General features: G+C 41.0%; 4 protein-coding genes across 8 annotated transcripts in view; 3 read left to right on the top strand and 1 right to left on the bottom strand.

Moving 5' to 3' along the window:
* Positions 1 to 11,217: 11,217 nt before the first annotated feature.
* On the bottom strand, positions 11,218 to 19,771 carry LOC105058601 (uncharacterized). 2 transcript variants are annotated; one of them, XM_010941575.4, is made up of 8 exons: positions 19,319 to 19,770; positions 13,776 to 13,923; positions 13,539 to 13,689; positions 12,687 to 12,812; positions 12,530 to 12,610; positions 12,225 to 12,417; positions 11,875 to 12,142; positions 11,218 to 11,765 (listed from the first exon to the last, which is right to left on the bottom strand). In XM_010941575.4, the coding sequence occupies exons 1-8, from the start codon at positions 19,541 to 19,543 to the stop codon at positions 11,524 to 11,526; spliced, it is 1,434 nt and encodes a 477-aa protein (XP_010939877.3). In that variant the 5' UTR covers positions 19,544 to 19,770; the 3' UTR covers positions 11,218 to 11,523. The 2 variants fall into 2 exon arrangements, with proteins under 2 accessions (XP_010939877.3, XP_010939878.1); XM_010941576.4 differs by having other exon boundaries at positions 11,435 to 11,797; positions 19,319 to 19,771.
* Positions 19,772 to 30,315: 10,544 nt separating this feature from the next.
* LOC105058600 (uncharacterized) lies at positions 30,316 to 46,081 on the top strand. Of its 4 annotated transcripts, XR_012137141.1 has the most exons (12): positions 30,316 to 30,689; positions 31,045 to 31,202; positions 31,290 to 31,472; positions 31,619 to 31,718; positions 31,806 to 31,836; positions 33,213 to 33,255; positions 37,557 to 37,709; positions 39,334 to 41,578; positions 42,210 to 43,623; positions 45,146 to 45,211; positions 45,398 to 45,481; positions 45,679 to 45,720. XR_012137141.1 is itself a non-coding variant. In XM_010941571.4 (11 exons), exons 2-11 carry the CDS (start codon positions 31,144 to 31,146, stop codon positions 45,741 to 45,743), a joined length of 4,377 nt encoding a protein of 1,458 aa, XP_010939873.1. In that variant the 5' UTR covers positions 30,321 to 30,689; positions 31,045 to 31,143; the 3' UTR covers positions 45,744 to 46,081. The 4 variants fall into 4 exon arrangements, 3 of the variants coding, with proteins under 3 accessions (XP_010939873.1, XP_010939875.1, XP_010939874.1); XM_010941571.4 differs by lacking the exon at positions 45,146 to 45,211 and having other exon boundaries at positions 30,321 to 30,689; positions 45,679 to 46,081; XM_010941573.4 differs by lacking the exon at positions 45,146 to 45,211 and having other exon boundaries at positions 30,322 to 30,689; positions 42,213 to 43,623; positions 45,679 to 46,081.
* A 2,969-nt stretch (positions 46,082 to 49,050) lies between these two features.
* On the top strand, positions 49,051 to 51,425 carry LOC105058599 (peroxiredoxin Q, chloroplastic). Its single transcript, XM_010941570.4, has 4 exons — positions 49,051 to 49,331; positions 49,623 to 49,760; positions 50,448 to 50,537; positions 50,982 to 51,425. Exons 1-4 carry the CDS (start codon positions 49,134 to 49,136, stop codon positions 51,198 to 51,200), a joined length of 645 nt encoding a protein of 214 aa, XP_010939872.1. The 5' UTR covers positions 49,051 to 49,133; the 3' UTR covers positions 51,201 to 51,425.
* Positions 51,426 to 56,795: 5,370 nt separating this feature from the next.
* The window catches only part of LOC105058829 (uncharacterized), a 1,891-nt gene continuing 893 nt past the window's right edge, over positions 56,796 to 57,793 (top strand). Inside the window, exon 1 of the mRNA XM_010941887.3 lies at positions 56,796 to 57,793. This exon is cut by the window's right edge and continues 334 nt beyond it. Within this exon, the coding sequence (XP_010940189.2) occupies positions 56,947 to 57,793 (847 nt within the window). The 5' untranslated portion in view covers positions 56,796 to 56,946.

Raw genomic sequence — 57,793 nt, 5'->3', positions numbered from 1 at the left:
ACGGGTTTGAGCATTCAATTCTTGCAAAGCTAACAGAATTCTCTCATCCCCTGAATCGCCCTTATTACAGGGTTGCAGGCAGAAGCAATAAAGCCAGCTGCTAAAATGCTTCCAGAACAGTTATGAATCAAAAACTCGACCTCCATTTTAGCTCTGTATGAAGGTAACACCTATTTCTGAAGACCAGATGAAGCTGAGACCCAGAGGTAGGCTCGTGTCCGACATGTGGTACCAAGTGCCTGGCTAGATTGTTAGTGTGGCTTTACCAGCCATCTCCATTTGGTTGGTGTTGGGTATGAGATACCCACAGCTGAAGCCTCAGCAGAATCAGCTCCAGAAAAACTCCGCCCGGGCTCCTACGGGAGCCGAGCTTTGCCCTCGACTCCAACGACTACAGACAGATTTCGTCCGGACTCCTACGGGAGCCGGACTCCGCCGACAACTTCGACCTCAAGTTGACTCCGCCCAGACTCCTACTGGAGCCGGGCTCCGTCCTCAACATCAACTGCTGGTAAGCCCCGTCCGGACTCCTACGGGAGCCGGACCTCGCCTTTGACTTTAATTGCAGGAAGACTCCGTCCGGACTCCTACGGGAGCCGGGCTTCGTCCTCGACTCCAACGGCTGCAGACAGACTTCGTCCGGACTCCTACGGGAGTCGGACTTCGCCAACAACTTCGACCTCAAGTTGACTCCGCCCGGGCTCCTACTGGAGCCAGGTTCCGTCCCAACATCAACTGCTGGTAAGCCCCGTCCGGACTCCTACGGGAGCCGGACTTCGCCTTTGACTTTAATTGCAGGAAGGCTCCACCCGGACTTCTACGGGAGCCGGGCTTCGTCCTCGACTCCAACGACTGCAAACAGACTTCGTCCGGACTCCAACGGGAGCCGGACTCCGACGACAACTTCAACCGCAAGGGGGACTCCGTCCGGACTCCCACAAGAGCCGGGCTCCGTCGCTGACTCCGATTGCCGGTAAGATCCGTCCGGACTCCCACGGGAGCCAGACTTTCCACCTGACTTTAGTTGCAGAGGACTCCGCCCGGACTCCCACGGGAGCTGAACTCCGTCATCAGCTCCGACCACTGCCGAGCTTCAGCCGATGGATCTGCACTCCCTGACAGGCTGTTTTAACGGCCACGATCCTGCTCCACTTTCTGCGGTGGATTCCGCGCAGCTCCATTACTCTCTGACAGGCTGTATCAACGGTCATGATTCTGCTCCACTCCCTGCGGCGGACCCTACGCGACCCATTACTCTCTGACAGACTGTATCAACGGCCATGATTCTGCTCCACTCCCTGCGGCGGGTGCTGCGTGACTCCACTACTCCCTGGCAATTAGCGGCAACGGACGCCGCTCCACTACCTGCAACAGGCTCCACGTGGCAGGCCATAGCAATAGCCACGGGTCTACTCCACTACTCTTCGCAGCAAATTCCGCCTGACTCTGGATAGCCGTCTGCCAGACGGTTACAGGCGTCGCTGTCAATCTGCTGCCCCCTCCGTCTATAAAAGAAAAACCCCAGATACGTTATTCTATAAGCTCTCGTCTTTTTATCTAAAAACTTTGCTAAATTCTCCGTTCGAGCACTCCATTCTTGTTGAGGCAGAGAACTGACTTGAGCGTCGGAGGGTCTTGCCGGAGCAACCCCACCTCCGGTTTAGACTTCCTTTGCAGGTTCCGACGGCGACCGTGACTTACCCGACTCCAGCTTCTCCGGCGCAAGCAGATTTTTGCACCAACAGGATTGGCGCTAGAGAAAGGGTTGTGTCTTCGCAGTACCCTTGTTCTTAAAAGAGCGCTCAACGGATCCACTTCCGGCCATCTTTTTCGGCACCCACTCCTCCTTCCCTCATCTGATGCCTTCTCGCGAGGCCTTTGCACAACTACCTCCGGCTATGGTCGCCGATGAGTGGCCGGATGACCGACCTCTGCCGGATTCCGTCAATGCCATCTCGGGGAAATTCCGACGGGAGGCAACCAAAATACCAGCTGCATCCCCAAGCGGCAAAAAGTTGAAGAACCCATAACCTTTACCGAAGAAGACACCCAGGGAGTCCAATTCCCTCATAACGACGCGGTCGTAGTTTCCTTGAATATAGCAAATTACGACGTCCGTCGCATTCTCGTCGACAACGGAAGTTCGGCCGACATCTTGTTCTACGACGCCTTTTCAAGAATGTCCGCTCTTGGCGGTCATCTGAGACCGATTTGCTCCCCCTTGATAGGGTTTACCGGTGACGCCGTTCTGACGGAGGGAATGATAGCTTTGACTGTGGCCGCGGGTCAGTATCCAAAGCAGTCCAGGGCTCTGGTGAATTTTTTGGTGGTAAAGGCGCCATCCGCCTACAATGCAATCCTTGACCGACCCGGCCTCAATGCTCTCAGAGCTGTCGTTTCAACCTACCATTTGAAATTGAAGTTCCCTACCAACCAGGGGATCGGAGAGGTTCGGGGAGACCAAGCCCTGGCCAGACATTGCTACAACATCGCCTTGCAAAGAAGCGACCGGGCTGACCCCTATCCCGTCGATGGATTGGATGCTCGCGACGACCTCACTGAAAAAAGGGGCGGCCCAATCGAAGATCTGGTACCAGTTCCCCTGAATGATGGGAACGCGGAGCATGTGGTGTTGATTGGCTCCAACCTGGGGGAGGAGGTGCGGACGCGTCTTATTGATTTCCTCCGAAGGAATGCGGACGTTTTCGCTTGGGTTCCGACGGACATGCCAGGGATTGACACGGAAGTCATGGAGCATCATCTGGCAGTCAATCCGAAGCATCGACCGACAAAAAAAAAATCCAGAGTCATGCCCCGAAGAGGCAGAAGGCGATAGCCGAGGAAGTGGATAAGCTTCTCAAGACCGGATTCATTAAGGAAGTCAATTATCCTGATTGGATTTCCAATGTTGTTTTGGTCAAGAAAGCAAACGGCAAGTGGAGGATGTGTATAGACTTCAAAAAGCTGAATAAGGCTTGTCCAAAGGACAGCTATCCCCTTCCCAGAATCGACCAACTGGTGGACGCTACCTCAGGCCATGAGCTCCTCACTTTTATGGACGCGTTCTCCGGCTATAATCAAATTAGAATGGCATTGGAAGATGAAGAAAAGACAGCTTTCATCACTAATCGCGGCCTTTACTGCTACAGGGTCATGCCATTCGGCCTCAAGAATGCGGGCGCAACCTACCAACGGTTGGTGAACAAAATCTTCAAAGAGCAGATCGGCCGAAACATGGAGGTCTACGTGGACGATATGCTTGTAAAAAGCAAATCTTCCAGAAATCATATCGCCGACCTCGAGGAAACCTTTGGCGCTCTTCGAAAGTATAGAATGAAGCTGAACCCAACTAAATGCGCTTTTGGGGTAACCTCAGGAAAGTTCCTGGGCTTCATGGTATCAGGGCGCGGGATTGAGGCCAATCCAGAGAAAATTCGCACCATCCAAGAGATGACCGCCCCAAAGTCGATCAAGGAGATTCAGTGCCTCACAGGGAGGATAGCGGCTCTTAATCGCTTCGTCGCGAGGTCGGCCGAACGATGTTTGCCCTTCTTTCAAACCCTCAAGCAGCCGAAGAACTTCTGTTGGACCTCTGAATGCCAACAGACGTTCGAAGAATTAAAAAACTACCTTAGCTCACCCACGCTGCTGGCAAAGCCTGAACCTGGGGAGGAACTATTTTTATACCTGGCGGTCTCTCCCATGGCCCTTGCGGCCGTCCTTGTCAAAGAAGAAACGAAAGTCCAGCGACCAGTCTACTACATTAGCCACGCGCTGAGGGACACCGAGACCAGGTACACCAAATTAGAAAAACTGACCTACGCCTTGTTGGTTGCAGCTCGGAGGCTCCGACCCTACTTTCAAGGGCACACCGTGACGCTACTCACCGATCAACCGATCAAGACGGTTTTGCACCGGGCTGACGCCTCCGGAAGAATGACAAAATGGACGATCGAGCTCACGAAATTCGATATCGACTACAGACCTAGACCAGCAGTAAAGGCCCAAATATTGGCAGATTTCATAGTAGAGTGCACCATCCCAGAGGAGGCCGAACCTGAGCAAAGCAAAGTTGACGACCTGAAGTCTCAACCGAACTCCCCCAACGAAGGAGCCAATCCCTCCGATTGCTTTTGGACCCTCTATGTGGATGGATCTTCCAACATGGCAGGCGCGGGTGCAGGCCTGATCTTAGTCAGCCCGGAGGGAGTCATCGCGGAGTACGCTCTGTGTTTCGAGTTTCCAGCAACAAACAATGGAGCAAATATGAAGCCCTGATCGCAGGATTAAGGATCGCCAAAGAGCTGGGAATAGGTCAACTCCGGGCACACAGCGACTCCCAACTAGTGGTGGGACAAGTCAGTGGGAGTTATGAAGCGCGGGAGGACAGTATGGCCAAATATCTTGAGAAAGTAAAGGAGCTTACCCCCGCCTTTAGCAGTTTCGACATCAGGCAGATTCCAAGGCTGGAGAATACCAGAGTCGATCTTCTCTCCAAGCTGGCGACATCGGCTCCGACCGAATTGCCCAAAGGCGTCCTCTTTGAAGTTCTAAAACATCCGAGTACAGAAGAATCACGGCCCGTAATGGAGATCGACCACGAGCCCAGCTGGGTCGACCCACTGATAACCTATCTTAGAGATGGAGTTCTCCCCCAGGACGCGAAGGAGGCTCGGAAGCTCCGAAATCAAGCCTCCCGGTACATCCTTCATGAGGGCAAATTGTACAAAAGATCATACTCCTTGCCCCTCTTAAGATGCCTCTGGCCCTCGGAAGCTGACTACGCCTTATGGGAAGTACACGAGGGAGTTTGCGGAAACCATTTGGGAGCTAGATCTTTATCCCACAAGCTACTCCGTCAAGGATATTACTGGCCAACGATGCATAATGATTCGATTGAATATGTTAAAAAGTGTGATCGATGCCAGAGATACGCCAACGTCCAGAGACAGCCCGCCATCGAGCTCACACCCTTGAGTGCCCCATGGCCTTTTGCACAATGGGGGATGGACATCCTTGGCCCCTTTCCCATGGCGTCTGGACAAAGAAAGTTTCTCCTTGTAGCGATCGACTACTTCACCAAATGGGTTGAAGCCGAACCACTAGCAAAAATCACAGAAGCGAAAGTACAAGATTTCGTCTGGAAGTCAATTGTATGCAGGTTCGGTCTGCCTAGAACCCTAATCACTGATAATGGACGGCAATTCACAGGAGCAAGATTCGTCGAATTCTGTGAAGATCTAAACATCTCCCACAACTTCACATCAGTAGCCCATCCTCAGGCGAACGGCGAAGCTGAGGTGACTAACAGAACCTTTTTGCAGGGGATTAAAACAAGGCTTGAAAAAGCAAAAGGAACTTGGGCGGACGAGCTTTATCATGTGCTATGGGCGTATCGAACTATCCAAAGGTTACCTACGGGGGAGACCCCCTTTGCTTTAGCCTTCGGAACGGAAGCTGTCATCCCGATCGAGCTTAAACTCCCGTCAGCACGAGTCGTGGCATTCGACGAACACCAAAATTCACAAAGTCTTAGAGCCAACCTCGACCTACTGGAAGAAAGACGGGAGATCGCTCAGGTTCGAATGGCAGCCTACAGACAGAAAGTTGCTCGATATTACAACGCCCGGGTCAAGAACAAAGCCTTTAAGGCAGGAGATCTAGTGCTTCGACGAGCTGCTGTCTCGCAACCTCAGGACCGGGGGAAACTCGCCCCAAACTGGGAGGGACCTTATGAGGTCAAAGAAGTAGTCCGGCCCGGAACTTATTATCTTAAGGAGCTCGGAGGAGCCGACCTCTCGCGATCGTGGAGCTCAGAAAACTTACGGATGTACTACCAGTAACTTCGTTTTAATCAAAAATCGCATACCCATATGTCTTTGGACAATCCAAACAAACTGTATCAAAAGCAAAAGGGCAACCTCATAAAGTCGAAGGCCCGGTTCCATTTAGACCGGATGGGGGAGAGGCCTTACAACGCCCATATGTGCCCCCACAGCCCTGTTAGGGACAGGAGGAGAACCTCGCCCTAACATGAGCAAAGTCGAAGGCCCGGTTTCATTTAGACCGGATGGGGGGAGAGGCCTTACAACGTCCATATGTGCCCCCACAGCCCTGTTAGGGACAGGAGGAGAACCTCGCCCTAACATGAGCAAAGTCGAAGGCCCGGTTCCATTTAGACCGGATGGGGGAGAGGCCTTACAACGCCCATATGTGCCCCCACAGCCCTGTTAGAGACAGGAGGAGAACCTCGCCCTAACTTGAGCAAAGTCGAAGGCCCGGTTCCATTTAGACCGGATGGGGGGAGAGGCCTTACAACGCCCATATGTGCCCCCACAGCCCTGTTAGGGACAGGAGGAGAACCTCGCCCTAACTTGAGCAAAGTCGAAGGTCCGGTTCCATTTAGACCGGATGGGGGGAGAGGCCTTACAACGCCCATATGTGCCCCCACAGCCCTGTTAGGGACAGGATGAGAACCTCGCCCTAACTTGAGCAAAGTCGAAGGCCCGGTTCCATTTAGACCGGATGGGGGGAGAGGCCTTCCAACGCCCATATGCGCCCCCACAGCCATGCCAGGAACAAGAGGAGGACCTCGTCCTGACATGAACAAAGTCAAAGGCCCGATTCTTTTAGACCGGATGGGGGGAGAGGCCCTGCAACGCTCATATGCGCCCCCCAAGAGGAAAACCTTGCCCTAGCTTAAGCAACTTCGACCGGTGGTAAGCCCAGCCCGGACTCCTACGGGAGCCGGGCTCCGTCACCGACTTCGACTACATGACAGCTCCGCCCGGACTCCTACGGGAGCCGGGCTCCATCACCGACATCGACTACAGGACAACTCCGCCCGGACTCCTATGGGAACCGGGCTCCATCGCCAACCTCGACTGCCGGTAAGCCTTGTCCGGACTCCTACGGGAGCCGGACTTCGCCTATGACCTCGATTGCAGGAAGACTTCGCCCTGACTCCTACGGGAGCCGGGCTCTGTCCACGACGCCAAGGAAGGCTCCGCCCGGACTCCTACGGGAGCCGGACTTCGCCCACAACTCCAACTTCGAGAGGGATTCTCCATTCGGACTCCCACGGGAGCCGAACTTCGCCTCGGCTTCAGCGGAGAAAAACTCCAAGCGAAAAAGGAAGGCAATGGATTGCAACAGTGACGATTGGAAAACAAACAGCGCCCGAGGTATAAAAACCCTGTCACAGCAAGGATTGGGACTCCCGATGGGAGTCCCAGCTTTCAAGGAAGCTTTCGACGCAAAATAAGACAACTCCCTTAGGGTGACAGAGGCTCGGATCCCCGAATTCAAGCCCTAGGAGGGACCCCGGACCCGAATGGCCCCAAGCGAACCTGCGGCCATTGACAGAATGACAACCGAATATCCTCGAACGGCGTAAAAGTCGAAAAGGAGCTCGGCAAATAACAACCCTACACGAATAAAAGAGGTCGTCGATGACCTTAGGACGACATGAAAAAGAAAAGAAGAAAAGGAGGAAGAAAGAGGAAAGAAAAATGAAGAAGTTCGACAGACAACTATTCGATGCAAGATGCAGACAAGGTAACAAAATCTCCTTTTCATTTAATAAGATATACGTTACAAGATCCGGTGGGTCAAGAAGAAAAAAAAAAAAAAAGAGAAGATATACATCATTGCAAGCCTCGCGAACACGGCTTGGAAAGGATATACCGGAGGCCGCTCCAAGCTGCAAACTCCTCTTCCCATCTCTGTCCTTCTCAGCCGCGTTCTCCAGTGCGTGTAACGAACCTATCGGCTCTCGTCCTGTCTCGCTTTGCTCCATCTCCGAAGTCCCAACCCTAGGGGGAAAAGGGTGGGATAGATTCCCGGGGGCGGTAAGGGCAACGGCAGCAGTGACGAAGACCTGTTTCAAGAAGAGCCGGAGTCACCTTGGAGGCAACGATGATGCCAAAGATATGCTCCATCTCCGAATGCTCCGCGACAGCCGCCACCCAAAATGCTCCGACAAGATCGGCATGCGCTACTTCCACCGTCCCCGCAACAAATTCCACTGCCCCACCGTCGACGCCGACCGCTTCTGGTCCCTCGGCCCCGACGGCATCAAGGATTCCGCCACAGTTTGTGACGACAGCTCTGTCCTCTTGACCGGTATCACCCCGCCTTGCTACTCCAAAATTCTCAGGCAGAATAACTTTACCGGCGGCCCCCGTTATTAAACCCCTATTGTTGAAGGAATTCTTCCTTGAGCCCCCTTTGAAACGACGGAGATCCTCACCGGTCGCTGTTCTCCTCCTCGCCTTCCTCCAAGCCCTAGACATCCCTTCAAGGATGGCCTCCGGGGTAGAGGACATGGCGTGGGAACCCCTTAGAGAAGAATTGGGGGGCTGAAGACGGCAAGGACCGGTGCGGGAGAAGTAGCTGAGTAGTTGGGCTCTCAGATGAAAGAAGGGTGCCGTCTTCTCGGCAGAATGAAACCCCGAAGGGAGAGTAGGGGGTTTAAATAGCCAGCGAATCTTAGCGCAGTTATGGCAGCCGGCGTACCTGGGCCAACTGATGCATGCCACGTGTTCCGCATGTCCCCCTCACCGCTATCAAGAATTGACCGTTCGCAGATTTCCGTAGCGCGACGCTTGAGATCGCATTTCGGTGGGAGTTCCGAAAAGACTCTTCAGGTCACCTTAACCAGAAAAAGAGTTCCGATATGCACACATTTAATGCCAAAATATCTGGGAGCGGCGGTGCGCAGGATTCGAGGGGACGATTTCGGCTGTGCCCATCTCTCTGTACTTCCTTCATTCGAAATTCGAACTCGGAAGTAGGGGGACTGGTGTTGGGTATGAGATACCCACAGCCGAAGCCCTCAGCAGAATCAGCTCCAGAAAAACTCCGCCCGGGCTCCTACGGGAGCCGAGCTTTGCCCTCGACTCCAACGATTACAGACAGACTTCGTCCGGACTCCTACGGGAGCCGGACTCCGCCGACAACTTCGACCTCAAGTTGACTCCGCCCGGACTCCTACTGGAGCCGGGCTCCGTCCTCAACATCAACTGCTGGTAAGCCCCGTCCGGACTCCTACGGGAGCCGGACCTCGCCTTTGACTTTAATTGCAGAAAGACTCCGCCCGGACTCCTACGGGAGCCGGGCTTCGTCCTCGACTCCAACGGCTGCAGACAGACTTCGTCCGGACTCCTACGGGAGCCGGACTCTGCCAACAACTTCGACCTCAAGTTGACTCCGTCCGGACTCCTACTGAAGCCGGGCTCCGTCCTCAACATCAACTGCTGGTAAGCCCCGTCCGGACTCCTACGGGAGCCGGACCTCGCCTTTGACTTTAATTGCAGGAAGGCTCCGCCCGGACTTCTACGGGAGCCGGACTTCGTCCTCGACTCCAACGACTGCAGACAGACTTCGTCCGGACTCCTACGGGAGCCGGACTCCGACGACAACTTCAACCGCAAGGGGGACTCCGCCCGGACTCCCACAAGAGCCGGACTCCGTCGCTGACTCCGATTGCCGGTAAGATCCGTCCGGACTCCCACGGGAGCCGGACTTTCCACCTGACTTTAGTTGCAGAGGACTCCGCCCGGACTCCCACGGGAGCCGAACTCCGTCATCAGCTCCGACCACTGCCGAGCTTCAGCCGATGGATCTGCACTCCTTGACAGGCTGTTTTAACGGCCACGATCCTGCTCCACTTCCTGCGGCGGATTCCGCGCAGCTCCATTACTCTCTGACAGGCTGTATCAACGGCCATGATTCTGCTCCACTCCCTGCGGCGGACCCTACACGACCCCATTACTCTCTGACAGGCTGTATCAACGGCCATGATTCTGCTCCACTCCTTGCGGCGGGTGCTGCGTGACTCCACTACTCCCTGGCAATTAGCGGCAACGGATGCCGCTCCACTACCTGCAACAGGCTCCACGTGGCAGGCCATAGCAATAGCCACGGGTCTACTCCACTACTCTTCGCAGCAAATTCTGCCTGACTCTGGACAGCCGTCTGCCAGACGGTTACAGGCGTCGCTGTCAATCTGCTGCCCCCTCCGTCTATAAAAGAAAAACCCCAGATACGTTATTCTATAAGCTCTCGTCTTTTTATCTAAAAACTCTGCTAAATTCTCCGTTCGAGCACTCCATTCTTGTTGAGGCAGAGAACTGACTTTAGCATCGGAGGGTCTTGCCGGAGCAACCCCACCTCCGGTTTAGACTTTCTTTGCAGGTCCCGACGGCGACCGTGACTTATCCGACTCCAGCTTCTCCGGTGCAAGCAAATTTTTACACCAACAGTTGAATTTCATGTGGAATTGCCAGATGCTAATGCTAACACCTATTTCTGAAGACCAGATGAAGCTGAGACCCAGAGGTAGGCTCGTGTCCGACATGTGGTACCAAGTGCCTGGCTAGATTGTTAGTGTGGCTTTACCAGCGCCTGGCTAGTGTTAGTGCGGCTTTGCCAGCCATCTCCATTTGGTTGGGTTTCATGTGGAATTGCCAGATGCTAATGCCGAAAGTGTTGATCCCGCTGCATACTGAATCCACCAAATGCCGCTGAAGGTGCATCCACTCTAATTGTTCCTGGCCCAAAGCAAGCCGAAGCCTGGTTATTCCATATTAAGCTTCGTAATGCGTGATTCAGATTCTGGCGTGAATATGCTAGAAAAACAAATATTGGAATAACTGCTAACTTTCTATATGGCCATCAACAAAGTAGTTTATGTTATTTTTTACAGGAGCTGTTGAGACTAGGATATGATATTAAAAAAAAAAAACGAAAGAGACCAAAAAACCTATAAAACATTTACCTCGATATAACTTGTGATCATATAATGATATGTGATTCTATCACTGGGCCTTTTTAAAACCAAAATATCCTTTGTATACTTTTCTTTTTCTTTTGGGGAGGATATAAGTGATATCTCTAATCGCATCATTATGTGATTAAGAAAGAATCACAATAAACCTATTCCTTAAGATTAGGAAATAAGGTAAACAGAAGTCTAATGGCTATCATTCCATTTCTATCTTCATCTCCAACAAACCACAGCAAGAAAATTACAGCCTTTCACTTTCATGAATATTTTTATAACTAAAAAGCATGGATACTCATATATCCTGTCCCACGAATCATATACATAGGACCCTAGATATGCTTGTGATTTGGTAGCATTTTCAATCTTCTAAAGTATGCACATGAATGCCCGCAAGAGAGATAAACTCTCTCGAGGACCAAGGAAAGAACTGATCAATAGCCTACTTAAAATACATTGAGTTAAACATCCGATGTTGTGTAACAAAAGGGGGTGAAAAATACAAACTTTTTTCCTAGCAGCAGCACCACAGTTCAGATTCAGATTATCTGCCATACATTTTACGCTATAAAAACTACAACAAATATACACCATGAACTGGCAGACAAAACACCCAAGTCATATACCAGGCAAACATGCAGCAAGATATAAAATGGAACCGATCTCTGGAATCATGATACATATAATACAGGTAAGTTAATCCCAGAGATGCACTCCAATCATCAATCATCAGAGGGTTAATTAGACCACACATGTATCAAACCTTGCTTGTTGCCGGTGTAGATCTCATTCCTATCCTCATCGTAGAACAAAGCTGTCACGTCTTCAAGTGCTTCCCGGACAGTGCTCCGTATAGAAGATCGGCCTGTGTCACCTCTCCTACGAGGACTGATCTGGAGTGCAGGATCACTTGCACATATCTTGGCAATGCACTTCCCTGTTAAGATGTTGCTCATGTTGATGGAGCCAACAGCAGAAACTGCAAAGGCGGCAATTCCTTGAGATGAGATCCTACCAAAATTTAATGAAGCTACATAAAATGTAACTGAAAAATACAATTTTTAAATTGTAAGATGCCAATAATGTACCTTCTCCATCATCTTCACACCCCTCCTCAGCTTTGCAGTAGGAGATTATCAGATCCTGGTCACTGGTGATGTAGATGTTATTGGTATTGCAATCAGGATGCCACAGCAAATGGTCTTCAAAGGAGGTGACCAGCTCTCCACGGAAATTCCATACAGCAACTGTCCTGTTTCGGAATGTCAAGAAAAGATGATTCTCATACAGAAAGATGAATGCTGAAGGAGTCATGAACTCAGTCCTGCTAACTTCAGTTAACACAGAATTCCTCACCTGTTCAGCAATTTGAAAATTAGTCTTAAAGAATGACATAGGTGTTAAAAATTAACTGTAAGAAAAGGCTAGATCTGATTACATCAAGAATCTGGAGGTTCTCATTTTCTTGCTTGACCAAAAGCTTCTCATTGAACTGCTCAATAAAGTCAACCTTCTTATTGCGATGCAATAAGTGATTGAAAGATTTTAAAACTGTTCCATCTTCGATTGAGAGTATCTTCAATGGAACATAACCAGGAGTTCTTTGGAATATTAACAGCATGATTCCTGGACTGCCATTGCAAAGTGTCATGTAGAGATTAAGTATGTGAAAGGACATACATATCAATCTAAGCCTACGAGAACCACAAAAGACCTCCTATTATTAAGAAAGAGAAAAAGAACCTGATTTTTATCTCCTGCACATTCTTATCCGATATTGAGTACAAAAAGTTGTAGTTCTTTAGGTCAAAAACCTTGTAGATGCTGCAAATACAAAATCACTGATTATCTAAATCATAAAAACAATGGGTAGAACAACCAGATAAAGAAAGTAGCTTACCCATCCTGAGCTGAATATGTTAGTACTTTGCCATTTACGTCATCAAATTCAACAAAACCAGGCCACTTAAGAGACTCTGTTTCAAAAAGAGGGAATCCAGCATTTAATTGATTCCTCCTGATGTACCTGCAAGTTTTTTTTTTTTTTTTAAGGGTCACAAACTGGCAGCTCTACAGCTTCTCAACTTCAAGATTCTAATATGGATTGCTTGGTAGCACTAAAATTTTGGGTCACAGTAAATAGTCGCTCACAATTGCGGACATAATTGTTACTACGTATTTATAGTTCCATCAATTTTCGAACCAAAATTTCCAGACAAATTTGAAGTCGAGAACCACAAGTATCACATATAGTTTTAACTATCTACTAATGTAAAGCTCATGGCTAAAAAATCCGTTACTACATATGAATCAAGATATAGACAACAAACAAACAGATGTTTGCAAACATAAAAGTCAAGTGCAAGGCAAGCAAAAAAAGGGAGGGGGGTGTGAGCAGAAGACATTACCAAATTATTTCTATGAAAGCAAAACCAGTTTACAAATCAAATATCTCGTTATATGACTTTTAACAAGGAAACTAGTTGTTACAACTTTTAAAATTGGTTAGTTCAACAACTTTAACCAGCAAGATTTGCAGTTTAGGCACCACTATGAGTTAAGTCCCGGGTCTAAAGTCTTGTCCATCATTCAGTATTGACCGAGTACATGGTTTTATGTGACCATCAAACATCAAGATAAAAATGGGGAACAAACCTTTTTCATGAACCTTGGGGCCAAGTATGAAGCAATGAAGAAAAAAATAAATTCATATCAAATCTTTTGTTCAGAGTGCATAAATTAAGCTTCTCACTCTATTGGAGTTGTCCTGCATTTCAAGGAACTGAAGTGGTCCGATGCATAAACTGACACTGTGATAAGTGAATCATTGTTCTTATTATAAAAGAGACTTCTAATCACTTCATCTGGGCTGATGTTCAAGAAGCAAATACGTTTGTTTGTTGCTGTCAATAAGAAAAAAAAAATGAAATGAAATGACAATCAGATTGATCTCAAGTTTCAACTATAACTGCAAATACAGAAGGCTTACTCCGACTAAAAGCAGCACAGAGGCCTGATTGTGCAAGAGCAAATATAACATCCTTTGCTGCAACAATCTCGATGATTTTGGATCTTTTCTTAAGAAATTGTAATTTTAGAAACCAATTGACATTATGATCATAAGTGTCAAACTCCTCCTGCATAACCAAAAGAAACGCTTTAATTTTATTTGATGACAAGACTTCAATTTTAAGCTGTTGACAATCAAATTATACAAGGTAAGGTCTGAACTGAAAATGGATAGCCTGGGTTTGCATAACAATACAAGATTTGGATGCTAATAGATGTAAAGAAAATGTCCACCAGATGAGTAACTTAATAAAATTATTTAGTCATAACAATGGATCCCAAAAGATAACCATTTGCCCGATAGTTTAGAAAGTAATTGAAGTCTGACAATGATTCCATGAAAAGCACCTACTGACCATTTGTCCACATGAAAAGTTCATCATGAAGTTGGTAACCTTTTGGTATATTTATTTGAACTTAAAAAGCTTTTTTCTTGTTTTGAATGGATTTTAGTGGTGAAAAGCAACATGACGAGCATATTTAAAAACCTGCTTACTAATCTATGCATAACACTCAACATGCTAATTGATGTAAAATCTTTTAGTTACATGATACCAAAGTTTTAAATCCCGTGGGACAAAACTGTCCTAATTTTCCCATAGAACAGGACGTGCCACCGTCCCACCCTGTCCCAACACTTGAGATAGAAAATATCCCAAGACATCCCGATCAGGACGCTAGAATACTAACGGGACAGCCCTGTCCCGATATATGGGATGGTACCCTGTTCCGGTGTCTCGCTGCGATCTGAATCCTTACATGACATACTACTTTTTAAGAAAAATAGACACAGGAAGTAGAATTGATTCTACATAACAGTATTGGTTAAACATATGACCTCAAGCACTATATCAAGGTGTCTAAAGGAAATTGATGCCACAACCCTGATATAGACTAATATGGTGATGCATCTGTATGGCATTATTTGTTCTTACATGTATTGGTTTATGCTGCTAAAAGTTAGTATTACCTGCTGCCCATGATTCCTATAGAACCGACCACATCACTCAAGACAATGTTACACTAAACATGTTTGTGATTAAAAGCATCCAGAATAACATTGGAAGATCATTGTCATACAGCTAATTTAACATAAAACTTAGCTAAAAAATTCAAATTGTACAATATTACTGAAAATTCTTAACTACGACTATTCAACTAGAACCTATCTTCTGAATGTCAAGATTGGTTTGCATCTACATTTTTTGTTTACAAATCTTGTTTCTACATCCAACAACAAAATATGATAGTTAGATGCCAAACAACGTCACTTGGCAAAAGTTGCTTGGACTCTCATAATTCATGTTCACAAATCCTCCAATTTTTCTCCATTAAAAGTGCTAAGTTATGTTTATTTTTTTTCACATGTTGAAATTTAGAGAATATAATATGCTCGTGTTATCAAGCTTGTAAAACTTAGAAAGACAATAAAATCCTTAGGTTCATACAAAAATCATAAATGTAGACACTACCTCATTTGAATATGTTCCATTCTTCTATACTCATGAAAAACAACTTCAGGAGAGCTCGAGTATTCACAAAAAAAAAAAAAAAAAAAAAAAAGAGAAGAGGAGCCAAGGCCTCTCTCATATTCCCTGTAAAAGTTAAATCTAATGATAAAAGAACCTTCCTATCATTCCAAGTGAGATCTAGTGACCACACCTCTCAAAATTTATACCAGAGATAGACTAGAGAAATAGCAGTCTTCTCCTCAATACAAACTTCAAAACACACTTCCCAGTCTGAAGTCTTGAAATTTGCAAGTCCCATTTTCCAAATGAAAGGTAAAGGGTTATGCATTTTTCATTTCATTTCTGACATTGAATACATTATCCTTCTAATATCATCTATTCAAACATACATTATCATGAATTTTGCAGATTTGATACAGCTATTTCATGTTATGAAAGAGCCAGAAGCAAAGTTTGATGGTATCATCTAATGCAGATTTGCTCATAGCAAAATACCATATGCAAGTTAATGTGGTCAGAGTCATTGCTAGTTTAGAAAAGATGTCTAATACAGAAGCCATTGGACCTTTACTTTGATAATCAAGTAGCTTCACATCTATCCACTATGTGTAACACAAAAGCCCCATGCGGCTAGTCTCTGCATGAAGCCAGCCTCAAAGAGACCCTTCTTATTTTGAAGCCTTTCTTATTTTTAAGATAATAATAACCATCAATGACCCATTACATAGCCCGTATCATCAAGATTGTTATCATTAGGGCTGAAAATGGATGTAGATATGAATACAGATATGAATATTAAATGAATACCAAATTAGTATCATAGTTGTTCTAAATGGATACAGATACAGGTCGCATACTAGTCATCTCCATATTTGTTTATCCAGATATAGATATAAGTTAGATATTATTTGGATATAAGTCGGATACTGTTCAGATACAAATAGAATTTTGAAGAGAAATCAATAATGAAAACCAATATACTGGAATAATCATAAGGGATAGGAGCAGAATCCACTATTTAGACAGGCATCATATGCAATGCATGGGTAACTAGGTAAAGACCTATGAAACAGTTATTAAACCTGCACAGAGACCTACCAAGTCAACAATCCTGATCACTAGTTTGACAGGGCTTGTATTAAAAATTTAAAATTATTCAACATAAAACATATAACATGGAAATATTAATAAATTTTATATATTAAATACCACCATTACTTTTTAATTGTAGCATAAATTTTAAAAAAAATCATGAATTATCTGAAAGCTTGTGAGACAAATTATGTTATATTTTGAAATATATAGAAGTTATTAATATTTTTTAAATATTTTAAACAACAAACTTTTGAAAATATCATAAAGAATAAAATGAAGGATACATATCTTTTACTTTTTATCAAAAGGAATAAGATTTATTTTTATTAAAAGAATTGATTGTTAAAATATAAAATATCACAACATACATTAGATAACTCTACTTAATAATGTGAATAGGTTTTGAATGAGTACAATTAACTATTATTATAAAATACTGATAAGTTCTATCCTCATGGTTGAGTAGTACTTTCTCAAGTAAAAAAGGTCATGGGTTCAATCCTAGATTTAATAGCTATGTAGATCATTTTTAACCAGATATCTAGATCCAGGTCCACAAAATTCTTAAAATCCAAATTCAGGTTCCAATCCAACAGAATTTACAAATATGTATCCAGACCTGGATCCAAACGTTACGGAAAGGGATATGGCTGGATGTTATCCAACTCATTTTCAGTCCTAGTTATCATCAAGGTCAGCCATTTACTAAGAGCATCCAAATAAATTGGCCTCTAGGTTGGTAATGCTCTAACATGAATACAAAATTTACAAATATGTATCAAGACCTGTATCCAAACTAGTTACGGAAAGGGATATGGCTGGATGTTATCCAACCCATTTTCAGTCCTAGTTATGATCAAGGTCAGCCACTTACTAAGAGCATCTAAATAAATTGGCCTCTAGGTAGGTAATGCTCTAACGTTAATATGAGTGGAGGGATTCATACACATGAAGAGAATTTGCTGGGATTCATACACATGAAGAGAATTTGCTGCAGCTGCCACACCTTCTCTCTGCCCCCATCTTCATTCTCTCTTTTATCAAATTTTTTCCTTCTAGCTTCTAGAACTAGATTAAGCTATCAGTATTTTATGTAATTTCAGTGATTTCTAGCATTTTGCAATGGTTAAGGAACTCTTTGTGTAAAAACAAAGGACAGATTATAGAACATAAGGATAAGAACAAGCATAGTTGCAAGTTTCAGATCAAATTTTGAAATTAAAAAAAAAATAATTTTCCTCGGAATTGATATGTATTGGTAAAAACTGACCTATAGGGCCACAATTCTGAAATTACATGGACAATTATGCTATTTTTTCATTTTTTCCACTCATCTAGTGTGAAGTATATTAACAGCATTACAAGTTTTGAGAAAGCTTGAGGTGTTTAAGTTTTTGGTTGAGAAAGGTACCTTTCAAACTTCAAGAGGTGTTTGTGATTTTAAATAATTTGTAAGCATAAGGAGGGGGGATTTATGGATCAGTTTAGGGTCAAGACCAGGTGTGTTTATGGTCAAACCATCCATAACTGTGACCAATTAACCTTAAGCCATTGATCTGCAATAGATTTTTTTTTAAAAAAAAAAAAAGGAAAGAAAGAAAGAAACTAATTCTCTTTAGTTGAACAGTCTATTTTTGGCTAGATCCGGATCTATGCAAGCTTTTATGAATCCCATCCCTACCGCAATTGTACAACAATATTCTCATCCATTTTCTGACTATTCCTTAAATTCAACTCCCATTAGTTTGTTGTGTAACAAGAAACAGGCCAAAATTCAGATTCAAAATCTTATAGTTCACAAATGCAGCAAAACTTCAGAATTACAAAAAACCTTGAAACCATACAGAATCAGCAATCTAAATGCATCGATTGTTTTTCGCTAGAAGCCTAGCCTGGCCAACTGGTAACTTCTACTATTTCAAGTTTAGGCCACATATTTCAACGAAAGCTTGTACCAGTTCAATTGGATACAGGATAAACCAAGAAAAGGGGAAAAAGATGCTATACATGAGTACCAATGTAGGAATGTTATTGCACAGAAGACTAATGTTGTTGTTAGTAGTTATTGTACCGAAGAGTGATGTTGTTTTAGTAATAAATTTCAGAATCGGGTACAGCCGAGTTAATCTCAGCAATTATTGAAAATAAAGAGTTGTTTTTAGTAGAATGGAAGAAAAAGAAACTAAGATTACACACAGCAACACCACAGCATCGTGAAGTCAACGAAGATTGGTGAAAGAGCACTGATCCTCCAACATTTAATTACAGTTATGGAAAAGTTAGATAGCTAAGATAGGGATGTTCCTGGAAGGCTGCGTCATGAAAATAATGAAAGTGATAGCCGTTAATGATTAGGGGCTCTTTTTCGTTCTTCTTGCAATGTATGTTGCAAGAACGAAAATGTTTCTTTGCCCCAAGCATTAGGAAAATGACTTCTTCACCAATATAGCATGTTTGGGAAGTCCAAAAGAATACGATATATTGTTTCTGCCCCTAAAATTCTTTGCTAGCTCCAATCACCCCTTCAATTTCCATCCCTCAACGTTTCCACACCAAAAGAAAGGAGCATTGGTATTCTTATACCAAACTCCCTCGTACCACAGATCCATCCAAACCCTAAACATAAAGCAATGCGTCCACTCATATCGGCATCATAATCCAGTACCAACCCGGACCCTCATCCCATTCACCGCAATCTTAGAATCAAGAACCCCCAAGAAAGCTTACTTCGACAACCCCAATCACGAGCTCCATCGCCAAAATCCCATCATGTTTACAGCGCACCGAGCGATCACGGAGGAAATTTCAAAACATAGGCAGGAATTTCAAAACCCTAAACAAAGGAAACCCTGATTCCCCCAAAAAATGCCAAAAGTGGAAGCGGCGAGAAATGTACCTGCAGCTGAATGTTGCGGAACTTCTCGGGGGCGTTGGAGGAGGCGCCGCGAGCCATCCGGGGGAGTCCGCCGATCTCACGGCGCTGGAGCTTCCGCACCGAATTGACGCAGTCCCGCTCCCGGAGCTTCCGTGCGGCGCCGCCGGACGACCCCGGGTCCCTCCCCCGCTTCTTCGCCGTCACCCGGAGGCGGAGCCGCAGCAGGGACTTCTTGTGGTTCTCCATTCCCCTTCTCCTCCTCCTCCTTCAAAGGAAACCACGAGACCAGCGAGGAGAAAGGGATCACACGAGGTAAGCGAGGGGATTTCTTGGAGCTAGAGTTAGGGTTAGGGTTAGGGTTTGTCCGAGCTCCATCGCGGACGGAGGAAGAGGAAAACGAGAAGGGAAATAAAACGCCCGTCGTCCCTCGTCTCTGGAGTCGATTTCTTACCTCGAGCCAGGGTGGAATTTTTCTCCTTTTTATCTGTCCTTTTAAAACCGAGGTTTTGTTGAACCGGCTTCAATGTGTCGGTAGACCGCTAGAGCGGTTCATATAACCGGGTTTGATATGACTCCAGAAGCATCCGGTATGATGAGACTTTGGGAGACAGGAAGTTGCTGCGAAGCGACGTAGGGAAGGGGCCATGACGAATGTTGCCTTGTTTGGGTCATTTATTGAAAGCTTTAAAAGAAATTTTATGGGCCTGAACAACGATATCCAGTGAGAGTTGGAAGCGTGCGTACTCCAAATACAGGTCTTGGACTGCAATAAAGTTCGGACCTAACCTTGTACAACTTGCATAATTTTTTGTGAATGAATCGGGTGGAAAAATTGGGAAGATTCACTGCAATAGGCGTGTTAGAAATTTTTTTGTATTTTATTTTATATATATATATAATGTAATGGGGTCGTTGTAAATAGATGGTAAACCCTTATAGGCACATGCAGTCCATGTCGACTTATTTATAGCATGAGCATATCATAATTTTTGTGACACAGATCCTAAATTTATTATATATGATTCAAAAATTCTAAAATTTAATAATACACAATCAATTTGATTTTTTTTTTTTTGCATTATGCATGGGGTACTCGTCATCCTTTTCACCTCTTTTTTCAGTACTAAAATGCTAGAAGAATGCAAAAAATATCATATCAAAGGATTATCTAATTAATGTGTAATCTTTTTTTTGTTAAAACTAGTAAGTTGCATAGAGAAACTAGCTATATTTTGGTTCCACATGAACTACATAGCTTTATTACATGAGGTTCCTTTGTGCTTCTATACTATTATCATTTTTTAGATAAAATTAAAAATACTAATATTTTAGTTCTCCTACAAATTCTTTGAATATTATTTGTTCTTCTTTTGCCCTATATTTATCTTACCTCTTCCCATTCTCGATGTTAAATGAATCACAATCATCCAACGAATACTTTTCCTTTGTGCTTCTATCCATATTGCATATGTTGAACCCACAATATTGTCAAAACTAGCAAATTACATAAAGAAACTAACAATATTTTGGTTCCACATCAATTACATAGTTTTGTTGCATGGCATTCCTTCGTGCTAGCTTTGTTGCATGGTATTCTTTCGTATTTCTATACTATTAATCACCTTTTTTGGATAAAAATTTAAAAAAAAATCCAGCATTTTAATTTCTTTGAATATCATTCATCCTTCTTTTGCCCTATATCTATCAAATCTCTTCCCATTATCAATGTTAGATGAATCACAACCATTCAATAAATACTTTTCCTTCATGCTTCTATATATATTACATGTGCCGAACGGTGGTGCACTAACATGGGGGCGTGCTTCTTCAAATACATATCCCATTTTTGTATGGAAGGATATGAAAACCTATGAGAAGCTAGGTTTTTTTCCTTTATTATGGGGGAAAAAACTTATTTTATGGATTTTATATGAATTTCATATATAAAACCAAGATAATTACCGGCTACAATGAGAAACCATGGATATTTATCGAGCTATCTCTAACTTCCTGCCTAGTCTCTAGTTATTACTAAATACTCATAAATAAAAAGATAGATTTCAATTTTTTTTTTTTTTTGAATGACATCAAGACCCGATCCACCCATGTATCTACATACATGTTCCACAGTCATGATGCTAACATACCTTAGAGAAGTCTCCTTCTACTTGATCAATTTATGTGGCTTGAAATCCATCTTCTTCAGTAGGTGCTCAGCAGTGACCATACTCAGTAATATTACATATAACTAGATTAGAATCCCGTGCCATGCACAGGACGTAATTATTTTATAAAATATTTTTATTTTATTAATTTATCAATATTTATTTTATATATATTTTAAAAATAATTAAAATAATAATAGAAAATATCTTGTGCATGGTGTAAGTTATAAGCTATTTATAAGTTTTTTTTCTAAATTTGACATTCTTGATGGGCCTCTTACCACTTAGCTTCTCCTAAAATTCTCATTATTTTTCCGTATTAGCATTCGTTCTTTATTACTTTACTCTTCACCTTCGAAGCTCTTCTTTTTTTTTCTTTTTGCTGCCATGACAAAACTCAAGAAGCTCTTCGAAAGTCGAGACCCCACCACCTACCTCTTTCTCTCTCATCTCTTCTTTTTTCTCTTTTTTTTTAATTAACAATCAAAGAGATTCTTTTTCCCTTCATGCAAATGTACAGAAGAGCAAACAGAGAGTGAGATAGAGCATGGCCATATAACCCCCCCCCCATTGGCTCTCCTATTACCTTCTTCTCCCATCTCTCTCTCTCACACACAATTCTATTCCTCCCCTCCGAGCCCACTCCACTTCTTTCCCCATTGTTCTTGTCGTTGCTTCTCCATCACAATAGAGGAGACTCGGGGGCGATGAAAAATAAAGAAACCATATGCGGCAGCACCATCATCTCCAACCTCCTCCCTCTCCGAAGCCAACATCGCCAACTCGTCGGTGCCATCTACCCCTGCCCCGATTTTGGTACCGATCCAACCAAAAGGATGATATCTTTATCTGATTTTTCCTTCTATTTCTTCTTATTTTCTTTCTTTTGATGTTTTTCAGAAAAATCGAAGATTGATGATGGGCTCTTGGAGTAGTTTAGAGCTGAAAAAGAGAGAAAGAAAGAACCTTTACCATGGCATTCGTTGACGGCCATGGGGTAAGTGGGTGGCCAAATCCATGATCTGACAAAGGGGATACAAATCTGGCTGGGATCCTTCAGCAGCACCAATGACCTCCTTGGTGAGGTAGCCTGTCATCTTGAAAAACCCGACGCTAGCGTGTATGTTCGTCGTGTATGAGATTACGAATGTTAGAGTCCTCGGAGCTCTATTGCGAGTTTTTGGAGTTCCTCTGGCCGCCCAACCCCCTCTCATCCTTGGACCCCCTCCTGTCGAACCATGGTGTCCTTATCGTCAACCTTGACCCCTCCACAGACCCCCTTCCATGGCTCCATCATGTGTGCATGGGGTGCATTTCAAGTGATGAATGACGATGTTACTGCACAGTTGCAGAGATGAAGGTGCTCGTCTCGACTTCTTCTACGCCCTCATGAAGATGAAGCTCCAATATGCATGTGACTCGAGCCAGCTTTATCTGATTTTCGAGTATTTTTATTCATTCGTTCAAGAGAGTCAGCACTGTTCGGTGAGTGGGGGTGCTATTACGAGTTGGAGCGCTATTCGTGGGGTATTTTTTTTCTCTCTCTCTCCTTTTGTCTATGCGGCTTTCTCTCTCTTGTTTCAATATCTTACGGGTCAAATGAATGCGTCTCTCATGAGGTACTTTCATTTTAATATATATCTATATAATAATGATAAAGTAATATATGGATTTAGAGGTGGTATTTGGTGTTGGGAGGTAAGGTTATGGGATAATCTTCAACGGTGACACGTGCCAATTTTATTTTTTTTCATTTTTTTACTTTACGTGATTCTCAAAGTTCCTGTGTGGGTTTTTTCTCCAGCGTGCGGACAGAGGGGGGCCTCGTGGCGAGGAGGCAGCGGGCGGCAGGAGTGAGAGAGAGGAGGTCGTCGATCCCTCCCCCTTCTCGCCTCCTCCCAACCCCTCGATCCTTCCCTCCGCTTCCCATCAACGAACAGGATCGAGCCCCCGTGAAGAAGACCCCTCTCCTTGCCACCTTCCTTGGCCTCCCCCATTGGGAGGAGATCCATCTTCACCGCGGCGAACTCATTTGGTTTTCAGCTTCTTAGGGTTGGATCTTGGGAAGGTTTCTCGCCGTTGTAGGAATTTTTGGGGTTTTCTTTGCTTTCGTGGCTCCGAAGCATGGGATTTGGGGTGGTTCCTCTTCGATTTTCGCCGTGAGGCATGCGGCATGGATAGGAGCATTGCAGGGCCCCAAAAGTCAGTGAGATATTCTCGATTTCTGATTACTTTCCATCTGGGTGATGTCTATTTGGAGCAATCGTAAGTTCTTGAAACCCATGTGAGTTTGTATTAGACCCTCTTGGTTATCATTTTCTTTTTTTATCTTTTTGCCAAGGTAAAAGCTTATTTTGTTCTTAAAACATACTTGCATTGTTGGGCCGATGCCATTACTCCATTGGAATCTGGACGACTAATAATGCTAGCGTCCTAATAGAATATGTAAGCACTCTCTGTCCATCGATGAAGAATTGGATAATACTGTTCAATAAATGCATTGCCAACCTGCAAAACCAAATAACAAAAATCATGCCATGGAAAACAAATAATATCACAAGAAAGAACTCAGTGAGGTGCAAAAGATCAACATATACCTGCTGTATACTTAGGGGAGCAGCAGGAGTTACAGATGGCAATGCCATGTCTGTAATTACATGAGCATCAGTATAGATCAAGGAAATAAATAGCAATCACACTGCATCTTTCTCCCCTAAATAATATGCCAAAATATTGAAATGAGAAAAGGACTATCAAATATTGGTACAGGACGTATGAACACAAATACAGATGTTCTCATGCACATGCATGGTTCCATGTAAGCATACATAAAAGGAGGGGATGAGAGGGCAGAAGGACAATCAAAGGAGACAAAAACTCCATGGACCACAACATCCTTACATTAAAAACAAATTTTCACTCCATGACAGCAATGCACTGAAAATTCAGAGACAAAAGAATAACATATAAAATTCTATGCAATTCACGTACATTAAAAATTTTTAGACTGGGGAATATTTTGGTAATGCAACTTTTCAAGGGCTCGATTTTCCACCCCTAGGCATTTTAGCTCTCTTCCTGTTAAATCTCAAAATTTTTCTCTTCCCTTCTCTCTCTCTTTCCTGTGACCCAAAAACCCTCATGAGTGTATAAATATCTTTTTATGAATGGGGTTATTTTAGTCATGCAACTTTTTAAGGGCATGATTTCCCACCATCCAAGTGTTCTAGCTCTCTTCTCAAGTGTTGATATAAATCAGTATCTATTCTCAATTTTCAAAATTTTTTCTCCTTTCTTCGCTTTTCAATACTTTTTAAATTATAAATTTATATTCATCTCAATGCCCATAGAGGATTATAACTATCTACCGGTGGAGAAACTTAAAAGTATTAGATCATGATATAACTTCTCCCATGTAAAATATTTTTTTCTTCAAAAATAATACTTAAAAAAATATTTTATTAAAAATAGTAATATATATAAAAATAAGAAAAAATGACTTTATTGTTTTATCGAGCTATTATTTTGAGAGGAAAACCACTGTGGAAATTTATATTGAGGGCCTTTTTATAGTTTAGAAGAAAATAGAAGGTATTTTTGTAATAAGATATTAATGTATTAAAATTAATAAAAATAATATATTAATAATATATATGATATTTTATTAAAAACCCATAAATATATTTATCAATAAAATAAAATATTTATATACTAATAAGATATATATTATTTTTAAATAATTATATAATAAATAAAAATATTATTTTAAAATAATATATTTACTAGATAAAAAACTATCCCGCGCTCCCTGCGGGTGATATGCTGGTATATATTAGACAACAGCAAAGAGGAGGGGAAAATGTAGGAAAAGGAAAAGGATCGCCGCAGATGCATGGAACCTTCGAGAAGGTATAATAAACGTCTTGTCCTGTGTCGACGGACCTGTCCAAGAATTGCTACATTGAATGAAGATATTTCTTTGGACCCTGGCTTGCAAGTGTGGAAGGCTATCTTTTTGCTCGTGCTTCCAACGTAGGGTTGGTGTGGTGGGCCAATGATTTCGGCCACGCGCTTGTCCTCAAGTTTTTGCTCGCATGTTGATTTTTCAAATGCCACAGGAGGGTTTTTGTCATGGCAGGTCACGGGCACATGCCCATAAAGACAAATATGACGATCATTAGGGATTGTTTGATTTACGAAAAAAAATAAAACAAAATAAAATAAATTTTTTGAGAAGTTGATTTTACGGCGGATAGTTTTAACATATTTAGTTGATAAAAAAAAAAAAATACATCTCATATTTATTTGTGCTTGATTAAATATTTATTTTTTAAAAAAATTATGTAAAATATTTATTATAATTTTATTAGAAGAAAAAATTTATCCTACTTCGATCAAGACCTTAAGAATGTTTTTGAAAAAAAAACATCTAATTTCTAACATCTAAAAAAATCAAAAATTTATTTTTCATATGAATTTTTTTCTCATGAAGGGATATCACTTTTCAATCATTCTTCTTGAAAAATTTCAATCAAATAAGAAAAAATTTTTATTTTTTTGTTAACCATATTTTTTCTCCTTCATTTTTCATGAATCAAACAAGTTTTTAAAACATATTTGGTAGAGGGGAGTTGAGCTCCAAAATAGAAATAAGAACGGAAACAAGTGATTTCTATTCTAACCATTTTATTGGAGAATTTTTATTTCAATTCGAGTTCTGAGGAAAATAAGAAGGTTCTAATCCTCCAAAATTCAATTTAACTATTCTCTAGTATTTAAAAATCTTATCCTCGATCTCGATTTTGATTCTAATTACAAATTAGACATATCAAAAATATATATATATAATTATTTCAATTCTAATTCCAATCTACCGTGATTCTAATTCCACAATTTCGATTTCATCCCTGGGCTAGAACCGTTAGAGTCCTTGCTTTTCTTCTGGGTCTCAGCTCTTTTCATGATTAGACATAAGAGTCAATTGTGCAAGTGGCTTAGCCTTCATCCGCATCCTGATCTAGCTTAGTTTTTGCACGCTGTACAGTGATGCTATGTTCGCTTCTTGTGGCAATTTATTCTTCGTACCAACATTAGCATGTGAGTATGAAGTGCCAGTAGATGCTAACTCTCAACATGCTGGGGGGATGCTTCGTGCGATAAACATAATTGATTCAATGAGACAGGATCTAATTTTAAGATTTCAATAGGACAATCAACTGCACCAAAGATGCTTCTTATAGACTTCTCTCTATGCATTGTGTCCCCATATTGGAGCATGATTATTGTGAACATGATGTTATCTATGAGGAGTTACAAGGAATATTTTTGGTCCACATCTCTGCCACGTAACATTCGGGGCTTTGTTCTTGAAATGGTGCATTCTAGCATGCTACATTCACTATCTTCATGTATTTAACCATGATTAAGCCCATGCAAAGAGTAATTAGCATGAGTTAGATCGTTTTGCTGTTGGCACTGCAATCCAATAATATTTGATTTGCCCACCCATGCATCATGCCGGATGTTTACGTTTCTCAAGGTTTAGATGCTCGGACAATTTCATAAGGGCCCTCATTGCATCACACATATGCAAGTTGGTACTGATACGACAATCTTTTACTTAGCCATTGTCCTATTATGGTGGTCATTATATACCCAGAATAATAAATATTATTTGATATTTTCACTATTCATCCAAGTAATATGAGATTTCATTGACTTAGAATTTTCATGACAATTCTAAACTGATACTCTATAATTAAAAGCAGTGACTTGATCAAATTATGTTGTTCTTTGACCATGATGGACTATTATTTCCACTGTAACAGCTAATAATTATTGTTATAATAGATATTACCATCAGAAAATATTGATGGATATTGTACCCTGGTATGTACAATAATATAATGCTCTTATCTTGGTTAGGGTATGTGTTCCTCTGTAATAGGATGCTTGAAGGGGCCACTGGAGTGGAAATCAAAACTATTGAATCTTAGTCTTCCTAAAGTGCAGTACTACAACCTCAACAAACCGGATGGCTCCAGGTCAAGGAAGGGACAATGTTAGACGTGCAATCTCATCCATGGCCACTCATTTATCATTGATCATTACCACAAGATTCATTCACATAAATCTCTGCAGGGGAATCGATTGCTCCAAGCTCACCACTCATCATTTATCATGTCTGCTTCAATCCGAATTATGTGGTGCAGGATTGTCCCTTTGTCAAGCCTCGGTAGCTCAAGTCGAGGACCAGCAGAGTAATGAAACATGAGTGTGGCAGAATGGGACGTGGCTCTGGCTGCTTAGTTTTGGAACATTTGGCTGGAGTGAAATGTTCAAAATTTCATGTACAAAAAGCGCATTGAAATGCAAATATTACGTGCTACCGACACAGCCATTTTGGAATGAGCAGGTCTCAAGTCTCCCAGGATAAGAAGAACATAATAACATGATCTCCTTGATGTGCTGGTTGGAGCACTATTCTTCCATTTTCGCTTGATTTGCCAAGCTGATTGTTGCAAGGATGGATGGGACCGGGGGTTTGTCAGTGCTTCGAGGGTGTTCTGTATATGTTTATGAGTTTGATTATTCAATTTTTGTAATCTTTTATATTGAAAAAATTATATCTTATACCATATGCACCAGTACAATCATGCATGCACTATGTAAATCATCTTATCTTTTTGTTGTGGATCAATCACCGAGACGAGTGTATGATGAATGGAGGTTACATGAAGGAGACAAGTTAATTGATGTGATGTATATGGTGTAAGATATAATTTTTTTATTAGATGGATCTTTTTTTTTTTTTTGAATAGATAATTCTATCCTCTTATTTCATTATCTATATCAAATGAGCGGTGGTTTAACCATCATTTTTATTTTAATTAATGAAAAAAAAATTTACTTTGTGCTTCTCGTGTCTATTGATCCCGGAAAGGCAAGAGGCATGACTCATTTCTCTTAAGCCAAGCTAATGGTGTTATTTTCATACCCAATCATCATTCTATTTTTTAATAGAGAAATCGGTCATTTTATCTTCCAGTATTATAAATGGAATTTTGATGGCACATCTCTATATGAGAATTCCTCATGTTCAACCTTTTGATTTTTTTTTTCTCTTTATCTCTCTCTCACGTGCACGGCATGTGCTCAATATTAATTTTAAGCACGAAATAATCACTCATCAAAATCCCTCCGTATTTTTTTTGGGTATCACATAGTTTTGTACTAAACACATCCTTCCTTATCCCTTTGTGCAAGGTCTATGATTTCAATAGTAAAGATGCTTTCATCCCTAACCATAGATCCTTGTATCGTAGTGCACCAAGAGGCAAGGACATCAGTGACTCTCAATAGGTGGGTAACCATCTAGTGTCAGAGTTATCATGCCAAATGTCTAACAAACTAGGATGATAGAAAACATAAGAGACAAGGAGTTGAATAGTTTTACTGTAACATAGGAGTCACCCTCCACCCAAGAATCCATAGCAGGGATCCCTTCGACATTAAAAATGATTGCTGACCAGGCTACAATAAGTTCAACTTGTGGAACAAGACATCCAATGAAATGAAACATCTTGGCTCCAATAGCATTTCATATGGAATCGCTTGCCGCAAAACCAGGACCACAAAATCCGAGGTCTCTTACAGACTTTAATTTCTAGAATTGTTGCGGGTTTATGCTTTTTTGTATTTTCTATCATGCAACGTTTACTCCCATATTCATCTGAAAGAAAGAACTAAGGGTATTTTTGGTAAAATAAAAACAAAATTCTCCGGCTTTTGCCACCAGATGGGAAGTCGCATGCGGACGTGCACAATCCCAGCGGGCGGTGCTCTCACCGGCTCGCTCATTCGCTATCAGAAGAACCACACGATCCCGCTTTCAAATTTAATTTGGTAGAACCGTTAGCTCTCCCTGGCTTCTCTTTGGTCCCTGGTTCACACATCTAGTTACCTTTATATCCTTCTTCATATGTCATTATGTGACAAAAATGCCCTCAAGTATCCTTTGTAATCTTAATTATATCTATGGTCACTCAGTATGATCAAATATATCATTGCATCTTGGTAGTATTAGAATATTGAGACTTCTCTTCTTGGACAGTGTATTTTTAATGTACGTCCAACGCAAGGAAAGTTTGATGTTTTTCTTTTTGATTTATCCTAAATGTTGTAAAACATATGCGATGAGAACCTTCAACTTATTTTGCTCTTGTTTCTTATTTCCTCATGCAAGGTGCAACCAATGTGTTCAGTTTCTTTCCATTTTGAGTAGCTTATAATATCAAAAATTCTTTGGAGTTTTTATCCAAACCTAAATTAGCTGCAGCTAGAAAACAATTACTCAATTTACTATGTAATCAATCGTTTGCTGAAGTTTAGAAATGCAATGTGCACAAAATAGCTAACTGATTGTGATATATCAACCAAGCATGAACTTGGAGTAAATAATTGATATGTGCTAATAGAGATTACATGCTATGGACAAAATTTTGTTACTTTGATCAGAATTAAACAACAAACTTTTATATCTTAACACATCGTACTTGGTCGCTTCCATTGCTCAAAATAATATCAAAGAATTGCATCCATAGTTAATATATTTTGACACATCAGCATCCACTCATTTCCCCTGAACACAATAAAAAAACAAGAGCCCCTGAATCAAAGTCCAGATCTAATAAACCCAAAAAGAAAAAAAAAAGAAAAAAAGATGAAACTGTTATGCAGTTTCTTTCATAAGGTACCACTAACAAACTACTAATTATATCTTATGCTAAAATAAACTACACCTAACAATGACCCTTGTCAGTCCTTCGCCTCCCCAAAGCCATGGGCATTCTTGGTGCTGGCGTCCAACTCCCTTGGTCACCTGCACCTTTGAAAATTTCCCTTGTTCCCATGGGCCATTTCGGGACTCCCAATCCCTCGGCTAAAAACTTTGTCCGAAAAGCTCCCACTCCCCCACCCCACTCCCTCCTCCAACACCCCCTTCTCTCTCTTTCTCCTCATTTCTTCTTTTTTCCCACAGAGAGAGAGAGGGAGGGGAGTAAAGCGAACACCAACCACAACGACTTTGATCAGACGCGCACGCCGTTAGGGCTCTTTTTTACAAAACGCTCGCTCGCGTTTCAGAGAGAGAGAGAGGGGAATGCCCGTGGGAGAGATCGGAGATCGAGCTCGAGGATCGGAATCGCCGGCGGGGGAGGCAGCGAAAGGTGAGTTCTTGATGCGATCGGAAGGGATCCCGTTGCTTTCCTCGTGGTTTGGGGCTTCGATCGAGCGAATCCGATGGATTGTGGCGGGCGGTCGGGGGCTTCGTGGCTCCGGAATACTAGATTCCCTCGGCATTTTCGGAAGTTCTGGATAAATCGGGCTCCCGGTGCCATTTTCTTTGAATTCCTGTGTGGCCGTTGGGGAATTATTTTTCCTTTTTGAGGTTTTTGTATGGGACTCGGATCCAAAAATGGTTTCGATCGGGTAGATCTGGGATTTGATTTGATTTTTCTTTGCATTTTTTTTTTTTGTAGAAGTATGATGGTTTTATTTGTTTCCAATCTTGGATTCTTGCAGGTTTGGTCTAAGGGGGATTTGAATTGCCTGAGGGGGATTTTAATTGCCTGGAGGAAGTTTGTTAGCTGATAAAGGAGCTGGTTGGTTGGCATTGAGGAAATGGACTCGGATACTCCTCTAGACTATGCGCTGTTCCAGCTCTCGCCGAGACATTCACGGTGAGAATGTTCTAGCAAGATGACTTTTGGTTTTCCATTCTTCCATTTTCTGGCAATCTTTGGAAGAAAAAAGATTATTTTTTGCAGGTGCGAGTTGATTGTTTCGGGAGATGGGAAGACTGAGAAGCTGGCATCTGGATTGTTGAAACCATTCACCACTCATTTGAAGGTTGCTGAAGAGCAGGCCTCACAGGCAGTTTCCTCGATAAAGCTTGAGGTCGAGAGACGGAAAAATGGCCGCACATGGTTCAACAAAGGAACCCTTGAAAGGTTAGAGACTTAAAACTTCTTGTAACATCTGCATGCTAGGTGTTTTGGAGACATATTTATCAATTTGGATACAGGTGGTCTATATGAGCACTATTGTTCTGAATGCATTATATGCGGCGTTTATTATGAACAAATTTTTGGTGCAGGTTTGTTCGATTTGTTAGTACGCCTGAGGTGCTGGAATTGGTCAATACATTTGATTCTGAGATGTCACAGTTGGAAGGTGCTAGGAGAATATACTCACAGGTAATGCACTTTTCTGTGTTGTTTTTTATTTGGATTAAGCAGTGACTTCCTTTAGCATTATCTGAAAGTGCAAGGCCTTCCAATCAGGGATCTGGAGATCCACCTTCTGGTACACTGGGTACGTCACATTTTCTTTTTCTATACTTATTTGTTTATTCCCTGTTTTGCTTTCATTTTTTTTTTTGATCAATAAACATCATTTTTCACATGGTAATTTTGCCTGCACTTTCTCATGCACCAATTGATGGAACCTCGAGAACAATTTTAAGTGTTGTTTGGCATTCGAAGATATTTTTCTTTCCAAGCCATGTTGTGTATTTGCACTAATTTGTTAGTTTCTAGTTTGTAGTTTGTCCTATGGTTTGTTCCTTATTCATCTAAATTTTTATGGCCAACCTGATCCAATTGTCCAGATGAGCAAGTTTCATAAATGCATTCATGAGCACACCACAAAGCAAGTCATGCATGCCCTTTCTCTCGCTTCTAGTCTGGTGTCTGTGGCTCTATATGCAGCATCAGGATGATCATTAGTACCTCAAATGATCAAGCTACTGCCATCACTTAAGTTGGAATATAACATCAGAAAGAACATTTTGCTGCAAACATTTCAGATTTTAGGGCCTTGAACTAAAGCAGGATGTCGGAATGTGTTTTAAAAGTCAAAAATGTTAAAGTGGGGTGTTACAAAGTAACTAATAGTATAATTTGTGATGAATATATGTGTCACCAAGTTTTCAGCATTGACCATGAGATCCATAACCTATTTTGCCATGTGATGTGTTCCACCATTTTCAGATAGAAACAGTTTCACAATGTCTTATAACTGCTGTAGGCTAGTTGTGGTGTTATCAGCTAGGGTCATAGGACTTTAGTGGACTTGGTTGGATATCAAGGGTTCAAATTGGAGGGTTTCGAAAATGATAACTGGAATGGTTGCACAAATGTTTGAACTGATTCTTTTGATAAATGGACAGTGCATATATACTGTATTATCAACTATAACCCTGACAATTATGCCAATGAGAATGTGCAAGTTTCAAGTAAAATGGCATTTTGCTATATAAAACGGACAAAAATTTATTACACGAGGCAATGCATGCATGCAATTTGGGATGTGACAATGAGAGCCTCTGGATAATTACATTTCAGGAACCAGTAAATATCCTGACGACTTTTTATATAACATATGTTTTGATGTTAACAATAGCCCACCTCTATCTCCTCTACTTAATGTGTATTCTTTGTCATAAATTAGGTGCCCATGTATTGCAACTGGTGTTTATGTGATAATCTTCCATGTTTGAAATGTTTGATTTGAATCAAGTTTTCTGACCCAGAACAATATTTTCCAGTAGAATTTGCTATCAACAAATCTTTTGATGGTTTTCTTCTATGACGAAATTATTCCATCTGACTTGCTTTTTCCTATATGCGATTCATGTAAAAGTTGCATCATTTTGTTAACACAAAATTCTGTTTAATGTTGTTGTTCAGGTGAACATGGAACAGCTGCAGCAGCAGCCGCAGACATGACAAAGTAGGTTTCTCTTTTTATCACAAAATTGTTTAAGTTGTGAATGCACTTGTCGATATAGTCCTAAAGTCCTAATTAATTTATGGTTCATTATAAAATTTCTCATGTAACTATCTTTTGCTCCCTTATTTAACAAGTTAATGTGTGTGAGAGGGAGATGTGCCACACAACAGGCATACAATCTGATCAGCGATGCCTTTGGAGTTAATTGCATATGTCAATATTAATGATCGTTAGCTTTTGTAGATTTGTAATTTCAATAGCCTATCAAATATGCAGGTTAATGGCTATGTCCACTATAAACATGATGCCTTGATTTTCTAACTTACGTGATACGATCTGTGCTAGAAAGTCCCCTTACAGAAACTCATTTGTGCAGTTACTCCAAGTAATTACTTCTAGGTGCAAATACGGATTCCAGCAATGTCACTATTCTTGTCCTCTGTCAATCCTTTGACCTCCTTTATGGTAATTTAGAAGGCCAGAGTTACTTAATGCTCCTGTGTCAGGGGCAAGCACCTTAATGCCTGCATTAATTCACGTCAACTGAATGGACCCTTACCACCAACCACCATTATTGTCTCTGTGGTATTCATCAGCTAATTAATAAAACCTTGTACAAGTTTTATTTACATGTGCTTCTTTTGATTTGCTTCTGTTTTGCATCAGGCTTTTTTATATCTTTTTCTATATTAGAGGCTAGAAGTCTTGATGTGTATATTAAGGGTAGAAGTGTAAAAAGTCAAACCATTTGAGCATAAGATGATTCGATCTGGAAGAGGAACTGCTTACAATTTGCAGTATGGAGACGAATGGAGACCGAACATTTCACAGAACAATACAAATGACCGAATGTGTTACAAAAGTAGTGGTAATGGTGCTTGGACCGAGGAAGGGTAGAAGGTGCATGCACATGAAAACTTGGCGGTGCAATGTGGTTGCCTGCTATTCAACCATTAGAAAAGGCTATGCCAAGGTTCTTAGTTCCGGTACCGGTGGCCGTTCGGGTTGGCCGGTGGCACGGTCCGATACAGTTCCGTATCGGATCGGATCGGTGCGAACCGACAAAGGGAGAAAGGGATGAACTGGGGAGGAGAAAAAGAGAGAAAAGAGAAAGAGAAAGAGAGAGGAAGAGAAAGACAGAGAGGAGGGGTTTGCCGGAGGGCCTCTGGCTGGCCGTTGGGTGGCGTAAATGCCGCCTGCGGCTCCGCGGTGTGAAATAAGGACAATCGCCCTTGTTTCACGAGCTTTTTTTAAAAAGTCTAATATTAATGAATCCGGCAATGGGTTTGCCAGCTTCACTATTTTTAGATTTTTTTTAAAAAAATTGAAATAATGCAGCCGACAAATCGATTGCTGACTTCATTGTTTTTAAACTTTTTTAAAAAAATTATAAAAAAATGAAGTCGGCAAACTAAATGCCGGCTTCATTGTTCGTCTTTCTTTTTAAAAAATGTGAACAGGGGCGGTCGCCCCTGTTCCGTGGCCGCGACTCCATCCACGCTGCTTCCGCCTCCCGGTGGCCACGACGGCCACCTGATGGCTATAGCAGCCATCCAGAGACCTCCGATGGCTCTTTCGCCGACCCATCCTCCTGTCTTCGACGGTCTCCCCCTCTATCTCTCTCTCTTTCTTGCTCGTTGCGGCAGCCTTATTGGGCGAATCGAGCTTCCATGAGCCTCCGACGGCCACAAAGAGCCACCATCGGCCTTCAGCGGCCTCTCCCTCTCCTCCTCTCTCTCTCTTCCTTTGTTTCTTTCTTTTTCTTCCCCGACACCGGCATATGTCATTTTCGCTGTCAGAACCATCCCGATTCTCCACCGGCCCGATTTGGCACGCCTTGAACCGCCCGGTTCGGGACGGTTTTGAAAACCATGGGCTATGCTTTTAAAACAATCTAAAACTGGAATTAATGTATTTGGAACAGAATGAAGATGTAGAGAAGGATATCCATATCAGGCTTGAAGCATGATGAAGTTGAGATGGGTCTTTGGAAGTGTTTAGCACTTGTCAATATTTGTTTAGAGTTGAAGATAATTCTGAATTAATTAATGTTTCCAGATTGTTGTAATAGTTGGAATGTTGTTAATGAGCAGGGCAATGGGACCGGTCCAACAGTGAGGGACATGATTGTGGTGGATGCATGGTACAATTGTAAGGGACAGAATTAAAACAAAATGTGGGAGGGGAAGATTAAAGGTTTTATCACTTTATGAATAAAAGGTAAGTGGGGAATATGTGTTTGGGATGATGTACATGTTTAATATCATATGCAAGCCATCCTATAAATGAGTGGGTTTGAGAATATGTTAGGGATGAGTGAATAGAGGGAAGACTTGGATAAATGAAGTGAGAACTGCTCTGCAAACTCATAATTAAAGAGGATTTACCTCCAGTAAGTCCTGTAGTGATTATGCTTATGATTAGAAAAATTCTTCTTTTTGTTCCCATGTGGATGGTGAGGCTAATTTGTTTTGTTACAATCACTATGAATAAAAAGATCTAAAATAGTATCTGGGTGAAAACTTTCATGCTTCTATATCTATAATGTGCTTATATGCCTGTAGTGCCCCTGTTCCAACTTTTTATAATGCCACTCTATTAGTACCTGCACACTCTATTTTCTAGATATTGTTTTATTGCGATCACTATTTTCTGAGCTGCCCTTCAGTTTTTCATGTCCTAATTTTGGAGCTCTCTCCTCCAATATGACCAACTGTTAGCCTCATTTTGCTCTCCCTATTGCCCATCTGAACTCACCTTCCTCCTTTTCATCTGTTTTATCCTCTTTGCTAACCTTTTTGGCCTAAACAACCAACTCCTCCATCTGCTCATGTGCTGATGTTTCTAGCGCCATTGTCACTCCATCTTCTACTACCTCCTCCTTGTCTTCCTTTGTTTCTTCCCCAATAACCCTCCAGGAGCAAGAACAGATGTGCTTATCAAATTCTATCTACTTCCTTTGCTTCCCCCCTCCCTCTCTTATGCCGTATGGTCAACCTCCATTCTTATACACTCTATGGCCATTTTTTTCCCTTGTATTTGTAGCATACAAAGCTTAAGGGCAGCCAATGAAGCACAACCTACATAGCTGACCCTGAAAACTATAGGAAGGAAAACAAAAAGAGAAATGTGCAATAAAGTTCTTAGGGTTTCTGAATTCTTATATTGTGCCAAATATTGATAAACATGACCTATTGAGGATCATCGACTGAAACAATAATCTAGATTTTCAGGAAATTTAAGCCATGTCACAGCTCAAAAAGTTTTGGAAGAAGTGATATGAGCTATGAAAAAAAACCAAAAAGCCCACTAATTGAGAAAATAATTTATGAAGAAATTGAATTTATAGTTCACTTTAAATAGAAACAATAAAATCATTATATTCTTTGCTTTTACTCTTTCTCCTTTCCTTCATAAGAAAAATGGTTGGACCTGCAATTTCTGTTGCTTTTTAATTACTGATAAATAAAAGTAAAGATATTTAGTACCTGAGGAAAAATGGAAGCAATTTCCCTATGCAACAAATCCTTTTTATCTCCATTCCTAGGTAATGTCTCCAGAAGTGCATTTTGCTGAATGGAGAACTGGTTACAAGAAAAAGAAATGCTAGCTTCATTTTGTGTTGCTTGATCCTCTTGCAATTTGCAATGGTCTTTTTGGACATGTTAATGGAAATCATAAAAATAAGGGACCCATTTAATTGTGCTTAATCATTTTTTCCCTGTTAGGCAACAAATTTTGAATCTGGCACCACATGCCTTGTTCTTGAAAATTTGTATGTATGGGTGTGGATTGTTAGTGCATGTTAACTTGATTTCGTCGAGGCAAGGAACATTCAAGCAAACAAAATGGACTGTCATTAAAAGTAAAATAGGATATGCATGATCTCTGAGTTGATAAATTTGATAAATGTTAGCTCAGAAACTTGGCATTATTTAGTATGAGGTAACTGCATGGCGGCTACTAGTTTCCAAGATTGTTTGCCTCATGTCGATGAATCCCTGCCATGTCATCTTAAAAATGCACAGCTTTAACTAAATAATGCTGATAAATTCTAGCTTTTACATTCACCAATTTAGGATCTGGGAATGCTGGAAGTGAGCATAAGCTTTAACAATATTCTCTTAAAATGTTACCACTAAAAGGTGAAAACTGAAAACCCAGTATGAGTTAACACAAGGCCAGGAATCTGACAACTAAATGAAATTGATGGAAAAGAAAAATATTGCTTGAAACTTTTCTTCCAGTTCCTGAGCTACTCTCTTAAAATGTTAACCCTCTTTTTATTGTTTCCTACCCAGGAAGGAACTTCTTAGGGCCATTGATATGCGGCTTGTTGCTGTTAAGCAAGATCTGACTACAGCTTTTGCTCGGGCATCGTCTGCTGGATTCACCCTTGACAACATCTCTGAACTTCTTCTCTTTGCAGACCATTTTGGTGCACATCGCCTGAAGTAAGTCCAAAACTCCTTGTAATATCAGTCTTAGTTGCCCGCCCGAATAACGTAAATGCTTGGATCATGTGATAGTTGTGGCCTTAGGGATGGGAATATCTTTGTGTGATGCAGCGCATTGAAGATTCACCCTATGATGTTTGTAAATATTCCTCACCACCACTTGCAGATTCTATTACATGATAGAATGTAGTTCTTAGCCTTAGGACCACTAAAAATGTATGGTAATTATGCACCGGTATTTAGTCTGTAAGACCAGAAATCTGAAGTATTGATAAACTGATGAATCTAATGATACTCGGCGGAGGCTATGGAATCTCTTTCCATAGGGAAGAGGCATTGTCTTATTAATTTGAGGTCAGGTATTACAAATCCAATGTTTCCATTGTTTAAATTGAAGGTCAGTCTTCCAGCTGACCTGACCACTAAACTGGTATGGCTACATAGCAGAAAATCGTGTAAAGACTCTGTAACCATTGTCAATCTGCATTTCTGTACTGATTACAAAGGACAGGCAATCTTATCTTTCTCACCTTTTACTGTTCTGGTGTTGTTTGACCAATTGACTCTGAGATTTGTCCATCATGGCCTTTATTTGATCCATAATCTAAGGACTCTTACTTGATTTTCAGCTGAATGGAGTTGGATCTGCCAATTTTGTCTCTACTTTATAAATCCAGTATTTCAAATCCAGGCAACCAACCAACCCATAAATAAATAAATGAATGGTCTGTTATTTGGAGATGGTCACGGACTAACAATATTAGTAGTAATAATGGCCAAGATAATGCAGAGATCTTTCTCATCTCATCATCTAATACCTCTGGGCATCTCAACAATAAGACTTCTTGTTTATAACACGTTGTTACCATTCAGATTGCCATATGATCTTATGGTGGGTATTTTCTGAAAAAAGTATCGAACATTAAATGGGTCACCTGACTAGCCCAAATTCTTAAATTTTTGACCAAAAGTTGGCAAGCAGGATCCATTAGAACTTATTCATTGAATTTGAATCTTGTATTTTGGTCAAAATGGATAGATTACTTGGAATGACCATGAAATCTTGATAATATGATTGATTAAATAAACTTGGTCTCCTTTATTGGAGCAAGTCAATCTCATTTATATGGAGTAATAGTGATGACTTATCAAATTTAGTAGCGAATGGTCTATAGCTTACTTATTGCACTCCACATCTGTTAGGAATAGATTTCATGTTCAAAAGCTGGGAGGTGTTTTTTCAAAGTGTTGACATTGGTAATTCTTCCATAATTCTTATGAAATGGTTTGTGGCGTTGGCACTGTTTTCTCAAAAGGGAAATATCATAGTTTGGTCATACACCGTGCCTTTTTCAATCATCTATCTTTTCATGTCATGTTGTCTAAAATATGTCTTCTGGAACTTCATAAGAGTTGAATGGTCCTCTATTGGAAGGTTGCCATCCTTGAGTAAGTACAAAAATAAATCTCCTTTTTCTTATCCCTCTTTTCTTTTGTGTATTCTCATTATCAATATGAAGTGATGGTTACAATGATGATGACAATGAAGTGATTGTTAAGATGATGATGATGATGATTATCATGTTACTAATAATGCAACATGCATCATATTGGCATCCAGTGAAGCATGCACGAAGTTCATTTCACTATGCCAGAGGCGGCCTGAGCTTGTTAGTTACCAGCGCATGCCATCACAATGGAAGGGCTTTGATGAAGGGAATGTCCGCGCTTCCTCTGGCTCAGACATGTCAATAGACGAGCCAGAGGTGGAGCCAAGTGGTGGTAAACTACCCACTAATGATGGTGGTGGGCTCAAGCTTCTGAAGCCCGGCAACAACCAACAACCACAACTTAGCACGGCAGAGCTACCTGCTGCAAGTCAGCAGCTCAAGCCCATTCCCAGGTGTTTGGTGGATATACAGGCAGAAAAAGTGACAGAGGAGCATCCTGCTGCATCAGTGGCTGACCCAGCTCGGCAGGATGTGGGAGGAGTTTCTAGGCGGCTGAGTGTGCAGGATCGGATCAACCTCTTTGAAAGCAAGCGGAAAGAACAGGCTGGAAGTTCTAACAACAGCACTGGCGGTGGTGTTAATAAGGTGGCTGCGGGGAAGGGGATGCATCGAAGGTTTCCTTCTGATGTCAGTGTGGAGAAGTCAGTGTTAAGGAGATGGAGTGGTGCCAGTGACATGAGCATAGATCTGAATAGCAGCACTAATAGCAACTGCAGTGAGAGGAAGGAGAGTGGGAGTGCTGCAGGGACCCCTACATCTGTCAACTTCCAGGCCCAATCCATTAGTAAAACTGAAGAGAAGGAGGCTAGCGGATTGAAGGATACCGCTACATCACACTCCTGTTTGGATCTTAAAGAATGCCGACCAGCAACTTCCTCTTCTTCATTGCCTTCATCCCACCCACAGATCAAGGCTTTTCCTAAGGATAGGGATTGTACGAAGGATGAAGGTACTGCAATATCTAGTACCCAGTCAGGACCACTTTTGGAAAAGGAGCAGGAGATTTATCAGAAGAATGTTTCTGTGGGGAGGATGGAGAATCATGGATCCAGTGATCAAGCTTCTTATCAGACCCTAGCGAAAGCCTCTTCAGAATCAGGTGAGGGTGCTGGTTGGAAAGAGCATGCAACCATTTGTGCCCAATATAAAGCCATTTCAAAGGAGCATGTGAAAGATCAAGCAGCTCTGCAGATTGCATCACGAGCTGTATCAGCTGTAGCCGAGCAGGTTGGACGGAAAGATCAAGAAGGCTTGGGGTCCCAATCTGGAGAGGTTCCTTCAGGAGCAGACAGTGTTCGAGCAAAGGATCAACCAAATTCGGTTACCCAATTCCGGACATTTGTGAGGAAAACTGAGAGTATCGAAGTGAAATCAAAAGGCCCTTCAGATTCACGATTTCCATTCAAATCTTCATCTGGCAAGGTGGAAGGCATCTCCCCAGGGAGTGACTTGCTGGCTCCCCAACCTCAGGGGAGAACTTTTCCTGGAAAACTGGAGGAAGCAGGGGTAGAAGAGACAGCTGCTTCTCAGGTTCCATTTGGTTCTGTTCCAACCAAACCAAAAGAAGATTCTGGTCCCCAGGGAACAAATTTGCATCGGCAATCCTCTGCTCTCAATCAGATTAGGAAGTCGCAGGGACAGAGAGATGAAAGAGCACATGATGAAGGAAATGCTGCGCAAGCTTTTCCAGGGAAGAGGGCTAAAGAAAGCACGGAAATATTTGATTCACCCTCCACATCTTCAATGGAGCAGGTTCAGGTGGCGAGGCTATCAAAAGGAAATCAGGAGCTGAATGATGAACTGCAAATAAAAGCGAATGAGTTGGAAAAACTTTTTGCTGCACATAAGCTCAGGGTTCAGAGTGATCAGATGGCTGCTTCTCGAAGAAGCAAACCTGCTGATGTGCAGGTCGATCATTCACCCAAGTCTGTAGAGAAAAAAGCAGCAGTAGCTGTTCTTAAGCAATTGGTTGAGAGCAATCTAGTGAGGGAGAATTCTAGTAATGGAATAGACTTTGATGCTAATTTGCTGTTGAAGAGGGTAGATAATCGGGACTTCGGTACTAACATAAAGCAGAAACTTGGCTCCCTCAGTCCATCAGATGATTCTAGAGGAAAATTCTATGAGCGATATATGCAAAAACGGGAAGCAAAGCTACGGGAAGAGTGGGGATCTAAAAGGGTCCAAAAGGAAGCAAAGATGAAGGCTATGCATGACAGCTTAGAACGTAGTCAGGCTGAAATGAGGGCAAAATTTGCAGGATCTGCTGATGGACAAGATTTGACTTACAGTCGTCACCGTGCAGAGAAGTTGAGGTCTTTTAATGCCCGTTCGGCTTTCAAAAACAAATACCAGGTACCAATTTGTGCATTTATTTGTTCTGGGATTTTGTGAACCTGCATAAGTGTAGATTCATATTTTACTCATGGAATTATAATGCCTAAATGATCCTGTTCTGATATTGCAAATTGGGAAGCAAAGTTTTCCTCCCTGTTAATCATTTTTTTGCATTCTTAGTGACATGGATGGTTTTCCTTGAGTTTTTATTGCAAGATAAAATACCATGTTATGAATGGACTGGATCTATGGTTTTTAAATTATGATCCGTCAGATTTTTGTATTAGGCATTAGCTTTCAAGTGTAAGATATCCTATCTGAAGCAAGTTATTTACTATGGAGACAGTTATGCCATACATACTTGTTAATATCCTTAGATCTTATCTCGAAACAATAAGTTAAAATATGGCAGTCAAACAAAAAAGCAGACTGCATTGCGTCGTGACTAGCATGTGATTTTAGATGTAGTTGCTCTATTGAGATTTTCATCATGATTAGTTGTTCAGGGATCAGTTTTCTCTTTTTGTTTCTTGTTCTTGAAATTCTGCTGTGGTCAATCATTTGTCCCTTAATATGAAATTTTGTATAATAATTATTTTTCTATAATTTTGAATTACACTTCATAAGTAAAATATTCTCATTTTGGCAGCAGGCAGTAGAGTCCCTTCAGGGAGAGGATGGAGATTTTCAAGAACCTTATGAACAGGTTGATAACGGCCAAGATAAAACATATAGTGATAATCTATTTAGTGATGGTTCTTCTAAAAGCAACAACTCCAGAAAGGTTCCATCTGGTAAAAGTTTGTCTTCTGCCACCCCTCGGACATCAGCAGCATCAGTCCCTAAGTCTTCTACCAAAGCTACCAACACTAGTTCTGTAAAACGCAGGACCCAACCTGAAAATCCTCTTGTCCAATCTGTTCCCAGCTTCTCTGACTTAAGAAAGGAAAACACAAAGCCATCAGCAGGAATTAGCAGGGTAAATACACGTGTACGGTCAAGAAACTTTTCTCGAAGCAAGAGCAACTGTGAAGAGGTGAACCTTGTGAAGGAAGACAAGCCAAGTAGGTCGCAGTCCATGAGGAAATCCTCAATTGGTCCTTGTGAATTGAAGGACCTTTCACCTCTCAATTCTGACAGTGCCAATGGGACACCTTTAAGATTTTCTAAGGAGCAAACAGAGCCAGTTTTTCATAATAAGGTCCAGAAGAATGGTGAATCAAAGTCATTCCTTGGGAAGGGTAATGGTTTAGGACCTGGTGCTGGAGCTGGTGTAGCTAAACTCAATGCCTCCATGGTTTGTGAGGTGCTAAAAGATGGAGAAGATTTTGAAGGAATGGTGGATCAGGAGGAGGATTCACCTGACATGGTTAAAGATGATGAAGAACTTGAAAGAACATCTGCTGAAGGAAATCCTAAAGCCATAGATTTTCCTGCAGACTCAGATAGCGAAAAGCCAAGACTGAGCCAAGAATTTGGAAATTCTGATGAGCCTGGATCAGAAGATGGCGATGTTCCTAGATCATTCTCCCAAGCAGATGATGATATGTCTGCTGTTTCTACAAAGTTTAATACTTTTGCAGGAAATGTGCAGGAATCACCGGGAGAAAGCCCAGGATCATGGAACTTACATTTACAACATTCATTTTCTTTTGCAAATGAGACATCAGATGTTGATGCTTCTGTAGATTCACCTACAGGCAGTCCAGCATCTTGGAACTCTCACCCACTAAACCAAAGGATGGAAGCTGATGCTGCTCGAATGAGAAAGAAGTGGGGAAGTGCTCAGGTACCTATGCTCATTGCTAATGCATCTCAGCAACCGCGAAAGGATGTGACAAAAGGTTTCAAGCGATTGTTGAAATTTGGGAGAAAAAGCAGGGGTGTAGAGAGTTTGATAACTGATTGGGTATCTGCCTCAACAGCTTCTGAAGGTGATGATGACACAGAAGATGGTCGCGATTTGGCACCACGTCAATCAGATGATCTGAGGAAGTCGAGAATGGGCTACCCTCTTTCTTCTCTTGATGTCTTCAATGAGGGCGAGGTCTTTCCTGAACAAGGTATCATGCATGTCTCCTGATTAGTTTTTTTACCCTTCCATTGTTACTATATTTAAGCCACTCTGCTTTTCTTGGACTGTCTTTTCTGCTATTGTGGTTCACACTTTTGTAGGTCTGCAAACCAGCAAGTTTGGAAAGCCTCTTTAAGTGATATTTGCACATTATATGGTCCTAATAATTATCCTTTAGTTACTCTAGTGATCTTCAATTGTCTCAGTTAGATTGCTTGAATAGAAGTTGGTTTAACTTTCTTAAAGGTTTATCAGGAGAAAACAGCAGCTCTAGACACTATGCTTTGCACTTATAGTGACCAGAGTTTTGAAGCCCATTGACTGATGGTTACACAGGCATTGGGGCAAATAACTAGGAAAAACAAACTATTAGTTAAAATGGCACTAACTTTTGGCGCATTGTGAATTATGAGATGCTGTGAGCCCTTAGGCAACAAGAATAGGGCACACAGGAAGTTCTGTTACTGAGTATTTTAGTTCAGAATTTGGGTTGTTCTGAATTGATTGGCACTGTTAGATATGTCTTTGTTTGGGTTCATCTCACAAATTTGGGCTCCTTGATGCTATGATTCTGTCAAGGTCTAAGTTTCTGCTTGTAACCAACCATATCACATGTACTAGGGTAATCTTCTTCCCTTCTTTGCAATTCTTTCTTAGCACGAGTCATCTTCTTCAAGTCTGTTTATAAGCCAGTACTAATATCAATTGCATTGTTCATTTGACTTCTTTATCTTGAGAGGAAGGAAGGGACCGGGTGACATGCCCGCCTTATTCTGAATGTTACTTCTAGTGACATGGTTACCATTTTGTACTAGTACTACCCGCTGGATTCTTACTATAACTGGAATGTTCTGCCTCTAAGCCATGTTACACTTGTTTAATCTTTAAATCCACTAATAATATTTTCCTTGTTTGGGACAAATACTGTTTCTCAAAGCAGGGGAATTTTAGAAGCAGGAGAAGTAATTTTTTGTAGGAACCTACATATATTTGTATCTTCCCCTTTGGAATGAGAAGCACTCACTTTGACAGTCAGGTATTGTGGCAAATTATTTTTGTTGGAACTCAATGTAACGTGAACAATTTACCGTTTTAAACATGTAAGATGTAGATAGATTGTGGTGTGCAAACCTTTTGAGTGCATCATGTGCCACCAGAATACAAAGACGTGTATGTACAAGTTTGACCGCCAGGCTTTCTGCATCATCAAATAACTACAGTAAACGCCTAAGCATTCTGTGTGGTTCAAGGTTTGAAACTTTATTTGGGTTCTGGTCCTGGTTTCAGTTACAGTCAGACTGGTTGAGTTTTTGTTCTCCTTAGACTTGTCAAATAGTTGGCCAAAACTGGTCAATTTCTAAGAGACTAACTGAAATTTGCAAAACTCTAAACTGGAGGTCATTTTTGACTTCGCCTTGGCCAATGCCACTTTGTTTCAACTGTAACTTAAAATCTCGTACTTTGATGGTTAATTCTCAACTGTAATACAGCATCTTTGGTTTGAATTGCAGTAATCTGGGTATAGTCAAAATGAAGCGCTGAGCCTTTCATTTCATGTCATTGACACATTTTATATGGTGTAGCTCTTTATCTTTAAAAGATTGTTTTATTGCTTTGTGTTCTCATTTTTGAGCTTTCTTTTTCCATTTACATATGCGCATATAAATATTTTCATTTCCAAAATTTTTGCCTGGATCTTCATAGAGTATTCTGTTTAGTTATTTCTTTGCATGCGATAGCTGAATGTACATCATACCATGCAGCTCAATCTTTACGCAGTTCCATTCCAAATGCTCCTGCAAACTTCAGGTTGAGGGAGGACCATCTTACTGGAAGTTCCTTGAAAGGTGCGTCTGTTTCAGATTTTGATATTTTGTTTATAACTGAAACTAAGTAGCTCTTGGTGATTAATTAAGCTTGGAGGCTCAGCTTCAGTTGCTTCCTCAACCATCCTGAATGTCCTTGTCCTCTATTTAGATTTTTGTCTGGATTGTTGGCTGTGCCTTGACTTTGACATTTACAGCATGTTATTTTAATTTTGCAGCACCCCGCTCCTTCTTCTCTCTTTCAACCTTTCGGAGCAAGGGAAGTGAATCCAAGCTTAGGTGACTATGAAGAGTATATGATATGGCTGAAGTGATATACCACTGTGAATTTCTCGATAGATGTTATACATCTGCATTATTTTATGATATCTCAGGTAATTCATGTGATTGCAAGTTGTGGGCTCCCTATTTCTTTGCGGTCTCAGTTTTGCATAATGCTGGACATCTAGAATTTTTTAGGGTAACATGCCAATTGGCACGGAAGTACTGTAATTTTGTGTAGTCCAGCGTTTCCTCTCTATTTGTAGTATGTATTATTATATATCAAAATTAGGGGAACAAGAACCAGCAACGATATGCTACTTTGCGATTGTTTTGTACAAATTAAAGAGATTTGCTCTATTCTTTGTGCTTCTTGTTGATCTGTATGTTGTGTATATTGGATTCCTCTTGTACTGTTTGTCCTGTGACAAAATGGCCGAACGGTTTATGGCTTCAAGCCCAATATATTTTTTTTGTTGTGTTTTACGCCTGTGGAGATTTCAGCAATAAAATTTGATGTCGAGAAGAGTTTTTGGCTGTGGCCGGTATATTTAGAGTTTGAATTAATCAAGCCTAGACAAGAAAAGAAGTTAGTGATATAACTGACCATTTTTTGCGTCGGCCAAGGACTTCCTCTCCAGAACCTCCAACCACTCCACCAGGAATCATGTCAAGGTGGTAGTCCATGTCTTGAGCACTCGCCATTGGTCTGAGTTCATCAGGCCAGAAGATGACGCTCGCATGGCTTCCGATGCACAAATTTTGGTGTCCTTCAAGCGAGATGGCTGAGCGAGCAGCTGGTCAGTGATGAGCTTGCCTGACCTCAAGTTGTAAAACCAGATTTGTAGGTTTTACTTCGTTCTGATGCACTTGGATTTCTTGGCACGCACTTCTGCTGCCAAAAGTTGCTGCTAAGATTTTTAAGGGAACAATTCGATCCATTGTGCTCGTTTATTATATTATGTTTACTTCCAACGCATCTACATTCATGCTCTGCTTATTTATTTCAAATTTGTCCATGGTAATATCATGCTTATCTACCTATGGGAATATTATTGACATAGTTATACACAATGACATTTGGCCTAAGAGGTGACATGTTATGTCCAGGATGCTAGAGGATGCCACTTGCAACATATGCATGAATTTCTTCTCCCCTAAATAATGTCATTTGCAAAACACAAACATTTTCTTTACAGTCCTTAATGCTTATAAACTAAAAGAATATTTCATTATCTTTGCAGTCTCTCCAGTGCATTCAGGCATTTATGCATGCACCTTTTAAATCGCTGTCTCTCTTACAAAGTTTTCGCTTCATCGGCCCATAGATCAGCACCTCTTAAATCCCTCAGCAGCCACCTTCATCAAAAAGACTTCATTACCTAACAGTAGAAATGTTACAAATGCTCCAATTTGCCAGAGGAATCTTATGGAAATGAGAATCTGGATCGGAAAAGAGTGGATGGCTGCAAGGAGACACAAGAATTCCGGGCTACTTTCCGAAAGGAAACAGAGTCAATGTGCTTTCTAGTTTCTTGGAAGGTGCTCTAGATTCTGGATTCATGAGGCCCAGGTGAAGAAAGCGCACAAAAGTCTCTGCTGGAGGGCACTTAAATGACTCAGATGAGCGACTTGCAGTTACATTATCACAGTAAGGATGCAAATAATTGGCTGGAGCAGCTCTCTCCAATGAAGTAGGCGCTGAAAGGAAGACTATCGATCAGTTGAAGCAAAAGATCTATGCTTGTTTACTACACAGCGTGTCATCTGTTGCATTGGGTCTTGAAAGCCAAACCAATTATGGTTGACATTTATTTGATTCATGTTGGTGAGATGATGGCCTTTAGCCACTAAAGCTACAAGACTACAAATTCCAGAATAGACTGAAAAAGCCTATTAATGTGATAGAAGAACACTCGAGTGAAGGAAACATTGTGGATTTGCTTTCGTATTTGTATATATTCTTCAGTGATCATGCAGGCCCAACATGAATACATGATTTTGTCCGTAGATTATCAATAGAGAGTCTACCAGGAAACTCTGTTTTCCCACTCAGAGAAAAAATAGAGGCCGTTGTTTGGCTCCTCAGATGCAATTGTATTACTATTCAAATATTTAAATTATTCTTTCAAAGTTATTCTTTTGTTCATGTTCAAGAAGCTTATGAATAGTTGTTACTGTATCTATTCCTTTTATGGTAGTTGTGTATTGTCTTTAGAGCTGAAAATTCCTTGATATTAACAATATTTTAGATTCTTGAAACATATATGGGCTAATATACTTCTTAAATATTCTTTTCCTCATCCTCACATCTATGATCTATGCCCTGATATATCATGCTTGGTATCTGATACATGGAGCCCTTTGATGATTGAAGTTTGCATCTCTGAAGAAAAATTGACACTCATAATCTACTGCAGTTCTCTTCTCTGATAGAAACTTATTTATAACATCACAATGTTTCTCTCGCATCAGATAAAACAATTTGGAATATAGAAAGCTCAGGTGAATTCACTGTTAATTCCTTCTACAAATTCTGGACATCTCATGAGGAACTGAAGTTCAGGGATTCAAGCATCTCTGCCGTACTAATGCATCTGAAGAAGTCAAAATTTCTTGTTGCACTGCTTTCCTCGACAAGATACTTCTGAGGAAAGGTTGGATTTTTTAAGTCACGGCCATAAGGTGGAGAATCTGGTTAGAATTGAACAAAAGAATCTTTCACCCTCTGATGAAGAACAAAGATAAGATCATCATAGATATCATTGGTGCTGGAATGAGCAACCATCCGGCAGACTGAGCTGCTGATATGGGTTGCCTTGTTGAAACTAGAATCATTGAGGATGACAGGAGTCCTTCTGATGTAAAGAGTTTATTATGGTCAGATTCTATTGGATGCCTGTACTCCATACGGTATAGTCTGGTTTGCCAAAGAAAATAAAAAAGGTCATTTACCCCAAAAAAAAAAGAAAATAAAAAAGGAAAAAAAAAAATGCTGGAAGCTGCTGCTTCTGCCAAGCTTCAAAAGTTGATGTTTTCAAGTAACCCCCTCTCCTTTTGATGCTTTTTCTTTACTTATTTTCCATCTCATGAAATCAATCTATTGGAACTTCTCCCACTTAAAAACAAAAAAAGGACACACAACACAGGAAAAAAAAAACCCCAGATTTGTTATGAATAGAAGAAAAACAATGTGACTACTCCACAAGAATACAGGTCCAGCGAAGGTCAAAATTGTCATTTGGCAGAAGTAAGGGATTCCTATGCAAGGTCAGCAATTGGCCACGCTAAAGCACTCTATCTTCCATCTCAAGCCCACCTCATCAACACATGAAACAAACTTGACCCACCATCTCCTCCCCCCAAAAAAGAGGAAGGAGAGGCCTTGCAAAACTCCCCATCACTCCTACCAATGGCTTGCACCTCTCTCCCCAAACACTCACTCCCCTTTCTCCAAGCATCAATCCCCACCAGGAATCCACACTCTCCAACTCTTACAATCATCTCCAAGTTGTCACAGTCCCAAATATACGGCCTCAAGCTCTCCAGCCCTTCCACCCGATTAGTACCATCTTCTTCTTTGCCTCCAAGGACACCCATGTGTGCTAAGGTACGTGCTCTCTTCTTACCTCATGGATATATCAACTTTATATAATCTTCTACCTTCTAGTATCTCCTTTCATGCGCTCCAACCTTTGCCAGGACTCAATTTTCCCACCTCTACACCTTGGCATTTCTTTATTAGATGCATAAACTTAATTTAGTTCACTTCAAACACCAGTAAGGGAGAAATGGAACATAAAGATAAATAATTTTTTAGTCTGGATTATGCGACACTTCTTTCTTTCTCTTCTTCTCTGGTGCTAGAGCTGTTGGGTCTGAGAGGCTTGAATGCTTGCAGGTGTCCAAAGGTGATGTGCCCCCTTCATTTACCTTAAAAGATCAGGATGGAAAGAATGTGGCTCTCTCCAATTTCAAAGGGAAGCCGGTTGTGGTCTACTTCTACCCAGCAGATGAGACCCCAGGGTGCACTAAAGAGGTAAGGTTCTGGTTTGGGTTCAAGCCCATTGGTAGTACAAGGTCCACATACTTAGGCTGCAAATAATTCGGGACTCTATTAGCAATATGGTTCTAATATTTTGGGCTAGTATTCAATGCATTTGGAGAATAAATGAGTGAGATCACCTTGGATGTGGTCGGACTCCCTCAGAGTTCTGCGGGTCCAATTCCAATTCTTGCCAGCCTGCAAAACTTGACCCATTTTAATCAAATGGATCTCAATAGAATTGTGGACCATGACTCACTGATAATTAAACTTGGCCCAAACCCATCCCATGTTTGACTTCTCTTCTTTTTGTGCGCGCGCGTATGTGTGTATGTATGTTCTTCAACCTATGAATGATGATGCATGTGCGAGTTTTTCATTCATGAAATATTGTTAGCAGTAAACTAAGAAAAAGGAAGGCCAATGAACAAGGCTCATGGCATTGTTGGATCTGGGGAGAGCTAGATATGGGGCTTGGGGAGGATCAGACTTATGCAGCCTTATCCTCTGTGTGGAGAGGCTATTTCCGTGTTTCGATCTTATGACCTCTAGATCACAATTAAGCAACCTTCCATTGGACCAAGGCTTGCCATCACTGTTAGTAGTAAATAATGCTGATCTAATCAATCTTCAAATGGATCAGATTGAACTGGTACTAATCATTTTAAGTTTGTTCTTTAGGCTTGTGCCTTCAGAGATTCCTATGAAAAGTTTAAGAAGGTAGGAGCTGAGGTGATAGGAATCAGTGGTGATGATCCTGCCTCTCACAAGGTAATTAGTTTGTCTTTGGTAATTAACTATCATTTATTTGTCTTATCTATTAGTTTGAAGAAGATAATTCATGCTACATTAATGCACCGAGATTGTGTATCGACTTTACAATCACTCTTGTACATATGTAAAGAATAAATGTGGAGTTAATTATCATTCTTGTAGCTTTATTCATACCTAATTTCGATTTATGTTTAGATTTTAATTTTAGTGAAACTTTTATCTTAACCATAATCAGAAAAAATATACCTATAATTTGTAAATTTGAATTTTATATTGCCCTGCGAATCTCTGTGTACTAGAAAAATAAGCATTTCTTGTTCATGGTGATGTGCTATGTGCTATGTTAAATAAGACCTTAGCATATTAGTAGAATAATCTGTATGGGAAGTTCTGATCATTTTGTCTTCTCTAATACATTCTGGTTTTGAGCAATGTAAACAGGCCTTTTCTAAAAAGTATAGGTTACCATTCACCTTACTCAGTGATGAAGGCAACAAGGTCAGAAAACAGTGGGGGGTGCCATCTGATCTTTTCGGAACATTGCCCGGGAGACAAACCTATGTAATGGATAGAAATGGGGTGGTTCAGTTAGTCTACAACAATCAATTCCAGCCAGAGAAACATGTAGAAGAGACCCTAAAGCTACTAAAAAGCCTTTAGGGCATCTTGTTTCTTTTTTTTTCTTTTTTGAGAAAATCTTTAAGCATTCTGTTATGTGATGTTCCTAATCCATGTCTGGTTTATGGTCCCCTACATTTGCTTGTATCAAATATACATTCCGCAAGATGCAGGCTAGTTCCTACATGGTCACATTGCTTATAGTGAATTCATAGTTTCTTGTGAATTGCTTGTTAAGTTTAATGAAAGTGCATATATTCAGAACAATTTTTGGCTGATCTTACTTCCCATCCACCATAGATATAGAATTTCACTTTTTTTTTTGTTCCGAAAAATGAATTCCCTACAATGAAACAGGTGTAGATGAAGGCCAACAAGGGCTAGTTGAATTGATTTAGCATTATTTAAATTGCTGTAGGTTTATCAAGTGAACCCACTCCTCCTGGAATGAAAGCTTAACCATGAAAGATGAAGATTACTCCTCTAAAGATTGATCAACTTTACTGGTGTATCTCCAGTTTCTTGAGTGATGCAACTCAAATCATCTCAATAGTGAAACTCCACCTAAGACTTGATCAGAAGCTTGGTTTAATGCAATGCCTGCAGTAGTCCCTTGTTTTGAATAAAGGTTTGAGTTTACCCATCATATTCATTCATTGAGAGAATAAAAAGTAAAAGGTACAAAAAGACAGGAAAAATAATCCCAAAGAATATTATGTCCAAACATATGTGAACTGAGAGAAGCAAGAAAGATCCACGAAATGTTTTGGTCCCAACAAACAGTCTACTCACTCCACAAGGAGAAAATTATGGTCGTCAGGTGCAAGTGGACTGTTGTTACCCAATAACTGGCAGAGGGACCTGAATCCATTGCACATTCATCGACTAGACACCAGGCTCCCTTACTGTTGTAAACCCTTTATACATATATTTCTGTTTAGTTGTTATTTGAGTACTCTTAAAATGTCAGAGATGAAAAGCTAAGACAACAGTTGGAAGTGAAAATTTCAACAAGCAAGCGATGCCCTGGAAATACAAGTACTAATGGATATGGTTGTCTGCATCTCCATGATGTTTCAAATTGATAAATTGTTGCACTTCAATTTTACCTCTGCTTATTTGCCAACAAAATAACCAAAGAAGCAAGAGCTAAAATAAAACCAAAAGATCTTCCTAAAAAGCATGAAATAATGTCGATCGAGTCTACGTTGTATTGTTATCTAAATGGAAGCTATTTAAAGCTTCATGTCCTGCTTCTATGTTTTGTTATAACAGTGTTCTTTCTTATAAGCATCACTATTTGCGACGCACCCTTCTCTAAACCAGTGCTCAAGCACTACCAGAAGTGTTTTACAGAGAGGGGAGTGGTTGTATTTGTTTCGAATGAATCACCATGTTCTTTTTTTTTTTTCTTTTCTTTTCTTTTTCTTTTTATTTTTTGAGGTAGAGTGAGCTCGCACATAGGTTTCATTTGGTTAACAGTGCAAATATGGAGCATAACTCCTACCAATGCTGTTGTTTTGCACAAAGAAATAGCGGTTGAAGAATTTCTAATCCTCATAATTGCACCAAGAGTTGATTAAATTCAAATTTTAATGCCTGAGGCCGCATCTGGCATTAAAATTCTCGAACTCACCTGATTTACATTGCTCTTTCAAATACTTCGAGAGCTGAGTTCGGTCCCTTGTGTCCTAATTAACATTAGGAGAGAAAGTCCGCCATAATACTTCGAGGACTGAACATTGGAGAAAAAGTCTGTCTTAATTAAAATTAGGCGTCAGAGCTTTTCCACATCACTTTCATCTACTAGCAGTAGCAGTACAGAGCTTTCCACATCACCTTTGTCTCTCTCTCTCTCTCTCTAACATTCTGCAATGCTTTCTCTCACAAATGGAGGTGCAGATATTTCTTTTTCTATTAATTTATTTTATTTCTTATTTTTTATTTTTATTTTTTTTTTTTTCGCATACGACATGTCATGCAACATGCATCCAACGGTGGTCTCTATCTTCAGAACAACGTTAATTTCTTTTAAGTGGAAAAAAAAATATTTTTATGGCTGAGCACACTGGCAGTATAATTTAGCAGTCTACTACTAAGATTCCACATTGTTTTTGCGATTTGATTTTATGTGATGCTTATAATTCTATCCATGTTAAAACTTCTTAATGCAGCCGGGTTCAAAATAAAAAAATAAAAAAAAAAGAAAGGAAAAGCACTGAAGGAACGCAAAAAGAAAAAAAAAAAAAAATCCACTACCTCATGCGCTTGTTATCTCCTCTCTCCCCGGGCTTGGGTTTGGTCCTTGGCGTGCCGTGAATCCGTGACCATGGGGTCCTCTTGGTCCACAGAACGGAGTTAAAGGTTAGGCATCTCGACTCCTCAAAAGATCTCAATAAAAAGGTACAGTTAGACCCCCTTGGCGTTTTCTGGACAAAATACTTGACTGCAAAATCTTTGTTGACACGTATGTCCCAAGAAAAACAACATATATATGTTAGAGGTGGTTGCTCTATCCCTCTCGAGGTGTATAGGCATGACTTCAGGTTCACCTGGCCAAACAATATTTCATGAGAAACCAAACCAAACAACAATACTTCTGTATGTCTTCCATGGTGCTTTAGTCTGTCACTGTAAAACATCTCGGCTGAGTTGCATGTATTATTTTTAAAAAATAAATTAGTTTTTAAAAATCTTGTTTTAGATTTTTAAAAATAAAAAACAAAGGTTTGGTAGCTACAAAAAAAATAAATCATTTCTGCCGAGTTGCATGTACTATTTTTTACTGTAGCTAGATGCTTTTTCGGCAATCGTGACGTCAGATAAATGATGGTTCTTTGCATGCAGGTCCCACCAGGTCAAGTTCCGAACGCAACTTGCTCATTATTGGAGGCACAACCCTATCCAACCCATGCTGTGAAATGCCACCGCCCGGGGCCGAACAATGGCCCACCAAGTGGGCCCCACTCTCCTCTTTTCATTTATTTTAAAGAAAGCTCTGGTACCAAGAATTCAATGACACAAACGTTCCCAGTTAGGGATGGCAACGGAGAGGGTACTAGAAAAATTTATCCTACTCAAATCTGAATCTGTTTAAAATTTTATCATCCGAACCCATCCTAAATTTGATTATAAATTCAACCCCAAATCCTAAATCATCCCATTTAAAATTAATATCGCCGTCACATGCCCAAAGCCATCCGATTAACCCTCATTCATATTCATGTTATCATAGAACAAACTCGATAAATTAAAAATTTTTATAGTTAAAAGAGAATCTTTTCAATAATAAATTCATATATCTTATAAAATATCATGCTTGTACCAAGATTAAGCTCTCAAAATCTCAAGGGACAAACTCACAATGCCATGACTCTCACAAAATCCCATATTCATGAGAAAAAATCCCAAACTAGAACTTAAAGAACCCCCCTGATCTCCCTCGGATGCTCTTTTTCTCTACATATCTCTAAAAAAGAGAATGAAATGAAAAGAAATAGAATCAAAAAAAAAAATCAATATATATGGGAAAAGGCCTTATCTATTAATTTTTTCTATTTTTTCTGTGTTTTTGTTGATTTTTTCTGTTTCCCCCATTTTTCCTCTAGTTTATCTGTCCTCAAGAGTCTTAATAAGTGGAGGCTTGGAGAGGTTGAATAGAAAAGCTTGGTTCAATCCCAAATTTATTCATATCTTAGTTTTGAATCACAAATCCATTTCAAACTCTATAGGATATGTTAAACAGATTCTATTAGAGTTTGAAATGGGTCGGATATCCAAAAATATCCATCCAATTGCCATCCTTTATCCCATCTCTCCAAAAAAAATATCATGAAGCTGTTATAATTAAAATACTAATCATTATCTAGTTAAACATGGATTTTCTATGATATCCATGATGCACTGTATGATACGATGCATCTCATGCACCATCCATCGTATAATAGATGGCTGCACGCGGTCATACGTGGTATATATCGAACAATCCATTCTCATTCGTAGTGGTCTATTGTGCGATGGACAATGCGCATGGGTTACAATAGAGGATCCACACTCTATTTAGTTTGGTTGTGAGCTCAAGATTTTATTGCGGGATGTGATAATGGCTGCTTTGGTGCTCCAGTGGCTGCAGCAAGTTGTTTTTAAAGAAAATAACTGGTGGTATAAACGAAATAAGGATACTACTTGATTATACCAATGCTTAAGAATGAGATATATTATTTTTGAATTGATTTATGTAATTTGATTTTAAAATAATTATTTGGATAAGCCACCATAAATGTCAAAAGATGATTATTTTTGTCATATTATCAAATGATAATTATGACAAATAACATCCAAAAACATATTTTTCAACACAGTGGAGGACCTCCGAGATGGTACCCCCAAAGCGGTATAATTCACGCGTGCCCTGCGGGCACAACTTGCCTCCCCATGGCACGATCAAATGGTCCTTAATTGGATGACAGCCACAATTTGATAACCATTTGGGCTATCTAGAAGCTTCTAGAAGCTAGCAATTACCAAGCTAGTCTCACTGGTATGTGGTGATTGAATTGGTAAGCTGTGCTTTGATGCAATGGTCCACCCCACCACCTCCTTCCTACGTAGCTGGGGGACCAGACTCCTTTGGGCTAGAGGAGGCAAGGCCTGACCTTCCCTGAGAAGTCTAGGGCTATGATCATGGCTCCGTGCACCCAATAAATGACACTGGTAACTGAAAGAACAAAAGGGCCAATTTTATTACCTAAATGCCCCCGCTGGGCCTTTGGGGTTTGGCATGTCCCAAGGGTGAAGGGGTTTGTAGCCTCGGTTAGGTGGGATGATCCCGTGGACCCGAATCCGCCAAACTTGTGCCTTCACGTCGTCCTCTTGTATGCTTCCGCGTGGCACATGGGAGAGGAGCTAGCAGTTGATCATGGAGGGTCGGTGGTGACAGAGACGAGACCAGAGGGGACGTCCTCAAACGCTTGGACTTTGAACTCTGCCTTACATGCCCAGTAAACGGTGGAAAAATCGGAGCGCTGACTAACAATTATAGCCGTCTGATTGATGAAGCTAAAGCTGTGTGATGCTTGCCAAACTCCGCGGTGGGCCCAACTTTCTGGTCTACCATTTGATCACGATCGGGTCAGTTGACACCCGATAAAAAATAAATATTACCATTAAAAAAAAAATAAACTACTCAGAGGGGAGGTTTTCTTATTTTATTTTATTACCATTATTATTCGTTTTGAAAAGAATGACCATAAAAAAAATGGTAGCTTATGCCATCTATCTAAAACGCGCAGGTGTTTGGCCGTTCAAGGTTGTTAGCCGTTACCAAGACCACAGTGTTGATAATATAATAAATATTAACCAACGACCAGAAAACAGGAAAAAATGGCTTCTATGGTGACATTGGACTTTGAAGCCAATAAAATTGGCATCTATACCCCAAAAAAGTAAATAAAATTGGCATGTTCTAGATTCTCCAAATAATAGGTCTGCGATTACCCCCACTCAAATATCAAGTATGTCTGCAACCACATGATCCTTGGATTGCCACAGGGATACTATGATGAGTAATCCTAGAATGTTAAACTATTTAGGGCAGCCCTTGAGAGTCCCATCAGGCAATGAAGTCTGTTCCGTGTACTTGGCATCCAGAATCCAAAAAAGCCCCCTTATAATTCTTCCATTCCACCTTTCCTCAACATTCCTTCCCTACTTCTCCAAGGAACAGAGAGAGAGAGAGAGAGAGATCATATAGCTGGGAAGCTGCTCCTCCTTCGAGAACAACATAGGCATGGAGGTTGAGAGACCCAAGCTCAGGGATGAGCCTCATCTCTCTAGTGCCTACATCCGTAGTCTTGTAAAGCAATTGAGCTCCTCCAAATCCAAAGCTCCTACAAATCCAAAGTCCCCTAATAGAGTGATCGGAGATGAGCTTTTGCAAGACCTCGCTAAACAAACTCAATACATTAGTGAAGTTCAACAACAACGGTCACCACCTCCACCACCACAACCTCAGCTACCTAAGAAACAAGTAAGAAGAAGACTCCATACAAGTAGACCTTATCAAGAAAGGATACTTAATATGGCAGAAGCTAGAAGAGAAATTGTGGCAGCACTCAAGTTTCATAGAGCAGCTATGAAACAAGCAAATGAAGAACAACAGCAGCACCACCAACAACAAAAACAAAATTTGATACCATCTTCTGCTCTCTATTCATCTCTGCCAACTTTGGAGGAGCCACACCAAGAGTTGATAGATTCTAAGAGAAATGATAGATTATATCCACCCAATTACATCTATCCTTACTACCATCAGAATCCCTCTTTCTCATCCTTTCTTCACCCTTCTGTTCGGGCTTATCCATCAATTCCACCACTATCCATTGCTGATAATCTAAACCTTCCTCTTCCTAACCAACCCTTAGGCCTAAATCTCAATATTCAAGGCTTCAATAATCTTGACATTTCTATTAGCAACAACAATACCAACAACCTGCCAATCCAGCCATTGCCATCACCACCACCATCATCTTGCTCTTCTTATTCTTATTCTTCCCCTCCTACTATGTCAGGTCTTGAAATACCATCTATCTTGGATGTGTCCCCATATACATCTGATGTTGTATCAAACCCTATCT

Source organism: Elaeis guineensis, chromosome 15 (genome assembly GCF_000442705.2).
Source record: "Elaeis guineensis isolate ETL-2024a chromosome 15, EG11, whole genome shotgun sequence".
NCBI lineage: Eukaryota > Viridiplantae > Streptophyta > Magnoliopsida > Arecales > Arecaceae > Elaeis > Elaeis guineensis.
This window is presented reverse-complemented; position numbering and strand designations above follow the sequence as displayed.

What these genes read in the sequence shown, in the direction of transcription:
- LOC105058600 (XM_010941571.4), top strand. Translation starts at nt 31,144, where the DNA reads ATGGACTCGGATACTCCTCTAGACTATGCGCTGTTCCAGCTCTCGCCG. An exon ending in AACAAAGGAACCCTTGAAAG is followed by an intron (nt 31,473 to 31,618) that starts GTTAGAGACTTA and finishes TTTTTGGTGCAG; the next exon opens with GTTTGTTCGATTTGTTAGTA. An exon ending in TACTGGAAGTTCCTTGAAAG is followed by an intron (nt 45,482 to 45,678) that starts GTGCGTCTGTTT and finishes TTAATTTTGCAG; the next exon opens with CACCCCGCTCCTTCTTCTCT.
- LOC105058601 (XM_010941575.4), bottom strand. Translation starts at nt 19,543, where the DNA reads ATGGAGAACCACAAGAAGTCCCTGCTGCGGCTCCGCCTCCGGGTGACG. An exon ending in AGAACCTCCAGATTCTTGAT is followed by an intron (nt 12,143 to 12,224) that starts GTAATCAGATCT and finishes ATTGCTGAACAG; the next exon opens with GTGAGGAATTCTGTGTTAAC. An exon ending in GTGTGAAGATGATGGAGAAG is followed by an intron (nt 11,766 to 11,874) that starts GTACATTATTGG and finishes CCGCCTTTGCAG; the next exon opens with TTTCTGCTGTTGGCTCCATC.
- LOC105058599 (XM_010941570.4), top strand. Translation starts at nt 49,134, where the DNA reads ATGGCTTGCACCTCTCTCCCCAAACACTCACTCCCCTTTCTCCAAGCA. An exon ending in GGACACCCATGTGTGCTAAG is followed by an intron (nt 49,332 to 49,622) that starts GTACGTGCTCTC and finishes GAATGCTTGCAG; the next exon opens with GTGTCCAAAGGTGATGTGCC. An exon ending in ATGATCCTGCCTCTCACAAG is followed by an intron (nt 50,538 to 50,981) that starts GTAATTAGTTTG and finishes CAATGTAAACAG; the next exon opens with GCCTTTTCTAAAAAGTATAG.